General features: G+C 37.5%; 4 protein-coding genes across 8 annotated transcripts; all 4 read right to left on the bottom strand.

The window, feature by feature from the left end:
* Positions 1-8383: 8383 nt before the first annotated feature.
* Positions 8384-17220, bottom strand: LOC104445059 (probable LRR receptor-like serine/threonine-protein kinase RFK1). Of its 2 annotated transcripts, XM_010058862.3 has the most exons (24): positions 16697-17220; positions 15364-15538; positions 14551-14622; positions 14362-14430; positions 14215-14286; positions 13806-13877; positions 13642-13713; positions 13493-13564; positions 13311-13382; positions 13129-13200; positions 12968-13039; positions 12803-12871; positions 12527-12592; positions 12373-12435; positions 12228-12275; positions 11836-11879; positions 11232-11620; positions 10942-11137; positions 10590-10742; positions 10122-10240; positions 9823-10033; positions 9485-9722; positions 9202-9352; positions 8384-9098 (listed from the first exon to the last, which is right to left on the bottom strand). In XM_010058862.3, the coding sequence occupies exons 1-24, from the start codon at positions 16791-16793 to the stop codon at positions 8748-8750; spliced, it is 3015 nt and encodes a 1004-aa protein (XP_010057164.2). In that variant the 5' UTR covers positions 16794-17220; the 3' UTR covers positions 8384-8747. The 2 variants fall into 2 exon arrangements, with proteins under 2 accessions (XP_010057164.2, XP_039169121.1); XM_039313187.1 differs by lacking the exon at positions 16697-17220 and having other exon boundaries at positions 15372-15497.
* Positions 17221-26363: 9143 nt separating this feature from the next.
* Positions 26364-35308, bottom strand: LOC104445060 (probable LRR receptor-like serine/threonine-protein kinase RFK1). 3 transcript variants are annotated; one of them, XM_010058863.3, is made up of 24 exons: positions 34954-35306; positions 33372-33546; positions 32561-32632; positions 32398-32466; positions 32251-32322; positions 31846-31917; positions 31682-31753; positions 31533-31604; positions 31352-31423; positions 31170-31241; positions 31009-31080; positions 30845-30913; positions 30569-30634; positions 30415-30477; positions 30266-30313; positions 29896-29939; positions 29292-29680; positions 29002-29197; positions 28653-28802; positions 28184-28302; positions 27885-28095; positions 27547-27784; positions 27264-27414; positions 26364-27123 (listed from the first exon to the last, which is right to left on the bottom strand). In XM_010058863.3, the coding sequence occupies exons 1-24, from the start codon at positions 35048-35050 to the stop codon at positions 26737-26739; spliced, it is 3048 nt and encodes a 1015-aa protein (XP_010057165.2). In that variant the 5' UTR covers positions 35051-35306; the 3' UTR covers positions 26364-26736. The 3 variants fall into 3 exon arrangements, with proteins under 3 accessions (XP_010057165.2, XP_039169119.1, XP_039169120.1); XM_039313185.1 differs by lacking the exon at positions 34954-35306 and having other exon boundaries at positions 33380-33505; XM_039313186.1 differs by lacking the exons at positions 26364-27123; positions 27264-27414 and having other exon boundaries at positions 27543-27784; positions 34954-35308.
* A 9786-nt stretch (positions 35309-45094) lies between these two features.
* On the bottom strand, positions 45095-53616 carry LOC104445062 (probable LRR receptor-like serine/threonine-protein kinase RFK1). The gene is given in 25 exon segments (XM_010058865.3): positions 45095-45528; positions 45669-45819; positions 45953-46190; positions 46291-46501; positions 46590-46708; positions 47058-47204; positions 47404-47599; positions 47694-47957; positions 47959-48083; positions 48299-48342; positions 48669-48716; positions 48813-48875; positions 48966-49031; positions 49277-49345; positions 49445-49516; positions 49611-49682; positions 49793-49864; positions 49974-50045; positions 50124-50195; positions 50287-50358; positions 50694-50765; positions 50842-50910; positions 51033-51104; positions 51849-52023; positions 53435-53616. Coding segments are annotated over 25 exon segments (2997 nt in total). The 5' UTR covers positions 53532-53616; the 3' UTR covers positions 45095-45189.
* Positions 53617-67732: 14116 nt separating this feature from the next.
* On the bottom strand, positions 67733-70554 carry LOC104428886 (aquaporin NIP1-1). 2 transcript variants are annotated; one of them, XM_018866410.2, is made up of 6 exons: positions 70470-70554; positions 70290-70412; positions 69931-70155; positions 69231-69428; positions 68421-68482; positions 67733-67952 (listed from the first exon to the last, which is right to left on the bottom strand). In XM_018866410.2, the coding sequence occupies exons 2-6, from the start codon at positions 70407-70409 to the stop codon at positions 67733-67735; spliced, it is 825 nt and encodes a 274-aa protein (XP_018721955.1). In that variant the 5' UTR covers positions 70410-70412; positions 70470-70554. The 2 variants fall into 2 exon arrangements, with proteins under 2 accessions (XP_018721955.1, XP_039168475.1); XM_039312541.1 differs by having other exon boundaries at positions 70290-70415; positions 70470-70537.
* Positions 70555-71025: the final 471 nt, after the last annotated feature.

Here is a 71025-nt window from a genome sequence, read left to right on the forward strand (position 1 = left end):
ACCTTTTTATTTCCTTTTTTGACTTCTCTTCTTTTTTACCAATCTAAAGGTGTGTCTGCCACGTGAGGCGGCAGCCCATCGATAATGAGCACGAGGCGGGCGCGACATCGGTCTTTACAATTAGTGACGTCATAATATATGGATGTGATCACATCATGTGTCGGCATTGGCCCTTGCTGACATGGGCTTTTGAAAGCCAAAACAACTGCCGAACCATGTTGAGGATCTTGTCCTTTCAAGTTCTGTCCATGCTGAGAAAGGCCCGCAAAGAAATGGACGAGAATATGCGTGCTCGCCGGGATTAATTTGGCGGACAGGACAGGATCACGCAACAAAGGAGATGCGGTTACATTCCTTGGGTACTATCGACTGGTCTGTTGATTGTTAGTGCATAAGTCTGATGTGTATAAACATGTTATCTCGGTACTTGTTTGATGCACGTAAATATAACATTTGATCGAAGATAGAGACAATGATGGAATTAGAATTACAAAAAATCTAGACAGCGTGGTTCTAGTTTATGTAACGATAAATGTACTGCAACTATATGAAGACCCACCACAATATGGTTGTCGTCATGGGACCATGAGCACCTTTTTGTGGTTGCTACACTACGACACCACCACCATGAGGTGGTCGTCGAGTCAGAGAGAGAGAGAGAGAGAGAGACTTGAAAGTCTCATTCACTATTTTGGAAGAGAGAAATAAACAAGGGATTCTCTTTTCAATTTTGACTCTTCCACTCTGCTCCTTTTTAGTCTGTTACTACAAAAGCAATTGTTTCAAATTCTGCCAAAAGACCCAGTGAATTAGAATGACCCATTAACACAAGTAATTTTAGAGCAAGTAGATCATTTATGATGAAAATGAGGAGGGGGTAATTGTTTTGTTGATAAACACTCCTGTTACACGTGTAGCCTCTCAAGGATGAGAATCAACTATATATTATCTGTATTAAAGACTGTATCTTTTAGTGTTATTCATCTAATCCTTTGTAGTAACTACTCATAATAACAAAGTTGTAAAATAGCATAAGAGATTTATTTATTTTTTTTTGTTCCTAACCCCACTTTACTAGTGGTTAGGGACAACTTTGTTGGATGCATTTTTTTTTTTTCTTTTTTCTTTTCTTTTTTCCTTTGAATAGGGAAATCCTATTTGAACTTATTCCTCGCCCTAAACACTATATGGGATAAAGGTTGTTCTATCTGGACTTGCGCAGCTCACCACAAACGCAGCCTTGGAAGGTACTTGTCCATGGATCAATTATTGTATCTGGAATCTTATCGTGTAACCAAGAAGATGAAATTGGTCATGAATGCTTCAAAAATCAGATCAAACTCCGGGACTTTAAAGTCACCTAATCACTTTCAATGCATTGCATAGGATAATCTTATGATTGAATTGAGAAAATTATCCAAAAATTTGCATTTAACCAAATCAGTCATAAACTTTTTAATTATGTCAATTCAGTTATAAATCGTAATTTACATTTTTCCAATTTAGTTAATCTAGCTAATTTGAACTGAAATTTGCTAACATGGACATTGGTAGTATCATGTAAATCAACCAGCGTTGATATGGATAATTTTTTATTATTATATTTTTAAAAATAATTTGATTTTTCAAATATTTTTTAATTTTCTTTCTTTCTTTTCCTTTTTTTTTTTTTCCTACCAAGCCCCGTGAGGGTCGCTAATGGTGGCCCTCATCCAATGACCATGATGGTTGGCCAACAGCTCTAGTTGGCCACGAATAACGTCAGCGATTTTCAACTAAAATTGATTGAATAGAGTCAATGAAAAATTAAAAAATGTTTAAGACTCTAATTGGCAAAAATTGAAAGATATAGAATTGAATTAACTAAAGTATAATAATTTAGGATTTTTTAAATAATTTTTTTTCTGATCAAGTTAGGACATTTCTCATATGATGCTTAGCTTTCATGAACCAAGTAAGATTCACGTGACAGTTCGCCCCATGAAGTCTCACTTTTACATTCCTTTGTGTTGATCTTATCCATGGAAGAAGATCTTGCACCGCTAGTCTCTTTATAGGTCCTCTCACCCACAAGTCTTCCGTGACAATAGTTCTTATTTAACATTTCAAATATCAAGACCTTCTATTGAAGTTCTTATATAGCATTAAAATTCTTGACTTTTAGCTTGGCTAGCTACTTAATTCATCAATCCTCACTTCAAGAAAATTTCTTCCAACTAGGTTTTTGATTGGTAGGTTATAAATATTATTATCGCTCATATGCAAATTTAACTTTAAAAAAAAATTTGTAGCACCGGAATGATGAACCTAAAATCACCCACCAAATATTTTGGGAAAATTCCAAATAAAAACCTAAAATGCCCTCATATCCTCAAATATGGATCCGATGTGAATATTGTGTCAAATAAAGGTATAAAGTGGTTATAGTTGTATCAAATAAAGGCCTAAAGTGGCTGTAGTAATTTCAAATAAGGACTTAACCTCGCCGGTCACTAGTAAGCTAAACATTTCAACCGATCAAGGGCATTTTCGTCCAATTATAATTATAATTTTAAATTATTTTTTATTCTTTTCATTTCTTTCCTTTTTATTTTTCTTTTTATTGGGCAAGGACCACCGGCCATCGACAATAGCTTGGCGACCCTTGCCGACCATACACGACACCTGACATTTGCCTTATCAATTTCCGGCAAAAATTGATTTGATGAACTCAATTAACAAAACATGAAAATATTCATAAACTAGAAGTTTTTAATAGATTTGGATTCCGCCAAAGCAAAGGAGTTTTGTGGATTAACATCAATGGATCCTTTGAAGTAGGATGGATCGAAGGCACCATCTCATGCATCTATCGCAACTTGTTAGGGAGCCTCATCCATGGCTTTGTGGGATTTGCTTCATTTTCCATTTGCTGCAACAACCAAAAACCCTAGCTCTCGTCGAAAGCTTATACCACTTTGCTTCCAAAAAACGCATTTGCTTAGCCCTCAAGTTGGACAATTTAGTATGGATAAGTATTTTGAAGTCCACAAATCAGATATCATGGAAAGGGTGTGTGCTTATCACTAAAATACTTATTTATAGAGAAGCTAATAAAGTTGCGGATTGGGTTGTTAAAGCTCATGTTCTTCAATTCCTTTGGGATTTATTTTATTCTAAAGCTCTGATGCTAAAAACTTAGAGAAGTGAATAAACTTCTTTGACCAGAAAAAAGAAAGAGGTGCTCTCCTCACCAAATCAAAACTCCTGATTTCGACGGCCTGCAAATCCGATGACCGGTTCGAGAAAACCAGCCTTCCAAACTCTCAGTCATGGCTTGAAAGCAAGCACATTCATCGCAATTTCTCGACCTGCTCGGTTAATTTCGTATCGGACGCTAGGTACGCCTTCGACGTACGCGCACGATCTTTCCATGGACACCCAGATCACCCGATTTGGTTCTGCATCGAGATAGAACGAACGCTGCAAAGTCGGCATCGAGTCTGGCCCAAAGCTGGATGGTGCAGACCGTTCGCGAAGGGTGGATCACGCCGACGTCCGATTGAGAGATTCCGTTTTATCAGTTGAACTCAGCGCAATGGTCTCTGCTCCTCGGTTTCTTTCTTCCTTTTTTTTTTTTTTTGGTAATTTTTTTGAGACAGTTTAATTTCTGCTAATTTCTGGGGCGAGGACGTAATTATTCAAAAAGACGGGCTTAACCACCGGGGGTTCGAAAATAAAAATAAAAGGTGAGGACGTATAATAGTTTTTCAAGACTAGAGACGACTAGGCTTGTCCATTCCTTATGATCATTTGACGTTATGAAAAATTGCAAAATGGGATTATTAAACAAAAAGAATTTTTGGCCTCATTAAAAAAAGGACAAAGATTTTTTTTTGTTTTGTAGAAATAAGTAAGAGTAAAGCTCCGTTTTATTTCGCGAAATTGTTTTACAAAAGTTTATTCCTTCTTTTCCTAGCCAATGAAAAATCTATGCTTAAATTTACAAATGATTTTCTTTTTAATAAATTAGAAATAATTTTCCAAAATAAAATTAAAAATTGGTGCTTAGACATGAAATTTTACACTTAAGCATGAGAACCCTAATAGTGGATACCAAGCAATACATCGAAGAAAGGCCGACAATCCCACTGCCTATGCCTAGGTTCTTGACACTCGTGCTCGAGTCCACTAAGCCAAGCCCATGACACCAATGGTTGCACCTAGGTCCATCAAGGTTGGGGTTGGGACATCAGTTTGCATGCTCGATGCCCTAGTGCTTAGGCACAAGTCCATAAAGGTCAAACACAAGATTTTGATGTTTGTGTCCGTATCCCCAACACTTGGGCTTGGGTCCACAAAGACCATACCAAGGTCCCCATCACCTAAACTCTAGTTCCCAACACTCGAGCTGAGTCCACAAGGGCCATGCCCATGACCTTGACACTCGGGCTTAGGTCCTGGTGTCCAAGCTTGTGTCTATTGAGGCCAAGGCTTGGGATTTTGATGCCTATGTTTGAGCCCCAGTGCTAGTGCTAAAGTCTTCGGTGCTCATGCTCAAGTCCATTGAGGTCAAGGCTAGAGTGCCTATGCCTTGGTCCATCAAGGCCTAGCATGGGAGCTTGATGCCAATGCTCAATCTCCTATGCTCAAGCTTGGGTCCATTGAGGTTGAAGCCCGAGACTCTAATGCCCACACTTTGGCCCATTGAGGCTAGGCTTGAGACCATAGTGCTAGTGCTTGATTCCTCAGTGCTAATGCCTTAGTTTATCAAGGCTAAACCCAGGAACTTAATTCCCATAGCCAAGTCCATCAAGGTTGGGCCCATAACCTTGATCCTACTTATGAGCCTAGCCCCAATGCTAGTGCTCAAGTCTCCGGTGCTCATGCTCAAGTCCATTGAGGTCAAGGCTAGAGTGCCCATGCCTTGGTCCATCAAGGCCTCGCATGGGAGCTTGATGCCAATGCTCAATCTCCTATGCCCAAGCTTGGGTCCATTGAGGTTGAAGCCCGAGACTTTGATGCCCACACTTTGGCCCATTGAGGCTAGGCTTGAGACCATAGTGCCAATGCTTGGTTCTTCGGTGCTAATGCCTTAAATTATCAAGGCTAAGCCCGGGAACTTAATGCCCACAGCCAAGTCCATCATGGTTGGGCCCATAACCTTGATCCTGCTTATGAGCCTAGCCCCAATACTAGTGCTCAAGTCTCCAGTGCTCATGCTCAAGTCCACTGAGGTCAAGGCTAGAGTGCCCATGCCTTGGTCCATCAAGGCCTATCATAGGAGCTTGATGCCAATGCTCAATCTCCTATGCCCAAGCTTGGGTCCATTGAGGTTGAAGCCCGAGACTCCGATGCCCACACTTTGGCCCATTGAGGCTAGGCTTGAGACCATAATGCCAGTGCTTGGTTTCTCGGTGCTAATGCCTTAGTTTATCAAGGTTAAACCCGGGAACTTAATGCCCACAACCAAGTCCATCAAGGTTGGGCCCATAACCTTGATCCTGCTTATGAGCCTAGCCTTGATGGACCCTAGGAACTTGGTTAGGGGTGTCAACGGCAACCCCAACCAAATCGAACCTTTTTTAGAGTCGCACTTGTTTCGACTTGAACCAAATCAAAAAGTGTGGTTTGGTTTGGGTTTCGGGTTTTCATTTTTTTTGGCCTTTGCATCCTCTGTCACAGTAATGTCACGAAGAGGGAGTGTAGCCTGTCGTGGACCATCGAGGCGGTATCATAAGACCCCAATCACCGTCTCAGCCTCCCATCCTTTTATCTCTGCCACCCACCTCCCCTATGGCCTCCTCCTCACGCCTCGATACTTCCTCTATCCCTAGTCTCCGCCGTGATCTTTGCTGCCGCGACAACAATAGGCTAGAATTCCGATCGCAGCGGCTCAATCCTATGCTCCTTGACCGCTCCTCCACCTTCTCATTGCCGGAGGGGTCGGTGGCTTCGTTGCCGGTGACAAAGATCTGCACGACTTGGACGCCGCTCTTCCTTTCACGATCGGCGTCGAGCTATCATCGGTGGAAACCGTGGAGTAAGACTCAACCTGGTTCAAAGGGGTGGGCTTGGGGCGCTTGGTGCGGAAGGTGTAGAAACGGAGGAGGAAGAGAGAGTCGTCACGGTGGTGGTGGTCGATTGAGGTGAAGTTGCCATTAAAAGTTGGTGAATTGAAGATGGGTGGGACGGTGGAGACCTTTTGAATTTGGGTTTGCCCTAGTGGTCACCCTTCCAATATGAAAGGGGGGAGGTGTGGGGTTCGAATCTTCACATTTTGAGGGAGGTTAGGATGGGGACAATTAGCGCTCATACATGACTTTGAGAGTGAATTGGGGGAGGATTTAAAAATAAAAATAAAAACTTGAAAATCCAAAATTCAAATTAAACCGTCAAACTATTTGAATTCATTTACTTGTTACTTGACCAAAATATATATATATATATATATATATATTCAAATGAGATCCAAACCAAAAAGATTCGAAATTTTTTGTTTGGATTAGGTCAGGCTGGCTCGGATACTTTTGACAATCCTAGACTTGAGCATGGCAACTGGTTCCCGAGCCCAGAGCCCAGGCACCAAGATCCTGCCCTTAGCCTTTGTAGAATTGGGTTCAAGTGCCTAGTATTTGAGCATGGGCATTGGGTCCATGAGCATGGCCTTCGTGGACTTGAGTTGGGGCACCAAGGAGCCGGACAAAGGCACCAAACTCCTGGGCTAGGCTTTTGTGGATTGAGGATGGGTGCTCATGCTTGTGCCTAGGTCTCTGATGCCCCAGTCAAAGTCCATCAAGGCCGGACTCAAGACTTTGGTGTCCGTACTTGAGTCCTCGGCTATCCATGCATGAGTCACCATCGCTTGAATAGTGTATGAATATTAGAAAAACTAGATTTTCCTCACTAAACAACAGAAAATATTTTTTTGTTCATTTTCATGTTGTAGTCAAGTATCAAGAAATATTGTCATTTTTTTTTGGAAAATTTTCCAAATAATGTCACTTTTTCTGCAAAACAAATAAGCCTAAGAGTTAATTTTATTAGTTTATTTAGTAAGATGAGTTTATGAAATATGAGTGTTCAAATGTATTTATAATCTCTATTGTGGCACTAGTTTATAACTAAAATTTTTATCACTCTTCTAACATCAATAAAACCACATGTTTGGTGTTCAAATTATTTTCTCGTTGAAGTTTACCATGTTCGATTGGCTTGGTTTCACACTAAAAGATTGGCGCGATACTCCTCGTCTCTTCAATCATGACTTAGGAAAGTACTATAGACGGCAGAGTATCAAGAGACTTAGGCGTCAAGGAGAGGGTTAAAATGCACCACTCTCCCTAAAATTCTGTGTCCTCATCTTGATTATTTCTCTATGATGCTCCACATAAATATCTCTTTTCTGAGTACCTAGGAAGACTATTTTGGAGACTTTTGTGAACACGTGGCTTGGAAAGTGAGCACGATTCTTTGATCCTAAAGAACATGAAATGTGCTAAAAATGAAAATAACTCAGTCAACAATAGAAATGTGCCATAAAATGTCCAACATAAAGTCACGTACTTGCAAAAGATTCAGAGTATTTTGTGAGCCTACGATGAATAGATGTTTCGTACCGGTAGATTTTAGTAGTTAGTAAATTTCAGATTCTCTTTGTGAGAAAATTTTGGGATTAAGACACCGGAGGTCCCTAAACTATATCATATTATTCAATCATGTGACTCGACTTACTTTTGAGCAATTGGGTTCCTAGGCTAATTTTTTATGCTTTTATGTTCCAGTGAGTCTTCTGTTAGAAAAGGGAAACAATGCTGACATGACAATCATGTTGCTATTAAATTCCAACATAGCTTCATAAGTGGTTTGTGAAAAACTTTAAACAAAATAACAAACACTAAAAACAACACACATATTAAGAATTCAGAAATAAAGAAATTTGGAAAAAAAAAATTACTATTATGTTTGGAAATGGTGCAAAGCACTCTTTGCACATTCAATGGTTGAATGAGTGACATGTGTATTTAAAAATTATTGTGTAATAGAATTCATCCACATGTCATTCATTTAACGATGAATATGTGAAAGTTCTTTTACGCTAATAGTAGAACCCAATAAAAATCCTCAAAAAAATAAATGAGAAGCGGGAGAAGAAGGTGACGTGTAAACTAGGACAGAGGTGATGGATCGCCGCAGCAAGGTCTAGCCAGGGACTACGCAACCCCGGCGAGGCTGAAGTCCAATAAAAACATGACTGATCTAATATTTATGACAAGGAGGGGTGATCTGAGCCCAGAGTATCAGCATATCATCATACCTGATCATACCTAATGGTTTAAGCCATCGTGTGAGGGCACAAGTGCTTTCAAATTTTCATTCCAGTCATTTTATCCAGGTGAACTAGATGATGAACCTGATAGCAAATCTCTTCATTTCATCCCATCAAGTTGAAAAAAACAGGTAATTCAGTACACTGTACATTAATTTGGGCACATCTGAATTGGTAACAGAAGTGACGAACTAAGAAGTGGGTCACCCATTCAAGCACCAATGCTTCCTAATTTGTACAGCTTTTGCACATCCCAGACTTCCTAGCCACTAGGCCTCGGCAAGTGTTTCTGCTTCCACCAATCAAAGTCATCGTAGTCGAGGAACCTTCTCTTCGGAAATGGCAATGGGATTCCGATTCGCTTGTTTGAGACAAGCATAAGATTGGTATGCCACGGCAACTAATGTTCATGCATTTTACGGGAGAATCTTGATTTACATCAAACAACTCTTGAGGTGCTTGATGAAGACCGCAACGTGTTGATGGTCATGGAATTCTGGGTATGGCGTTCGGTATAACGTTGCTGTTGGCTGTGCTCGCGGAGGTCCCTCATGGCTTTGAACCTCAGATCTTCATAGTAGGTGCTCGGTTCCGGGATCACGTCCGGTATGGCCATTTTTCCCTCGAGCATGTTCACCACCTCAGACATCGTGGGCCTTAGAGATGGAGATGCATTTGTGCACAAAAGAGCAACTTTGACCATGATTTTCGCTTCTTCTTCGTTGACTTCGGTCTCTAACTTCTGGTCGACAAGTCGCATCAAGTTTCCAGTCTGTTGCAAGCGACACGCCTGCAGCACAATTCAACATAAATCAGTACTTCATCATAGAGCTATTGATAAATTCTTATAGTATGTTCTTGCTTTAGGTCAAGTCAGAGACTCAGAAAAATACCCAATCCAATAGACAGAAACAGTCATCACTCGGCAGGCTACTGTTATTGCTTTTCCCGCTAACTATCTCCAAGGCCACAACTCCAAAGCTGTACACATCGGCTTTGTACGTGAGTTTACCCCACAATGCATATTCTGGAGCCATATATCCTCTGCAAACAAGATCACGATCTGTTAAATCCACAATCTTAAGAAATTATAGCATCACCAGAGAGCATAATCTATAGTCAAGGTGCTGTTGAGAAATTTTGGGCATGGAATTTGATGGGGAGAACATAACGTACATGGTTCCGGCAATTTTGGTGCTAATGTGAGTCTTCTCTTCATCATGAAGCCTGGCCAGTCCAAAGTCTGATATCTTCGGGTTTAAATCTCGATCAAGCAGCACATTAGTAGCTTTAATATCTCTGTGGACAATCTTGAGTCTAGACTCTTCATGTAGAAAGGCGAGACCCTTAGCGATCCCGGTGCAGATCTTATGTCTTGTGGGCCAGTCTAGCTGAAGTTGATGACGATCAGGACCTGTAAAACCCAAAAAGCCATAGATGCTCGTTATTTCGACATCTATCTAGGTCCTATTTTGTATGGTGCTTAAATCATATCTTGTATAAGTAGAACCGACCAAACAAGGCACGGGCAAGACTATTGTTCTCCATATACTCATAAACCAGTGATAGTTGATCTCCTTCAATACAGCACCCTCGGAGTTTCACAAGATTTGGATGTTGTAAGCATGATATCATTCCTATTTCATTCAGGAATTCTCGATTTCCTTGTCGCGATTTCGATGAGAGCTGCTTAACTGCTATTACAGTGCCATCATTTAATTGACCCTGCATGCAAACCCAATTATTAGAATTAACTTATAAGAAGGTTACATAAAGATGCATGAAACGGGACAAGACACATAACAGCATGCACCTTGTAGACAGCACCAAAACCGCCTTCCCCAATTTTGTTTGCAGGATCGAAGTCATTTGTTGCAGCTTTAATTTGTTTCAAGGAAAATGTCCAAGTCTGCAGATCTAGTCCTTCCATGCCTATATAAGCAGAGAATAGATGGAACATGAAACCAGAAAACTCCAGAAGGTAAACCCAAAAGAGAGAATTAGATCACTGATAAAGTAGAAACGAATATATACTCTGCAGTTAGGTACAAGTGCGTTCATTAGTGATATCTAATGCTGTGGAGCAACAAATTGAATGTCTAATTTTATGTAAGCCCAAGTAGACTATTGGCGACTTGCACAGTAAACTAGATAGCTGTGTTTTTTTCATTCAGTTAAAAAATGACAGGTGGTGAAGCACCAGATTGTGGTCTTCTCAAGTAAGTCAGACTGATGACAGAGAACATTCAGTCATATTTATCAAAATTCATAGAAACTGCACCTTGTCTTCTCTTGGTCCTTCCTTGGAAATAGCCTTTCCACTTAAGTATACAGAGTGATAAGAGAACAATGAAAAATGCTCCAGCTCCAACTCCAGCTCCAACTGTGACATAAGCAGTCTTTTGTTTTCCACCTCTTGAACACCCTTTGACTTCTGCCCAACAGAAACAAGACAAGCCAATAATGAAAATGATTGGTTGCACAGCTGGATAATGCTATAATCATAACTATCATATCAAAGGGCTTTAGAACCAATGTATTATGCTTATCAATGGCCTCAAATTTTATGCAGGTCAGCATCAGACTACCGAAACCATCTAGCTATACGAAATAGTGAAGATTTTCAGCCTCACCTGAAACTACAGAAATGGAGGAAATAAGTGGACCATAAGATCCTCTTTTAGGAATCCTTGTTGTCCCTTTTCCAGCAAAAATTAGACGAATCTCCAGCATATTATTTGTCACGCTGACATTATAGACTTCCTCTTTTGGCTTCTGAGCAGCACCTGCTGCAATCTCAATATCATAGTCCTTCAGAATCAACTTTTCCTGTGCCAAAGTCATTTAACCAAGATTTAATGTGCCAGAGAATTGAAACTATATGCAATGTGAAATCCAGGTGTTCCAATGAGAACTTAAGTACCTGAACATAAACATCAAACACCCGCCTCCCGAGGCTGTTATATGTTTTGTCATTAGTGAACTGTATCTCTGCAAATCTGAGTTTCACATTGTACATCCCGTTCTCCAAGCAATAATGAAAATAAGTCAGTGAAATCGGGGCTGTTCGTGCCGTTGAATCCAAGACGGTGAGGTTTGAGGAAAGTAGATACACAGAATAGCGCAGGTTTTGTTCATCGTTATCATCAATGAAGTCCCCTGTGCTACTGAATCCCCAGAACTCATTACGATTTAAATAGAATTTTGCAGCACCACCTTCTTCATCTTGATCTCCTTGATAGATGATCTTCTGCTTAGATTCCTTGATGGTTGCATCTTTTCCACCACAATTAACATGTAAACAACTTGAGTCTGATAAAAAAATTCATATGATTCAGAAAACTTCTGACCTTGACAGAGAGAAAATAACAGAAAACATTACTACAGCACCATGCAGTGGACAAGACCAAACAGTTGATGCTCAAAAATGAACAAGTATATAAAAAAATGTAGCAGTTTAACCCAACTTTGAAAATTCCATGGCTTTTGTGAGATGGAGAGCAATGATTCAGCAAGCAAATACTTACAACGTGGACATTGGAAGTTCTCCAAGCAAGGAACACCTCTGCCTCTGCAACAGATGTATAAATGAATTAGCCCCGACCAGCAAATATACCCACACCTTTCATTTCACAAGAAAACTCAGTGCGAATTAAAAAAAAAAAAACAAAAGAAACTGGGTATGTAGTCATATGGCCGTTTGGCAATCAAAATATTTGAACCCTTCAGATAGTTACAGATCTGAGACTTCTGTGAAAAAATGCTCATGAATGAAAAGCCGTCATATCAAAGATGATCACTTTGGCAACAAAACTGTGCTTTCAACTGAAGGATTCAAGCTTTTTACCGGAATCCGCCAAAAAAATAAAAATAAATAAAGAATGAAGACATATATTGGGCATGATGAAAGGCATCTTACGAGTTATTTTCTGCTGCGGAGTTTCTAAACAAATTCAAGTTCAGGTTCCTGAAGAAAATGGGCAGAGTAACAAAATCAGATTTTCCATGAATATCTTACAAAAGATATCTAAAGAGAAATATAGCACAGGTACAGGTGAGCTCACATGTTTTCTCGACAAGCAGGTTGGTGAGGACCTTGCCATGCGAAGCCATTGTATGAAAGATCACTGCACACAGCATGGGGAAAAACTAACTTTAAGATGGCAGGAATCGAGAGGATGGTGAGGGCAATCAACTCGATAAGAACAAGAAACGTACATGCTGGTTCCTTCCTTCAGGATTGAGTCCGGAACACTTCCCGTTAATAAATTGCTGGTAAGAAATCTAAGAAAAAATCACGTGACATAATTAATACAATAGGAAAAGAAAGAAACCATTAAAATGATCATCTGGATGCACTATGTCACATGGTACAGGCCATCAGCATATTTTATCAACAAAATTTTTGCTTTGCACTGACATAAGTAAGAGACGGCAAGACAAGAAGACTTGCATGGACACATGCATCCATGTGCATGCAAATGATGAACTTACATGAATTTTATGCGCCTTAAATTGATTGTAGCCGGAATTTGCCCAGTCAATTTGTTAAAACTGAGATCCCTAGGACCATAAAGACATAAGGTAAGCAAGCCCAGTTTCAGCTGTAAGAAGAATATTAAAACTTCTCAAGTCAAAAAATTAACAAGATTTACTTACAAAAATTCTAGATTCTGCAATTTCCACATGTATGCGGGAATTTGCCCAGATAAGTTGCAGCTTCTCAGTACCCTGTAACAATATGCTGCCAGGTTTAACAACTCAAACACCAAGCACATCCTAGGAGAATACAAACTCTGTATCGAAGAACGGAGACTAACAATGTCACTAAGCCTGTCATGTTGTCCAGTGCAGGAAATAGCTGGAGAGGACCATCAATGTCACTAATCCTCCTGTCAACGCATTTAATCATTAGCAATTAACTATGAATTAAACAAATATATGACTTGCATCCTAAATTACAAAATATAAAGCATTAATTGTGAGAAAGCTAATTACTCACAGGTCCTCTACTTTATTCAAGGCAGAAATGTGTGATGGAATGGGTCCTTCAAGTCCACTCGCATGCATTTCTCTTCAAGAGTTGAAGTGTATATGAAAATACACAGTACGTAGATTATAAGAAAAAAATACATTGATCATCAAACTTAACCCACACAAATTGTATTAAAGCCGTGATCTTACAGTTTATTCAGCTGCTTCCAGTTTTGGATAAAAATGGGTATTCTGCCGCTGAAGTTGTTGTCATTTATCCGACTGCAATATAAAATATAAAGTGTTAATAGGCATTCAAATCGTAATAGTAATGTAGGACAAGCACATCGTTGTCTTACAAATCTGTCAGATTTCCTAAGGTGGCAAATGTAGTTGGCACGTTTCCTGTTAGCTGATTGGAGGACAAAATCCTATGACCATGTCATGGCACCATGATAAGTAAATAAAAGTATAAAGCTGGAAGAAAAATAGTCCCAAGCTTAGGAGTAGTAGGGTTTCTTACAAATTCTGTAAGTTGATTAAACTCCCAAGCTCTTGAGGAACAGGACCAGAGAACTGATTGGCTTCAAGATTCCTGATTAAGAAACTCTATAATTGTTATTGAATTAACCAAATATATTCTTTCGTAATAGACTCCAACTAAATTATCTGGAACCAAAGGCGTTTTGGCCATTCTTCTGAAATTCAACAAATAGAGTTTTTTCCGACAGTCATGAGAAAGAAATTTTTATATAAATGTTCTAGATATAATTCTACATAAAAGGAAGTGGCAATCCATTGATGGAGAAAGGCAAAAAGAAACTGCAAAATATAGCTCCCATTGAACGTGCATCTCTGATGATTTCAAAATGCAACAATTGCTCAGGAAAGAAATGCACTGCAAAAATGATTAGATTTAGCATGAAACTTACAGATATGTTAGAGAGGTAATGTTTGCCAATGATGTCGGTATTGCTCCTGATAAGCGGTTCACAAGAAGAGAGCTGCATAACCATTTTTCTGTTAATAGTCAATCAGAGGAAAACATATGACATGAGGAAATCGAGGAGGATGGTTACATTGATGTCAACTGCATGGAACCCAACTCATCAGGAATTTCACCACTGAGGCAGTTGTAAGCAAAATCACTGCAATGTGAGAGTTCACCAGCATCTTAATAAAAAAAATTGCTATTTACCCCAAATTATAATTGGACACAAAGTCGCAAAATAGCGTAACAGATGAAGGAAGTGGAAACTAATCCTTACATCACTCTGAGGTAAGGGAGCTTGGCAAGCTCAGGGGGAAGAATTCCGGGTAGACTATGAAACTTCAGCACTCTGTGATGCACGATAATCAGGTCGATGTTAAGTACAAGAGATGGCTCCATTGCATATTTGGAAAGTTATAGTGTAACACCATGAATCAGCATTGAAAATTGCAGATAAGATTGCTGAACTCATATATATACTGAAGAGACTAATTTACATCTCCTGGAAAAAGCATAAATAAGCACAAAGATAAATACTGATATGTCCCTCTTCTTCACTGATGCCACCACATTTTGCACTTTAACAACCCTTTTTCTTTTCTGGAAATACATATTGGAAGACATTGCCTTTTGTGGTTTGTTAAAGCAAATGTCTGGGAGAAATGGTGAAAGTTATCAAATTTTGAATGGCAATTATATCTTCTCTTAATTGGACTTATGAGGGTGATTTCACACTTTCGAGAACAACCATGTCAAGACACTCAAAAACTTTACGTTGCTGCTTTCAGAAACAGCTCAATATCAAGTACAGTTCTAATGGTTGCAAGAGACATTTTGATCAGAAAAAAACTAAAATGTGCTTGTCTAAGAGTGGAATAATGATCTATTTTACCAATGAACTACATCAATCATATTGCCCAAACATTATATTATGAAAACACAAGTAAACGATTTAATGTATGATTTCATTAAAATTCACAAAGATTGGTGCAAAAAATAGGGATAAGTATGAAGCAATGCAGACAGGCAGAGTAGCATTGAGATGGTAATCAATGGAAGAAGCTTCAGTGATTGGATGAGGGACTTATACATCTTTACGACATGACAGAAGGTATCGTTCCCAATGTTGCATTCACAACCAATGCTACTCTCAGCTTCTGCTGGCGGCTGCAGTGCTAACCCAACCATTCGTATTTCACAATTGTCACCATCAAAATCCCAGTATGTCGACCCCATTGTGCTCGTGATCTCGTGGAGAGCATCAACTAAATTGCATGAACAGAAAAGAAAGCACCATTAGAGAAAGTGAAGGTATAAGTTAAGATTGTTAATGACAGGAAATTGACTAGTAATGAAGGATGTAGTTGCTTTGCCAAAGAAAGTTAATGCTCTGGTAGATGATTACTACATCCATTTTCTCTCGCTTTTGTGATTATGGAAAAGAAAATGAGAAAAAAATAGAAACACAAAATGAGTTACCATAGTCCATAAGTTCAGACCAAAGCCCCTTCTGTAAATGTCAAGTATTTATTTAGTAAATAAGGTCAGTATGACTCTTTTCTGTGAAATGATTCAACCACGGAGACAACCTATTACTATTCTGTAATATTGTGGCTTCAGTTGGGAGGGGTAAAGGTACATCTGATGCATCATAATCAGAAAATTGGAGGTGTATAATGTCACCTTTAATTACACAGTGCTTGCAAGGCGAGTAAAACTGCAAGCGTCCAAGGTAAACAATTGTGTAGAAGAGGTGACAAACATAACAGCGACGACAAGGTTTCTTCACTTTACCACAGCGGTCATCTATTTTAGGGTTGCCATAACATTCTCAAGGACACTCAAGATCGCTATACAGACCAGCAAGAAAAGCTACCCAAAAACTGTTTCTGAATAGGTCAGCCAACAAATTTCCATTGCTCGTACCAGTTCCACGAGCCCAAAAGAGAACTTAGCCATCCATAAAGCATGTGGCATTCAATAATATACCTAATATAGGCATCAGGCAAATTCATTGAAGGATAGACTAAAATTGCCTTACCCAAATTAGAGTTTTTTAACATGAGTCCCATTATCTGACCGAATAATATAAAATAGAAAGTGCCTCTTATCTTCCCTTCTTTCTGGCTACAGAACCTGAAAACTCCCATCTCTACTTACCAATCAGAATATGTTAGAGATTCTCACATGAATCTTACACTAAATTTTCCCCATCTCCCAGTCAGCTCCAACACTGTCATTAAAAGGAAATAAAATGCAGAGCAGAGAAACAGAGCGCAACGAGCTAACCCCATCTACTCTCAGCAACGTGAACCAACCGAAACCCAGATTTCCAGAGAGCAAAAGCTTGCAACTCTCCCGCAATTTCTCAGCATCCAAACACGTACTTATACCGTTCACAGCAGAAAAAGACTAACTCGTACCTTCCGCTTGGGGCAGCCTTGACTCGGCCAGCCACACCAACCCGAAGCAGCTCAACCCCATGAAAATCAAGAAAACGAACGAGTTCTTGCCCGCCATGATCAAGAACCTCGGCCTCCCGAGGAACTAATGGCAAAGAAAACTTCCGAGCTGGGACCTATTCTGGATCTCGGAGGAAGAGAGACGTCTTGGAGCTCGAGCAAATGGCAAAAAAACCAGCAAATGCTGTGCTCCCTACTTAACGTACTAGTCAACAAAGCAAGCGAAGCCTCCAGTTCCAGTTCCCGGATGGGGAAAAAGAGAGAAAGCAGGTGGAAATGCTGGCACTCGGAAACAGTTTGACAAGTTGGCGGGAGGGAATGGTTTTCTGACTCGATGCATATCTTACTGGTTTCTCTCTTGTTTGAAAAGTATTGAACATTCCGGGGAGGGCAAGAACCATTCGGCAGACGGAGGAAAGGACGTGGACGTTTCTCCCCGTGCTGTCGTTCTCGTTAGCCAAAACAAAACTGGATTGTCCTAGCATGGAGGCGAGGTCAAAGTGCCCTTTATGGTTAAATTCCTGAGGTTGAAGGACCTTTATCGTCGACCTGACTTATCTTCTTTTTAACGTGTGAGCCACGCTGCTAAAAAGAAGATGGTCTAGATGTCTTTTCTCTGGAGGATGAACCATTTGGAAAAATGTGTGGTGGAAATATTTCCTGAGAGCAGTGATGTTGACTCCGATGGTCTAGATGAATCCCATTGACTAAATAATGGTTTGTGCTTCTTGGTAAGGCATGAGATTTTCTAATGATAGCTCCTCCCGTTGATGTGATATTCATAGAAACTAATCAATCAAATCAAATAATGATTCATTAACACATAAAAAAAGTCAAAGAATGAGTTGATGGGCTACACATAAACAAAAACCTCAAATTGCAGATAGGGTGTCTTTTTTTTTTTTCCCAATCTTACCATAAATAGACTATCATTTCCAATCCTCTATGATCTCGTTGAACGAAAAATCCAGCACTGATAATTTCAATAAATGTAAATTGGTCGTCAAAAGAGACAAATCGCTTCTATGAACATGCTACTGAAGCCATCTTACTTTTGAAAGGAGTTTTTTAGAGTCTCCACTAGAGTTGCTCGCATCAAATCACAGATCTAGGAGGAGCAGCATTTGTACAAGTTTTTTGAACTATTCATCTAGGTTTGGATATGGAGAAGGAATTGGACGAGAAAATGATTGAATCTTCTCAACTTTTGACTTTTTAATTTTTCTTTTTTCTTTACTTTTTCAAAAAAATTATAAATATATTGATAAATGCAATTGTTTATTAAGGATATGAAAGCAATATCTATTGGAATGAAAATGTTTACGAATAGCAAATAAGATTTACCATGAACAAATTAAGTCCATTACTGATTTTTTTTACTATTGAAATTTACTTACTAATATTACATAAGTTATCGTGAATAAGTAAAATTTCCGAAGAAGAAATAATTTTAATGACAAATAGATTCACTTCACCGACAAATGAATACCGACGACAACTACACAAGAATTTTCATTTTCCTTTTGAAATATACAAATAAATGTCAAACTTATTTTTGGCGTATATGATGTTCCACGTCGTACAAGTGAGCTGTTGACATGCTGCCAAAATTGACGTGACATGCTACCGAAATATACACGCGACTTCACGTAAGAAGTCTCCTAGATAAGAATATCTGAATGGTACGGACACTGTGCAGGTATCTTTTTTATTTTTATTTTTTTCCGTTTACTCTTAATTATTCTAATGCGAATTCGGTAGCTGAACTCTTGATTTTTCAAATTTATACGGTTGCTGTCCGTCAAAACCTTTGAATTTTCTTTTATTTTTCCCGATAAATTCATTAGAGTCGGTGAATTGTGATTGAAGCAAAGAAGAGGAGAAATTGCAAGGATTCACCAGTGCATATTCAGCCAAACATACTTGTGGATTTCGATATGGACAACCAAAGGACATTCAACCAGACATACTTGTATTGCTTTTAAATACCAACAGACACCGAGAGTAATAGGTAAGCAACTGAAATCTCATACTAACTTCCTTTTGGCATAAAGTATGCAAATTTCAATTCGATCATGAATTTATTGTACAGAATTCCAATTCAGTTATAAACTTTCAATTTTTTTTTACATATGTAATCCTAATTTTTAATGCAAAATTCCAATGAAATCTTTTCTGGCCAATTTCAATCAAGAGTAGCTAAGGCGACGATCCAGGCAAGACGTTCTTTTGAGTAGAGTTGCTAGTGTTAGTATGCTGTGTAAGACGGCCATCAATAATTGGATGCTAGTTCAATAATTTCTTGCGGCGATTGGCTAGGAGAACCATCTTGGAATATTCACGTGAAGGTTTAGATCTACAATGACAAAATTGGAAAGTTTTAGACTAGATTATCATCTAATTTATGAAGAATTTGGTAATTATTTGGATTAATACAATGAAAAATCCCAAACTACTATACCTAAGATAAATTTATCCAAAATTAATTTTTGACTATAAAAACCACCAAATTGGTATATTAATGACAAACTTAACTTTTGATAGTTTCCATTAAATTAGATCAATACCATAAAAAATAACAATTGGTACACCTGTAATAAAAGGAAGTTCAAATACTAAATTAATACATCCACCAATTGTCATGTGTTATCTCAGTCAGCAATTTGATGATAAAACTTAATAGAAATTAATTGATAGCAAATTTATCACATGTATATCAATTTGAGATTTTTGATGTTTAAAATATTAATTTTAATTAAATTTATTATAGATATACTCGTTTAAATTTTTCATAATATCAGCCCTAATTATCTGATCCGCGGTGTGCACAGCTTGGGCTGACCATTGCGTGGCATGCACAAGGAATAATGAGTACGTATGGACATGACGGCCAGGTCTACCTTCCGACCATCACACGGAGTCCCTAGGGAAGAACCAAAAGTCAAATTTGCATTAATATAAGACGTAAAACCTCGCAATCTAGAGCAAAGCAAATTCTATTTTAATTATGTCATGCGACAGGATGGTGTTTGGTTCGAACAAAATAAGAAAAATATGGATGTGGACTATTCAATTTAGTTTGCTCCTCCACATCAAAGATGCCCCTTAAGGTAGTGGCACATAAGTTTGCCTACATAGTGCTTGGTGATATGCCTTGGATCGAATAAACTTGGATAAACCAGGATATAAGGCTGGATTTGCGATCCAAGGAATGATAATTTTGTTGAACTCGGATTATGTAGTTGAAAAGTAAAAGGACGTTCACTTGGTTACCATGAAAGATCAAAGGGAGTGATGGGTTGAAAAATAAAAGGACATTCACTCGGTCACCATGAGAGATAGAAGGGAATGATGGTGCAACCAATGTGAATTCGAGAGCACTATTTCCCCCCTCCTTTCTTGTCCTCATCACATCAGTTCGGGGTTTGGTCCATCGCCAAATCATTTGTCTTTACTAGCAGAAAATTGCTTTGTCATCATATGCGATAATTCGAATCATTTCAAGCATTGAGTCTCGAAAAAAAAAGTACCTAAAGTGATGGAATTTTGACTGGGCCGTAATATATGAATAACATCGTAAGCCTTTCATATCTAATGTGGGACTTTGGACATTAAAATCTTAACCAAATGGAATTGAAATATCAAGATGTGTGTTGAAGTATTATTCAACATCGCCTCACAACATGTAATAAATATTTTTTTTTATTAGTTTAAACTTTTGGATTGGACTTTCTAAGGTGTGTGGACACGATTGGGTTGGTTGGCAATGTGGACAAGAAGAGCCACTGGCACCATTTTGTCTTCTTTAAGTCAAAAGTTTTAAAGTTTATTAAGACGGGAGATTATGACACTATACTATGTTCAAAGATTGTTCCTTAAATCATGAATTTTCTTCTCCCTGCAAGTGGATAGATTCCCTATGCTCTTTGTTAAGACTAGGGGTATGCAAAATGCATTGCCCCCTGAAGCGGAAGTCACTTGGATTGGCCAGTTTGGTCCAATTCCCGAGAGTGTTGATCTAGTTCCCAGTTCCTAAAAGTGGAATTGGTGCCCGGGCGGTTTGGTGTCTAGCCGTACTGGACTGGACTGACTAAATATACTTTCTTATTTTATTTCTTCCAAAAAATTAGTAAAATGTGAAGTAAATACTATCTCGGTTTGGTCCAAGCAGTGGGGAAAAAAAGTAATGGGAAAAAAGTAGTGGGAAAATATAAATGATTGTTTCAATTGGACTAGACCAAAACCAAACCGGATTGATGGTTTGGTCTGGTTCCTAATCTTAGGACCAACCTATTTGGTCCCTGGTTCCAATTTCTAGGAACCGGATCGAATTAGGAACCAATCACCCCTAGTTAAGAGCGGTCAAAGCAAAGGATATTTTGAGTTTTATCATGGCCTGCCCAGTCCCATTCATATTGCAAGCATTCTAATGCAATAGCGAAGTCGATGAAGAGAGCCGGGGTAACGAAGTTCTGTTTGTCATTTATCGTTGTTTCCCTTCTGTTGTGCACGCTGAGGTATCTTTTTCTTGCACCATACTAAGTTCACCTTTTTTCTGACCTTGTGAATTGCAACCTGTCCGTGTTGAGATCAAGAGAGATTTAGTTTCTTAGCACTTAATCCCTAGAAATTATCTCGCAAAGGAATACTCAAATTCGATAGCTCGCATCCATCAAATCATTTGAGTGCCCCTTGTGTTTCTACCTCGGCCGAGTCCTTGGTAATTGGCCTAGGAATGTATCTGGAATAGTGTGACTATTAGAAACACACTTATCGCCGAGTCGACTAGGTGGAATTTAAACTAGACCGATGCCAGAGTCAGGAGATTGTTGGGTCAATGTAGTAGAAGTCAGATATGTTTGTTGTTTGAGCAAATGGAAAAAACTATGTCGAATATTCATAAATAGTTTAGGGACCACGTCAAACAAACTCAAAGTCTAGAGAGAATATTACATATTGTGTTAAAGTTCAGAAACTATTCATATAATTTTTCCTCTTAAAAAGCTAGAACTTCCAAAGTAAAAAGAAAAAAAAATCAACAAAATCAAAAAATCAACACAAGGGAGTTTTCTAGAGCATCTGAACCGCAGTCGACACATACCATGGTCAAATCATAAGAAGCCTAGCGATGGACAATCGAACTCATTCTATCTTGACAAGTAATTTCTTCCCTTTGACCACTAGACGCCCCTCAATCCCAAAAACCACAACTTGCTTCTCCTGCTCATCTTCTAGAATGCACAAAGTTTACATTGCCCGCAAAGAGATGCATTGCGCATTTTTCTTGCACGATCCGATCGATTCTTATAGGTCCTAATGAAATTACAAATCGTGTCAAACTCTCGCGCTGGACAAATCGGAGACAAGGGTGAACCAAAAGCAAAGGCTGCGCATAGCCCTTGCCAGATTGCAAAGTTTCGATCACTCCTGGCCTTAGAATATAATTTAACCCAATCACGTTTTCATCATGAGCAAAGCATCGTTTTCTCGAGGGTAAATTGAATTGATAGGTGCTTGAATTTGGGGAGAATCAGCATTTAAGGACATGAATCATTGATTTATCGCAGATCAAGATCGGAGATGTGCATATATAGTGCTCGCACGAGTGCTCGAGCTAATGTTTTTTATTGACTTGTTACAATAGTACTACTGCTGTGGATGACAAAAAAGGTATGATCTTATATTTTATTTTGAAAACTCTAGGAGTTTAATTCTTTAGTTTCGAACCATAGGACAGCCCTCACTCTCGCCCAATCTAGTGAACGGTTGTTGCCTAAGCAAGGGCGACCCTTGCTCGAGAGTGGCCCTTGCCAAGCTAGGCCTAGGTGTTTCTTGCTTGAGGTAGAGACCTCCGTGAGCCATCGACAAGGCCTGGCGGCCGGGGGAGATAAAAAGAAAGAAAAGAAAAAAGAAAAGAAGGAAAAGAGAAGAAAATTAAAAAAAAGAAAAAAATTAATAAAAAATTTCATATCAACATCAATCATATCATATAGGACACCTAGCGTCCATGTGATCGATTTTTAGCTAAAATTGATCGGATGAAATTAATTACCAAAACAAAAAAAAAATTTAAGACTAAATAGACAAAATCTAAATGTTTATAATTGAATTGGAAAAAGTATAATGGGTTTGGACATTTTAGATAATTTTCCCCATTTATCTATGTGCAATTAATGAGGTATATCAACAATGTTCAAACAAGAAGAATCTTCGGTGATTTTTCAACCTTTGGATCAAGTCCATTAGATCGCACTCCTTCATTTCACTTTCGTTCCAATGGTAGAATCCCCGGCTTAATTCGTTGGTGAAATTCTGACCCAAAAAAATAAAAATAAAAAGAATTCGTCTGAGAAATTTTGCCATTGTTTTCGTTTATCCATTTTTTTTCAAGGAGTACTGACAACGCCTGGAATGCCCCAGGTATTTCGTCTAGATGGTCAAAGTCAAACCTCAAAAATCGCCTTCTCAACCACCGAGAAAGAGAAAGCAGAATTATACAATTCCAAAATAGAGTTAAGTCAGCAGGAGGGGGTTGGCTCGAATCGGGTCGACCATTTCGGATGCGCAAAGTTGAAGTTACTGAGACGAACGCAAATACTCAGAAATTGACAGACCTCCCATAAGACATTGATTACGCAATAGCATACGAATTATCGTTGAGGAGATACGACGACGGCTTACAAGCCTAAACCTGTCCAGGATCAATACATGCCCCAAAAACTCAACCAAAACTAATATCCAATCAATCCCAGCAGCAACTTGATGCAAGTCTAGGGTAGGCTTTCTCAAACAATAGGATTGGGAGAGTGACTCGCACACGGGAAACAATTTGGCCGATCTTCTTAGTCGAGAGAGTTGGTCTTCAATGCGGGCTGCATCACAACTGGTCATAATGTTCCAACCTGGTTTGAAGGGGAGGGCTTCGGGCGCTTGGTGTGGAAGGCGTCGGAGTGGAGGAGGAAGAGAAAGTCGTCACGGTGGTGGTGGTCGATTGAGGTGAGTTGCCATTAAAAGTCGGTGAATTGGAGAGAGAGAGGTGTGACTGGTGGAGGTTAGGTTAATGCCCGTACATTTTGAATTGGGGGATTTAAAAATAAATATAAAAACTCAAAATCCAAAATCCAATTTGAAACGTTAAACTACTCGGATTCATTTACTTGCTACTTGAACTAAATGAGACCTAAATCGAAAAGATTTGAAAATTTTTGTTCGGATTATGTTAGTTTGGCTTGGATATTTTTGATAACCCTAGAATAGAGCATGGCAACTAGTTCCCGAGCCGAGGCACAAGGATCCTACCCTTAGCCTTTGTGGACTTGGGCTCAAGTGCCTAGTATCTAGGCATGGGCATTGGGTCCATGATTACGACCTTTGTGGACCTAGCTGGGGTGTCAAGGAGCCAGACATAGGCACCGGATTCCTAGGCTCGACTGTTGTGGATTGAGGATGGGTGTCTATGTCCTAGTCTCCGATGCCCAAGTCAAATTCCATCAAGCCCACACTCAGGACTCTGGTATCCATACTCGATTCCCTGGCTGTCCACGCATGAGTCATTATCACTCAAATAGTGTATGACTATTAAAAAAAATTAGATTTTGCTTACTAAACAATTGAAAATATTTTTCAGTTTGTTTTCACGTTGCAGTCAAATAACGGGAAATATTGCCGTTTTTCTAGAAAATATTTTCTAGATAATGTCACATTTTCTGTGAAACAAATAGAGCCTAAGAGCTAATCAATTAATTTATTTAGTAAGATGAGTTTATGAAATATGAGTGTTCATATGTGTTTATAATCTCTGTTGTGGCACTTGTTTATAACAAAATCTTTCTATCACTCTTGTAACATCAATAAAACCACATGGTTGGTGTTCGATTATTTTCTCATTGAAGTCTACCATGTTCAATTGGCTTGGTTTCACAATAGGAGATTGGCGACCATACTCCTCGTCTCTTCAATCATGACTTAGGAAAGTACCATAGAAGGCAGAGTATCAAGAGACTTTGGCGCCAAGGAGGGGTTAAAATGATCAAACACCACTCTCTAAAATTCTGTGTCCTCATCTTGATTATCTCTCTATGATGCTTAACATAAATGTCTCTTTTTGAGTACCTAGCAAAACTATTTTGAAGAGTTTTGTGAACACCTGGGTTAGAAAGTGAGCACGTTTCTTTGATCCTAAAGAACATAAAATGTGCTCAAAATGAAAAGAACTCGGTCAAACAATAGAAATATGCCATAAAATGTCTAACATAAAGTCACGTACATGCAAAAGATCCAGAGTATTTTGTGAGCCTACGATGGATAGGTGTTTCGTGCCTGTAGATTTTAGTAGTTAGTAAATTTCAGATTCTCTTTGTGAGAAAATTTTGGGATTAAGACACCGGAGTTCCCTAAACAATGTCATATTATTCAATCATGTGATTCGACTTACTTTTGAGCAATTGGGTTCCTAGACTAATTTTTTGTTTTTGTTTTTATGTTCGAGTGAGTCTTCTGTTAAAAAAGGAAGCAATATTGACATGACCATCAAGTTGCCATTAAATTCCAACGTAGCATCATAAGTGGTTTGCGAAAAACTTTAAACAAAATAAAAAGATATTTAGGAAATAAGGAAACACTAAAAACAACGGAATAGTAAGAATGGTTAATATCCCTGAAAAACTCTAAACCGGTACATCTGCGATAAATTTATCCCAAACTATTTTTTTGATTACCAAAAACCCCAAATTAATATATATTTGACAAATTTACCCAAAACTTGTACATTTGTGATAAATTTAGCCTCTATTAATTTTCGTTAAATTTTACTATCAAATTATTAAGTTAAATGATATGCGACAGTTAACTGGTATACTAATTTGAGATTTTACACTCCGTTGTCACAGTTTACATTTTTGTGATTTTTTTGTAATATTAATCCAATTTAGCGGATGGTATATTTGTCACACATTTACCCGTTTTGGGTTTTTTGCGAAAGATAAATTAATTTTGGGTAAATTTGTCATAAATGTACAAGTTTAGGGTTTTTTATGGTCAGTCGGGATAAATTTGTCACAAGTATATTAATTTGGGGTTTTTCATGATAAAAAAAATAGTTTGAGGCAAATTTGTTATAGATGTATTGGTTTGGGGTTTTTCAGATATTAATCCTATTAAGAATTCAGAAATAAGGAAATTTGGAAAAAATTACTATTATGTTTGCAACCGGTGCAAAGCACTCTTTGCATGTTTAACATTGAATAAGTGACATGTGTATTCAGAAATAGTTGTGTAACATAATTCATCCACATGTCATAATATGTAAAAGTGCTTTTACGCTAATAGTAGACCTAATAAAATTCCTCCAAAAAAATAAATGAGAAGCGGGAGAAGAAGGTGACGTGTAAACTAGGACGGAGGTGATGGATTGCTGCAGCAAAGATCTGGCCAGGGACCGTGGAACCCCGGCGAGGCAGAAGTCCAGTGAAAACATGATTGATCTAATATTCATGATAAGGAGGGGAGATCTGAGCCCAAAGTATCAGCATATCATCAGACCCGATCATACCTAATGGTTTAAGCCATCGTTTGGGGGCACAAGTGCTTTCAAATTTTCTTTCCAGTCATTTTATCCAGGTGAACCAGATGATGAACCTGACAGCAAATCTCTTCATTTCTTCCCATCAAGTTGAAAAAAAACAGGTAATTCAGTACACTGTACAATAATTTGGGCACATCTGAATCATAACTTTGATCGACATATTGCTCGAAATGCCGAAGAGAAGTAACGAACTAAGAAATGGGTCACCTATTCAAGCACCGATGCTTCCTTCCTAATTTGTACAGCTTTTGCACATCCCAGATTTCCTCGCCGCTAGGCCTGGTGAGTTTTTCTGCTTTCACCGATAAAAATCACTGTAGTCGAGAACTTTTTATTCAGTAACGGCAATGGGATTACGATTCGCCAGTTTGAGAGAAGCATAAGTTTGGTATGCCGTGGCAACTAATGTTCATGCATTTTACGGGAGGGGTATGGAATCTTGATTTTCTTCAAACAAATCTTGACTCAAGGTGCTTGACGAAGACCGCAACGCGTTGATGGTCGTGGAATTCTGTGTTTGGCATTCGGTATGACTTTGCTGTTGCCCATGCTTGCGGAGGTCCCTCATGGCTTTGAACCTCAGATCTTCGCAGTAGGTGCTCGGCTCCGGGATCACGTCCGGTACGGCCATTTTTCCCTCGAGCATGTTCACAACCTCGGACATCATGGGCCTTAGAGATGGAGATGCATTTGTGCACAAAAGAGCGACTTTTATCATGATTTTCACTTCTTCTTCGTTGACTTCAGCCTTTAACTTCTTGTTGACAAGCCGCATCAAGTTCCCAGTTTGTTGCAAGTGACACGCCTGCAGCATAATTCAACATAAATCAGTACTTCGTCATAAAGCTATTGAAAAATTCTTGTGCTGTGAGAATGGAGAACCCAGCTCGATCGTTAATATAGTATGTTCTTGCTGCGGGTCAAGTCAGAGAGTCCGAAAAATACCCAATCCAATAGACAGAAAAAGTCATCACTCGGCAGGCTACTGTTATTGCTTTTCCCGCTAACTATCTCCAAGGCCACGACTCCGAAGCTGTACACATCGGCTTTGTATGTAAGGTAACCCCACAATGCATATTCTGGAGCCATATATCCTCTGCAAACAAGATCACGATCTGTTAAATCCACAATCTTAAGAAATTATAGCATCACCAGAGAGCATAATCTATAGTCAAGGTGCTGTTAAGAAATTTTGGGCATGGAATTTGATAGGGAGAAGATAACCTACATGGTTCCGGCAATTTTGGTGCTAATGTGAGTCTTCTCTTCTTCATGAAGCCTGGCCAGTCCAAAGTCCGATATCTTTGGGTTTAAATCTTGATCGAGCAGCACATTAGTAGCTTTAATATCTCTGTGGACAATCTTGAGTCTAGACTCTTCATGTAAAAAAGCGAGACCCTTAGCAATCCCGGTGCAGATCTTATGTCTTGTGGGCCAGTCTAGCTGAAGTTGATGATCATCCGGACCTGTAAAACCCAAGAAGCCATAGTTGCTCGTTATTTCGACATCTATCTAGGTCCTGTTTTGTATGGTGCTTAAATCATAGCTTGTATAAGTAGAACTGACCAAACAAGGCACGGGCAAGACTATTGTTCTCCATATACTCGTAAACCAGCGATAGTTGATCTCCTTCAGTACAGCATCCGTGGAGCCTCACAAGATTTGGATGTTGTAAGCATGATATCATTCCTATCTCGTTCAGGAATTCTCGATTTCCTTGTCGCGATTTCGATGAAAGTTGCTTAACTGCTATTACAGTGCCATCATTTAATTGACCCTGCATGCAAACCCAATTACTAGAATTAATTTATAAGAAGGTCACACGAAGAAATATGGAACGGGACAAGACACATAACAGCATGCACCTTGTAGACAGCACCAAAACCGCCTTCCCCAATTTTGTTTGCAGAATCGAAGTCATTTGTTGCAGCTTTAATTTTTTTCAAGGAAAATGTCCCAGTCTGCAGATCTAGTCCTTCCATGCCTATATAAGCAGAGAATAGATGGAACTTGAAGCCAGAAAACTCAAGAAGGTAAACCCAAAAGAGAGAATTAGATCACTGATACAGTGGAGACGGATATATACTCCATAGTTAGGTACAAGTGCATTCATTAGTGATATCTAAAGCTGTGGAGCAACAAATTGAATGTCTAATTTTATGTAAGCCCAAGTAGACTATTGGCGATTTGCACAGTAGACTAGATTAGCTGTGTTTCTTTCATTCAGTTAAAAAATGACAGGTGGTGAAGCACCAGATTGTGGTCTTCTCAAGTAAGTCAGACTGATGACAGAGAACATTCAGTCATATTTATCAAAATTCATAGAAACTGCACCTTGTCTTCTCTTGGTTCTTCCTCGGAAATAGCCTTTCCACTTAAGTATACAGAGTGATAAGAGAACAATGAAAAATGCTCCAGCTCCAACTCCAGCTCCAACAGTGACAGCAGTCTTTTGTTTTCCACCTCTTGAACACCCTTTGACATCTGCCCAACAGAAACAAGACAAGCCAATGATGAAAATGATTGGTTGCACAGCTGGATGATGCTAAGAAACATAACTATCATATCAAAGGCTGAAGAACCAATGTTTTATGCTTATCAATGGCCTCAAACTTTATGCAGGTCAGCATCAGACTACCAAAACCATCTAGCTATACGAAATAGTGAAGATTTTCAGCCTCACCTGAAACTACAGAAATGGAAGAAATAAGTGGACCATAAGATCCTCTCTTAGGAATCCTTGTTGTCCCTTTTCCAGCAAAAATTAGACGAATCTCCAGCATATTATTTGTCACGCTGACATTATAGACTTCCTCTTTTGGCTTCTGAGCAGCACCTGCTGCAATCTCAATATCATAGTCCTTCAGAATCAACTTCCCCTGTGCCAAAGTCATTTAACCAAGATTTAATGTGCCAGAGAATTGAAACGATATGCAATGTGAAATCCAGGTGTTCCAATGAGAACTTAAGTACCTGAACATAAATATCAAATACCCGCCTCCCAAGGCTGTTATATGTTTTGTCGTTAGTGTACTGTATCTCTGTAAACCTGAGTTTCACAGTGTACATCCCGTTCTCCAAGCAGTAATGAAAATAAGTCAGTGAAATTGGGGCTGTTCGTGCTGTTGAATCCAAGACAGTGAGGTTCGAGGATGGTAGATACACAGAATAGCGCAGGTTTTGTTCATCATTATCATCCATGAAGTCCCCCGTGCTACTGAATCCCCAGAACTCATCATGATTTAAATAGAATTTTGCAGCACCACCTCCTTCATCTTGATCTCCTTGATAGATGATCTTCCACTTAGATTCCTTGATGGTTGCATCTTTTCCACCACAATTAACATGTAAACAACTCGAGTCTGATAGAAAAAATTCATATGATTCAGAAAACTTCTGACCTCGACAGAGAGAAAATAACAGAAAACATAACTACAGCACCATGTAGTGGACAAGACCAAACAGTTGATGCTCAAACTGGACAAGTATATAAAAAAACGTAACAGTTTAACCCAACTTTGAAAATTCCATAGCTTTTGCAGCATGCAGAGCAATGATTCAGCAAGTAAATACTTACAACGTGGACATTGGAAGTTCTCCAAGCAAGGAACACCTCTGCCTCTGCAACAGATGTATAAATGAATTAGCCCCGACCAGCAAATATACCCAGACCTTTCATTTCACAAGAAAACTCAGTGCGAATTAAAAAAAAGAAAAAAGAAACTGGGTATGTAGTCATATGGCCGTTTGGCAATCAAAATATTTGAACCCTTCGGATAATTACAGATCTGAGACTTCTGTGAAAAAATGCTCATGAATGAAAAGCCGTCATATCAAAGATGATCACTTTGGCAACAAAACTGTGCTTTCAACTGAAGGATTCAAGCTTTTTACCGGAATCCGCCAAAAATGAAGACTGATATTGGGGATGATGAAAGGAATCTTACGAGTTATTTTCTGCTGAGGAGCTCCTAAACAAATTCAAGTTCATGTTCCTGAAGAAAATGGGCAGAGTGACAAAATCAGATTTTCCATGAATATCTTATCTTAAAAAGATATCTAAAGAGAAATATAGCACAGGTACTGGTGAGCTCACATGTTTTCTTGACAAGCAGGTTGGTGAGGACCTTGCCATGCAAAGTCATTGTATGAAAGATCACTGCACACAGCATGGGGAAAAACTAACTTTAAGATGGTAGGAATCGAGAGGATGGTGAGGGCAATCAACCCGATAAGAACAAGAAACATACACGCTGGTTCCTTCCTTCAGGATTGAGTCCGGAACACTTCCCGTTAATAAATTTTCGGTAAGAAATCTAAGAAAAAATCATGTGACATAGTTAATACAATAGGAAAAGAAAGAAACCATTAAAATGATTGTCTGGATGCACTATGTCACATGGTACAGGCCACTAGCATATTTTATCAACAAAATTTTTGCTTTGCACTGACATAAGTAAGAGATGGCAATACAAGAAGACTTGCATGGACACATGCATCCATGGGCATGCAAATGATGAACTTACATGAATTTTATGTGCTTTAAATTGATTGTAGCCGGAATTTGCCCAGTCAATTTGTTAAAACTGAGATCCCTAGGACCATGAAGACATAAGGTAAGCAAGCCCTGTTTCAGCTGTAAGAAGAATATTAAAACTTCTCAAGTAAAGAATTAACAAGATTTACTTACAAAAATTCTAGATTCTGCAATTTCCACATGTATGCGGGAATTTGCCCAGATAAGTTGCAGCTTCTCAGTACCCTGTAACAATATGCTGCCAGGTTTAACAACTCAAACACCAAGCACATCCTAGGAGAATACAAAATCTGTATCGAAGAACGGAGACTAACAATTTCACTAAGCCTGTCATGTTGTCCAGTGCAGGAAATAGCTGGAGATGACCATCAATGTCACTAATTCTCCTGTCAACATATTTAATCATTAATAATTAACTATGAATTAAACAAATATATGACTTGCATCCTAAATTACAAAAGATAAAGCATTAATTGTGAGAAAGCTAATTACTCACAGCTCCTCTACTTTATTCAAGGCAGAAATGTGTGATGGAATGGGTCCTTCAAGTCCACTCGCATGCATTTCGCTTCAAGAGTTGAAGTGTATATGAAGATACGCAGTATGTAGAATATAAGAAAAAACACATTGATCATCAAACTTAACCCACACAAATTGTATTAAAACCGTGATCTTACAGTTTATTCAGCTTCTTCCAGTTTTGGATAAAACTGGGTATTCTGCCGCTGAAGTTGTTGTCATTTATCCGACTGCAATATAAAATATAAAGTGTTAATAGGCATTCAAATTGTAATAGTTATGTAGGACAAGCACATCGTTGTCTTACAAATCTGTCAGATGTCCTAAGGTGGCAAATGTAGTTGGCACGTTTCCTGTTAGCTGATTGGAGGACAAAATCCTATGACCATATCATGGCACCATGATAAGTAAATAAAAGTATAAAGCTGGAAGAAAAATAGTCCCAAGCTTAGGAGTATTAGGGTTTCTTACAAATTCTGTAAGTAGATTAAACGCCCAAGCTCATGAGGAACAGGACCAGAGAACTGATTGGCTTCAAGATTCCTGATTAAGAAACTCTATAATTGTTATTGAATTAACCAAATATAATCTTTCGTAATAGACTCCAACTAAATATCTGGAACCAAAGGCGTTTTAGTCATTCTTCTGAAATTCAACAAATAGAGTTTCTGACAGTCATGAGAAAGAAATTTTTATATATATGTTCTATATATAATTCTACATAAAAGGAAGTGGCAATCCATTGATGGAGGAAGGCAAAAAGAAACTGCAAAATATAGCTCCCATCGAACATGCATCTCTGATGATTTCAAAATGCAACAATTGCTCAGGAAAGAAATGCACTGCAAAAATGATTAGATTTAGCATGCAACTTACAGATATGTTAGAGAGGTAATGTTTGCCAATGATGTCGGTATTGCTCCTGATAAGCGATTCACAAGAAGAGAGCTGCACAACTATTTTTCTGTTAATAGTCAATCAGAGGAAAGCATATGATGTGAGGAAATCATGGAAATTGGTTACATTGATGTCAACTGCATGGAACTCAACTCGTCAGGAATTTCACCACTGAGGCAGTTGTAAGCAAAATCACTGCAATGCAAGAGTTCACCAGCATGTTATAAAAAAAAATTGCTAGTCAGCCCAAATTTTGTAACAGATGAAGGAAGTGGAAACTAATCCTTACATCTCTCTGAGATAAGGGAGCTTAGCAAGCTCAGGGGGGAGGATTCCAGGTAGACTATGAAACTTCAGCATTCTGTGATGCACAATAATCAGGTTGATTTTAAGTACAAGAGATGACTCCATCGCATATTTGGAAAGTTATAGTGTAACACCATGAATCAGCATTGAAAATTGCAGATAAGATTGCTAAACTCATATATATACTGAAGAGACTAATTTACATCTTCTGGAAAAAGCATAAATAAGCACAAAGATAAATACTGATATGTCCCTCTTCTTCACTGATGCCACCAAATTTTGCACTTTAACAACCCTTTTTCTTTTTGGAAATACATATTGGAAGACATTGCCTTTTGTGGTTTGTTAAAGCAAATGTCTGGTTAAATGGTGAAAGTTATCAAATTTTGAATGGCAATTATATCTTCTCTTAATTGGACTTATGAGGGTGATTTCACACTTTCGAGAACAACCATGTCAAGACACTCAAAAACTTTACATTGCTGCTTTCAGAAACAGCTCAATATCGTGTACAGTTCTAACAGTTGCAAGAGACATTTTGATGAGAAAAAAACTAAAATGTGCTTGTCTAAGAGTGGAATAATGATCTATTTTACCAATGAACTACATCAATCATATTGCCCAAACATTATATTATGAAAACACAAGTAAACGATATAATGTATGATTTCATTAAAATTCACAAAAATTGGTGCAAAAAATAGGGGTAAGTATGAAGCAATGCAGACGGGCAGAGTAGCATTGAGATGGTAATCAATGGAAGAAGCTTCAGTGATTGGATGAGGGACTTATACATCCTTACGACATGACAGAAGGTATCGTTCCCAATGTTGCAATCACAACCAATGCTACTCTCAGCTTCTGCTGGCGGCTGCAGTGCTAACCCAACCGTTCGTATTTCACAATTGTCACCATCAAAATCCCAGTATGTCGACCCCATTGCACTCGTGATCTCGTGGAGAGCATCAACTAAATTGCATGAACAGAAAAGAAAGCACCATTAGAGAAATTGAAGGTATAAGTTACGATTGTTAATGAGAGGAAATTGACTAGTAATGAAGGATGTAGTTACTTTGCCAGAGAAAGTTAATGCTCTGGTAGACGATTACTACATCCATTGTCTCTCGTTTTTGTGATTATGGAAAAGAACATGAGAAATAAATAGAAACACGAAATGAGTTACCATAGTCCAGAAGTTCAGACCAAAGCCCCTTCTGTAAATGTCAAGTATTTATTTAGCGAATAAGGTCAGTATGCCTCTTTTCTGTGAAATGATTCAACCACGGAGACAACCTACTACTATTCTGTAATATTGTGACTTCAGTCGGGAGGGGTAAAGGTACATCTGATGCATCATGATCAGAAAATTGGAGGCGCATAATGTCACCTTTAATTATACAGTGCTTGCAAGGCGAGTAAAACTGCAAGCGTGGTGTTTTCTGCAATTCAATCCATCAAAAGAACTGCTTTTCTATATATTTGCAAAGGCCATCTCTCTCCAGCTCTACAGGGTCCATCTTCAAAGATAACCACAATGCAGCTCATTATGGTGGGTTCAACAGAAAAGTTTATTCAGGGCTGTAGAATCAGCCTCAGCTAGGCCTGAACCAACACTGGAGAGTCATGATGAAGCATGTCCAACTGTGTACAAGAGGTAACCAGCATAACGGCAACGACAAGGGTTCTTCACTCCACCACAGTGGACTTCTATTTTAGAGTTGTCATAACATTCTCAAGGACACTCAAGACCGCTGCACAGACCAGCAAGAAAAGCTACCCAAAAATTGTTACTGATTAGGTCAACCAACAAGTTTCCAATGCTAGTACCAGTTCCACGATCCCAAAAGAGAACTTATCCATCCTCAAAGCCTGTGGCATTCAATAATATACCTAATATAGGCATCGGGCAAATCCACTAAAGGATAAACTAAAATTGCCTTATCCAAATTGGAAATATTAACTTAGGAGTCCCATTATCTGGCCGAATAATATAAAATAGAAAGTAACTCTTATCTTCCGTTCTTCCTGGCTATAGAAACTGAAACTCCCATCTCTACGTACCAATCAGAATACCAAAATTACACCCATTAAAGTCTAGAAAGGATTCGAAAACATTGGGTAGAGAGATTCTCATAAGAATCTTACACTAATTTTCCCCATCTCCCGGTCAGCTCCAACAGTCATTAAAAGGAAATAATATACAGAACGGAGAAACAGAGCGCAACAAGCTAACCCTACCTACTCTCAGGAACGTGAACCAACCGAAACCCGGATTTCAAGAGAGCAAAAGCTCGCAACTCTCCCACAATTTCTCAGCATCCAAACCCGTACTTACACCGTACACAGCAAAAGAAAAAAAAAAAGGTTAACTCGTACCTTCCGCTTGGGGCAGCCTTGACTCGGCGAGCCACACCAAACCGAAGCAGCTCAACCCCATGAAAATCAAGAAAACGAACGAGTTCTTGCCCGCCATGATCAAGAACCTCGGCCTCCCCAGGAACTAATGGCAAGAAAACTCTGGAGCTCGGACCTATTCTGGGTATGAGGAAGAGAGAGGCCTTGGAGCTCGAGGAAATGGCAAAAAAACCAACAAATGCTGTGCTCCGTACTCAACGTAGGAGTTACCAAAACAAGCGAGACCTCCACTTCCAGTTCCAGTTCCCAGATGGAAATGGAAAGAAAACGGGTGGGAATGCTGGTAGTCGGAAACAGTTTTGACTAGTTGGCGGTTAATGAGGAGGGGATGGGATTTATCTTTATTCACATTTCGGTTTTTTAATCCGATGCATGTCTGCTGGTTTCTGTCCTGTTTGAAAAGAATTGAATATTCCCAAGACGAGACACGACCATTCGGCAGACGGAGGAAAGGACGCGGACGTTTCCCCTCTTGCTGTCATTCTCCACAGGATCTCTTTGCACGGAGGCGAGGTCAAAGTGACCTTAATCATGAGGTTAAATTCCATAAGGAGGAAGAACCGTTACAATCAATCTGATGTTATGTTCTCTTTGACATGTGAGCCATGCTGTCAAAATGAAGACGGCCATCTCTTTTGAAAAAGGCGGCATCTGAGTCTTGTCTTTTCTCTGAAAGATCAATCGTTAGGAAAAAAAATGTGTGGTTGAAATACTCTCGAAGAATAGTGATGTTGACTTCTATCGTCTAGATAAATCCGATGAATGAGATAATGGTTTGTGCTTCTTGGTAAAGCATAAGAATATAGCACCTCTCATTTATGTGATATTCATAGAAACTAATCAATTAAACCAAATAATGATTTATTAAGGCATCAAAGAAAAGACAAAAAATGAGTTGATCAGCTAAACAAAAACAAAGACCTAAAATCCCAAAGAGGATGTCTTTTTTTTCCCAATCTTACCCTGAATAAACTCCATCATTTTCAATCTTCTATGATCTCACTGAACAATAAATCAAACATCAATAGTTTCAATAAATACAAATTGGTCATCAAAAGAAACAATCGCTTCCATGGACATGCTACTAAAACTGTCTTACTTCTTAAAGGAGTTTCTTAGAGTGTCCGCTAGAAGCTACCTACATCAAGTCACAAATCCAAGAGGAGCGTCTCTACAAGTTTTTTCAATTGTTCATCTAGGTGGAGATATGGCGAAAGAATTGGACGAGAGAAAATGACTGAATCCCCTCAACTTTCAACTTTTTAGTTTTTGCTTCTTTCTTTTCACTTTTTAATTTTTTTATAAAAAATATATTGATAAATACAATTGTTTATTAAGGATATGAAAGCAATATCTATTTTGATGAAAATGTTTACAAAGAGTAAATAAGATTTACCACAAACAAATTAAGTCCATTATTGACCCTTTTTTACTATTGGTATTTACTTACTAATATCACATAATTTATTGTGAATATGAAAGATTTACGATGAAGAAATAATTTTACTGAAAAATAGATTCACTTTACCGACAAATGAACATCGACAAATGAAAAATAGCGATATCTCTTTTGATGAAAATGTTTACAAAGAGTAAATAAGATTTACCACAAACAAATTAAGTCCATTATTGACCCTTTTTACTATTGGTATTTACTTACTAATATCACATAATTTATTGTGAATATGAAAGATTTACGATGAAGAAATAATTTTACTGAAAAATAGATTCACTTTACCGACAAATGAACATCGACAAATGAAAAATAGCGATATCTCTTTTGATGAAAATGTTTACAAAGAGTAAATAAGATTTACCACAAACAAATTAAGTCCATTATTGACCCTTTTTTACTATTGGTATTTACTTACTAATATCACATAATTTATTGTGAATATGAAAGATTTACGATGAAGAAATAATTTTACTGAAAAATAGATTCACTTTACCGACAAATGAACATCGACAAATGAAAAATAGCGATATCTCTTTTGATGAAAATGTTTACAAAGAGTAAATAAGATTTACCACAAACAAATTAAGTCCATTATTGACCCTTTTTACTATTGGTATTTACTTACTAATATCACATAATTTATTGTGAATATGAAAGATTTACGATGAAGAAATAATTTTACTGAAAAATAGATTCACTTTACCGACAAATGAACATCGACAAATGAAAAATAGCGATATCTCTTTTGATGAAAATGTTTACAAAGAGTAAATAAGATTTACCACAAACAAATTAAGTCCATTATTGACCCTTTTTACCATTGGTATTTACTTACTAATATCACATAATTTATTGTGAATATGAAAGATTTACGATGAAGAAATAATTTTACTGAAAAATAGATTCACTTTACCGACAAATGAACATCGACAAATGAAAAATAGCGATATCTCTTTTGATGAAAATGTTTACAAAGAGTAAATAAGATTTACCACAAACAAATTAAGTCCATTATTGACCCTTTTTACTATTGGTATTTACTTACTAATATCACATAATTTATTGTGAATATGAAAGATTTACGATGAAGAAATAATTTTACTGAAAAATAGATTCACTTTACCGACAAATGAACATCGACAAATGAAAAATAGCGATATCTCTTTTGATGAAAATGTTTACAAAGAGTAAATAAGATTTACCACAAACAAATTAAGTCCATTATTGACCCTTTTTTACCATTGGTATTTACTTACTAATATCACATAATTTATTGTGAATATGAAAGATTTACGATGAAGAAATAATTTTACTGAAAAATAGATTCACTTTACCGACAAATGAACATCGACAAATGAAAAATAGCGATATCTCTTTTGATGAAAATGTTTACAAAGAGTAAATAAGATTTACCACAAACAAATTAAGTCCATTATTGACCCTTTTTACTATTGGTATTTACTTACTAATATCACATAATTTATTGTGAATATGAAAGATTTACGATGAAGAAATAATTTTACTGAAAAATAGATTCACTTTACCGACAAATGAACATCGACAACAACTACACTTTACTACACACGAATTTTCATTTTCCTTTTGAAATATATTGATAAATGTCAACCTCATTTTTGGCGAATACGATGTTGTACAAGGTTCAAGCAAGCTTTTGACATGCTAGCTGACGCGCACGACTTCACTTGAAAAGTCTCCTAGATATGAATATGGTAATAGTACGGACACAGTGCAGATATCTTTTTTAATTTTTATTCGTTTACTCTTAATTATCCTAATGCGAATTCGGTAGGTGAACTCTTGTTGAATTTATAGGGAAGTTGTACGTCAAAACTTTTGAATTTTCTTTTATTTTCCCGAGAAATTCATTAGAATCGGTGAATTGTCATTGAAATAAAGAATAGGAGAAATTGCAGGGATACACCGGGAGACATTCTGCCGGACATACTTAAAATGCTTTTAGATACTGACAGGCATCAGGAGCAATGGGTAAGCAAGCAAAATCTCATACTAACTTCCTCCTAGCATAAAGTATGAAAATTCCAATTTGATCATAAATTTTTTATACAAAAAATCAATTTAGTTATAAACTTTCAATTTAATATATGTAGTCATAAATTTTTATAAGAAATTCCAATGAAATCATTACTGGCCAATTCAGCCGAAATTAGCTAAGGCGGCGATCCATGTAGGATGTTCTTTTGAGTAGAGTTGCCCATGTCAGTATGCCACATAAGACGGCTGGCGATAACTAGATACTACCTCACTAATTTCTTGTGGCATGCTATCTTGGAATATTTGCATGGAGGTTAAATATATTATGACAAAATTGGAAAGTTTGGCTGCGCATGACAAAATTTCTGAAACAGAAATTGATTTCTGGCCAGAAATCAATTTCTTAATTTCTATTCCCCTTTGACAAGTTTACGACGAAAAACCCGTTTGATAATGACTTAAAATTTCTATTTTTGAAACAGAAATCCGTTTGATAATAGAACAAAATTTCTATTTCTAGGAATAGAAATTGATTAGATAACAACATAGGAAATCCTCAAATACAAAATAATAGTCGAAATAATACTAATACATTACAAAAGTTGAAAATACAATTTCATGGAATTTCCGGTATATTATTATCCCTTGCCATTTTATTAGCAATTTTTTTTCCTAAGGGTATTTATTTAGTTTCTCTCCTCAATCAATATATCGTTTGCAAGCTCATCATGCGTAGGTTCAGATAAGTTCTGCGTAAGCATGAATATGGGTGCCATCAATGGTGCGTATACAGCCTTGTCATTTAATAAAAAACTAGTATTATATAAGATTATCAACAAAATAAAACTAATGGTGTAAAGAAATATATGAGAATTCTACCTTAAAGTAATGTTTATGGTTAGGAATCAATCGGGGGAAGGTTAGTTTATTTTGATTCTCGAATTGAATCAGTTTAGTTGCTCATCCCCAATTTCTTTATCGTTGCTCAATGAACCTTTAATGGCCCTTGCATAGCAAAGAGAGAGATTCTCTTGAATCTCTTGCCTTCGAATTAAAATTCAAGATTGTGTAACAATCTAATTATTTTGATTTTGCAAGAATTTTGAATCCGTAAAAAAATAAGGTTAAATTTCTAGGCACGTTTTTATTCATCTATTACGTAAGAACTTTTTCTTCAATTGGCCATGCGCGTGCCTTTTCTAGAAGGAAAGAGCCCCATTGTTTTTAAGTAAGTATTTAAGAACTTTGGTCATTTTTAAAAATTGGGGACCCATTCAATTGTCTTTCATCCTAAAGAGGAAGTTATAAAAAAAATGCAAAAAAAAAAAAATGCAAAAGAAAAAAACATGAGCAAAATAAGAAAAATAAATTTAGCAATAATTTGTAAAGTTGTGATTATGAGTGAATTAAGTTAGCAAAAAGGCACAAGGTTCTTTTATATGGTTTGATTTCAGTTTCTGATTTCTATTTCAGAAACTAAGAAGTTAAAAATTTCAGTTTCTGATTTCTTCAATTTCTCTATTTCTGGAATAGAAATCTGTTTTAGAAATAGAGAAATCAAATTACGTTACCAAACGGATTTCTGTTCCAAACCTGTTCCGGGGAACAGAGAAACAGAGAAATCGAGAAATATAAATTTTGTCACGCGCGCCCTTTATGACTAGATTATCATTTGGTTTATGACTATTTGGGAATTATTTGGGTTAATATAATGAAAAACCCAAAACTAGTATACCTTAGATAAATTTATCCAAAATTAATTTTTTGACTATAATTAGTATGTTTGCAATAAACTTAACCTTTGTTAGTTTCTACTAAATTGGATTAATATGACAAAAAAATCACAAACCAATATACATGTGATAAATGAAAGATAAAACACTAAATTGATACATCCGCCAATTGTCACGTGCTATCCAACTTAGTAATTTGATAGTAAAATTTAACGGTGACTAACGAATGATAAATTTGTCTAGGGATCTAGGCATGAGCATCAGTCCTCGGGCTAAATCATTGTTGACTTGAGTTAGCACGCTAAGGAGCCAAACACAGGCATTGGGTTCTCGAGCTAAACTTTTGTGAACCTGGAATTAGTGCCCATGCTTGTGCCCGCGCATGTATCCTTGATGCCTAGGTTAAGGTCCATCAAGGCCAGACTGTGACCTTAGTGCCTATACCCGGTTTTCGACTATCCATGCACAAGTCAGTAGTGTCCAAATAGTGTATAATTAGTTAGAAAAATCAGAATTTTCTTATCAAACGATGGAATATGTTTTCATGTTCATTTTTAGGTTTCAGTAAATAAAAAGAAAAAAGAAAAGGAAAAGAAGAAGACAATATTGTCATTCTTGAAAAATGACTTTCTATAAAATATTTTCTAGAAATGTCGTATTTTTTTGCAAAATAAACAAAACCTAAGTGCTAATATGTTAGTTTATTGAGTGAGATGAGTTTATGAAATATGAGCGCTCAAATGTATTGTAGTCTCTGTTGTGACACTTGTTTATAGCGAAATCTTTCTATCAGATCTCCTTATAGATGTAGATAATATCTTTAGAATCACATGTTTTTTGTTAGAATTTATTTTCTCGTTAAAGTTTACCATGTTCGATTGGCTTGGTTTTACAATAAGAGATTGGCGACAATAGTCGTCAAGTCTTCTTTTCATGACTTAGGGAAGTACCATAGGAGGCGAATCCTTTCGACAAGAAAAGAGTTTCAAGAGACTTTGGCGTCAAGGAGAGGGTTAAAATGATCAAACACCACTCCCCCTAAAATTCTTTGAGTCCTCATCTTGATTCTCTCTCTATGATGCTCCGCATAAATGTATCTTTACCTAGCAAGATTATTTTGAAGAGTATATTGTAAGCCTACGAATGGATAGGCATTTTGCGCCAGTAAATTTTAGCAATTGTTAGGAAATTTCAGATTCTTTTAGTGATAAAATTTTGGGATTAAGACACCGGAGGTCCCTAAACCATTTCAAATTATTCAATCAGGTGACTCGACTTACTTTTGAGCAATTGGGTTCCTAGAGCTTTTTTTTTGGGTATGTTTGAGTGAGTCTTTCTTTAAAAAAGGAAATAACACTAACACGACATTTGAGGCCATGTTTGATAACATTCCTGAAAATAATTGATTCTATTCTTTTGTTTGCAAAACGAAAAAAAAAAAAAATCATAAATTTGTTTGATAAATTTTTTTGCTCTTAGGAACAAAAATCTATTTTTTTTTCTGGAAATTGATTTAATAAATTTGAAGCAAAATCAAGAAATTAAAAAAAAAAAAAAAGTTATTTCTTGTTCCCCAAAATAATTCTTAGAATTAAGTCTAATTTTCTTCTTTTCCCTTCTTCTTCTTCTTCTTCTTCTTCTTCTTCCTCCTCATTAGAATCAAGTCTAATTTTTCTTCTTCCCTAGAATAATTCTTGGAATCAAGTCTAATTCTTCTTCTTCTTCCCCAAAATAATTCTTAGAATCATATTTAATTTTTCTTTTCTCTTCTCCTCCTCCTCCTCCTTCTTCATCTTCCCTAGAATAATTCTTAAAATCAAATCTAATTTTTCTTCTTTTCTCTTCTTCTTCTTCTTCTTCTTCTTCTTCTTCAGAATAATTCGTAGAATCAAGTCTAATTTTCTTCTTTTCTCTTCTCTTCCTCCTCTTCCTCTTTCTTCTTCTTCTTCTTCTTCTTTATCAAAATAATTCTTAGAATCAAGTCTAATTTTCTTCTTTTCTCTCCTCCTCCTCCTCCTCCTCCTCCTTCTTCCACAGAATAATTCGTAGAATCAAGTCTAATTTTTCTTTTTTTTTTCTTCTTCTTCTTCTTCTCCTCCTTTTCTCTTCTTCTTCTTCTTCTTCCCCAGAACAATTCTTAGAATCAAGTCTAATTTTCTTCTTTTCTCTTCTCCTCCTCCTCCTTCTTCCCCAAAATAATTCTTAGAATCAAGTCTAATTTTTCTTCTTTTCTCTTCTTCTTCTTCTTCTTCCCCAGAATAATTCTTAGAATCAAGTCTACTTTTTCTTCTCTCCTCTCCTCCTCTCCTCCTCCTCCTCCTTCTTCCCTAGAATAATTCTTAGAATCAAATCTAATTTTTCTTCTTTTCTCTTCTTCTTCTTCTTCTTCTTCTTTTCTCTCCTCCTCCTCCTCCTTCTCCTCCTCCTCCTCCTTCCCCAGAATAATTCTTAGAATCAAGTCTAATTCTTCTTCTTCTTCTTCTTCTTCTTCCGCTCCTCCTCCTCCTCCTTCCCCAGAATAATTCTAAGAGTCAAGTCTAATTGTTCTTCTTCTTCCCCAGAATAATTCTTAGAATCAAGTCTACTTTTTCTTCTCTCCTCTCCTCCTCCTCCTCCTCCTTCCCCAGAATAATTCTTAGAATCAAGTCTAATTCTTCTTCTTCTTCTTCTTTTCTCTCCTCCTCCTTCTTCTTCCCCAAAATAACTCTTAGAACCAAGTATAATTCTTTTTCTTCTTCTTCCCTAGAATAATTCTTAGAATCAAGTCTAATTTTTCTTCTTTTCTCTTCTCCTTTTGGCCAATTGCCGACCTCGGCCATGGCTAGTGACCTCACTGAAGCGCCGTCAGCCCCCGGCAACACCGAGCCACAACGAGACTCGTCGGCCCAAGCCTCATCTAGATCTACGAGACCGAGCCTTGCGATAGCCAAGTGAGCTCGTCGAAGCTTGCCTTGGCCTAGCGAGGCTTCAGTGAGCTTTTCAAACCTAGCCAAGCCGTCGCTAGCCACGGCCGTGGCCAGCAACTGACCACAAAGGAGGAAAAAGAAGAGAAAAAAAAAGAAAAAAAAAACAGAGAAAAATAAGAAGAATATATTAAAAATTAAAATAAACAAAAAAAATATAAGAATTCTACCAAATGTATTTCTATTCCAAGAAAAAAATTTGAGTAGTTATTGAGCGTCTTTAAAAACTCATAACTTGTTCTTGGGAATAGAATAAATAAATAAATAAAATCATTTCTGAGCAAAAATTATTCCAAAAAACAATATGGTTATCAAACGCGCCCTAAGTTGCATAGCATCCAAACGGTTTTTGAAAAAAAATTAAAAAAGTAATAAAGAATTCAGGAAATAGGGAAATTTTGAAAAAAAGTTACTATAATGCTCACCACCAATATAAAATACTCTTTACACATTCACCGTTGGATAAGTGACATATATATTCAGAAATATTTGCTTAACAAAAATTATCCACATATCATCCATTTAATGATGAATATATAAAAGCTTTTTTTACACTAGCTGTAGATCTAAGTAAACTGGGACAGAGGCGACGGATCGCCACGGCAAGATTTGGCCAGGGACCGCGCAACCCCCGTAAGGCAGAAGTCCAATTAAAACATGACTGATCTAATATTCAGGGTGAGGAATGGGAATCCAATAGAGAGCCCAAAGTATCAGCATATCAGCATACCTGATCATCCCTACTGGTTTAAGCCATCGTGTGAGGGCACAAGTGCTTTCACTTTTTCTTTCCAGTCATTTTATCCAGGTGAACAGGTGATGAACCTGACAGCAAATCTCTTCATTTCTTCCCATCAAGTTGAAAGAAACAGGTAATTCAGTACACTGTACAAATAACTTGGGCACATCTGTATCGATAACTTCGATCGACTTTTCGCCCAAAACGCCGAAGAGAAGTAACAAACTAAGAAATGGGTCGCCTACTCAAGCACCAATGCTTCCTTCCTAATTTGTATAACTTTTGCACATCCCAGATTTCCTTGCTGCTAGGCCCCGGCGAGTTTTTCTGCTTCCACCGATCAAAGTCACTCTAGTCGAGGAACCTTTTCTTCAGTCAAGGCAATGGGATTCCGATTTTCTAGTTTGAGATAAGCATAAGTTTGGTATGCCGCGGTAACTAATATGTTCATGCATTTTGCGGGAGGAGTGTGGAATCTTGATTTACTTCAGATTAAATCTTGACTCAAGGACAAGTACTAAAGTGACGAAGATGGCAACGTTTCTTACTTGCTGATGGTCGATCTCCTTAAATACTCCTCCACTTCCAAATTCTGAATATGGCATTTGATATAACTTAAGGGTGTGTGGTCTGGGTGCCGTTGAGTGACAAAGGTAAAATCCCAAATTGATTCCGAAACGCCCACTAAAGAAATCTTGGTTTCCATAAGTAAACTTCTTCGAATAGAATTCTTGCTTCAAGAACCGGTCTCACCAAAGATTAATGAAATATTGCCGATCTAGACTTGAGCAACCAGAAGCTAGCAGCCAACATTAAGGAGGAAAAAACGTTCTGGTAGGATATGTCGCTCCTTTCAGACCGCTTTTCTCCTCTGGGTACAACAACCCTCTTGAAATCTTATGTTGCCCCATGAAAAATTTCGGATTCGGCGCAAGCTTTCAATTTTTCCATCACCACCTTGAGTGTAGCTTGCATCGATGGGTTTAATCGAGAGCGAGTTTGAAAAAGATCCACATCGAGTTTGTGGAAAAAGATGTTTCTCTCTAACTTTGAGAACTAATGGCATGATGGATGTTTATCATAATCTCAATTGGAGTTCTAAGCTATGGTCTATTACTCAGCCAGTCAAACATTTTAGATTTATTAATTTTGTCATCTTTTTAATATAAAAAATTTCCCTAATATATTATTATAATTTGAGATAAGCATAAGTTTGGTATGCCGTGGCAACTAATGTTCATGCATTTTGCGGGAGGAGTGTGGAATCTTGATTTACTTCAAACAAATCTTGACTCAAGGTACTTGACGAAGACGGCAACGTGTTGATGGTCGTGGGATTCTGTGCATGGCATTTGGTATAACTTTCTGTTGCCCGTGCTTGCGGAGGTCCCTCATGGCTTTGAACCTCAGATCTTCGCAGCAGGTGCTCGACTCCAGGATCACGTCCGGTATGGCCATTTTTCCCTCGAGCATGTTCACCACCTCGGACATCGTGGGCCTTAAAGATGGAGAGGCATTTGTGCACAAAAGAGCGACTTTTACCACGATTTTCGCTTCTTCTTCATTGACTTCAGCCTTTAACTTCTCGTCGACAAGTCGCATCAAGTTCCCAGTTTGTTGCAAGTGACACCCCTGCAGCGTAATTCAACATAAATCAGTACTTCGTCATAGAGCTATTGAAAAATTATTGTGCTGCAAGAATGGAGAACCCAGCCTGATCGTTAATATAGTATGTCCGTGCGGTAAGTCGAGTCAGCGACTAGGAAAAATACCCATTCCAAGAGACAAAAAAAGTCGTCGCTCGGCGGGCTACTGTTATTGCTTTTCCCACTAACTATCTCCAAGGCCACGACCCCGAAGCTGTACACATCGGCTTTATATGTGAGGTAACCCCACAATGCATATTCTGGAGCCATATATCCTCTGCAAACAAGATCACGATCTGTTAAATCGACAATCTTAAGAAATTATAGCATCACCAGAAAGCCACAATCTGAATTCAAGGCATTGTCAAGAAATTTTGGACATGGAATTTGATAGGGAGAAGATAACATACATGGTTCCGGCAATTTTGGTGCTAATGTGAGTCTTCTCTTCTTCATGAAGCCTGGCCAGTCCAAAGTCTGATATCTTCGGGTTTAAATCTCGATCAAGCAGCACATTAGTAGCTTTAATATCTCTGTGGACAATCTTAAGTCTAGACTCTTCATGTAGAAAGGCGAGACCCTTAGCAATCCCAGTGCAGATCTTATGTCTCGTGGACCAGTCTAGCTGAAGTTGATGATCATCCGGACCTGTAAAACCCAAGAAGCCATAGTTGCTCGTTATTTCCACGTCTGTCAAGGTCCTATTTTGTATGGTGCTTAAATCATAGCTTGTATAAGTAGAACTGACCGAACAAGGCACGAGCAAGACTATTGTTCTCCATATACTCGTAAACCAGCAATAGTTGATCTCTTTCAATACAGCACCCATGGAGCTTTACAAGATTTGGATGTTGTAAGCATGATATCATTCCTATCTCGTTCAGGAATTCTCGATTTCCTTGTCGCGATTTCGATGAAAGTTGCTTAACTGCCATTGCAGTGCCATCATTTAATTGACCCTGCATGCAAACCCAATTACTAGAATTCGTTTATAAGAAGGTTACACGAAGATATATGGAACGGGACAAGACACATAACAGCACGCACCTTGTAGACAGCACCAAAACCACCTTCCCCAATTTTGTTTGCAGAATCGAAGTCATTTGTTGCAGCTTTAATTTGTTTTAAGGAAAATGTCCCCGTCTGCAGATCTAGTCCATCCATGCCTATATAAGCAGAGAATAGACGGAAAATGAAACCAGAAAACTCAAGAAAGTAAACCCAAAAGAGAGAATTAGATCACTGATAAAGTAGAGACAAATATATACTCTGTAGTTAGGTACAAGTGTTTCATTAGTGATGGCTAAAGCTGTGGAGCAACAAATTGAATGTCAAATTTGTGCAAGCCCAAGTAAGCCATTGGCGACTCGCACAGTAGACTAGAGTAGCTGTGTTTTTTTTCATTCAGTTAAAAAATGACGGGTGGTGAAGCACCAGATTGTGATGTTCTCAAGCAAGTCAGATTGAAGAGAGAGAACATTCAGTCATATTTAACAAAATTCATAGAAACTGCACCTTGTCTTCTCTTGGTTCTTCCTCGGAAATAGCCTTTCCACTTAAGTATACAGAGTGATAAGAGAACGATGCAAAATGCTCCAGCTCCAACTCCAACTATGACATAAGCAGTCTTTTGTTTTCCACCTCTTGAACACCCTTTGACATCTGCCCAACAGAAACAAGACGAACTAATGATGAAAATGATCGATTCCACAGCTGGATAATGCTAAGAACCATAACTATCTTATCAGAGGCTGAAGAACCAATGTATTATACTTATCAATGGCCTCATACTTTATGCAGCTCAGCATCAGACTATGGAAACCATCTGGCTATATAAAATAGGGAAAATTTTCAGCCTCACCTGAAACTACAGAAATGGAAGAAATCAGCGGACCATAAACTCCGCTCATGGGAATCCTCGCTGTCCCTTTTCCAGCAAAAATTAGACGAATCTCTAGCATATTATTTGTCACGTTGACATTATAGACTTCTTCTCTTGGCTTCTGAGCACCACCTGCTGCAACCTCAATATCATAGTCCTTCAGAATCAACTCCCCCTGTGCCAAAGTCATTTAACTAAGATTTAATGTGCCAGAGAATTGAAACAATATGCAACGTGAAATCCAGGTGTTCCAATGAAAACTTAAGTACCTGAACATAAATATCAAATACCCGCCTCCCGAGGCTCTTATATGTTTTGTCATTAGTGAACTGTATCTCTGCAAATCTGAGTTTCACGGTGTACATCCCATTCTCCAAGCAATAATGAAAATAAGTCAGTGAAATCGCGGCTATTCGTGCTGTTGAATCCAAGACAGTGAGGTTTGAGGGAAGTAGATCCACATTATAGCGCAGATTTTGTGCATCATTATCATCCAAGAAGTCCCCTGTGCTACTGAATCCCCAGAACTTATCATGAATTCAAATAGAATTTTGCAGCACCGCCTTCTACATCTTGATCTCCTTGATAGATGATCTTCTGCTTAGATTCCTCGATAGTTGCATCTTTTCCACCACAATTAACTTGTAAACAACTCGAGTCTGATAGAAAATTTTCATATGATTCAGAAAACTTCTGAACTCAACAGAGAGAAAAATAACAGAAAACGTAACTACAGCACCATGCAGTGGACAAGACCAAACAGTGGATGCTCAAAATGGACAAGAATATAAAATATGCACCAGTTTAACCATACTTTGAAAATTTCATAGCTTTTGAAGGATGCTGAGCAATGATTCAGCAAGCAAACACTTACAATGTGGACATTGAAAGTTCTCCAAGCAAGGAACACCTCTGCCTCTGCAACAGATGTATAAACAAATTAGCCCCGACCAGTGACCATACCCAAACCTTTCATTTCACAAGAAAACTCAGTGAGAACAAAAAAAACTGGGTATGCGGTCATATGGCCATTTGGCAATCAATATATTTGAACCCTTTGGATAATTACAGATCTGAGACTTCTGTGAAAAAATGTTTGTGAATGAAGAGCCATCATATGAAAGATGATCACTTTGGCAACAAAACTGTGCTTTCAACTGAAGCATTCAAGCTTTTTCCTGAATCCACCAAAAAATAGAAAAAAGAATGAAGACCTATATTGGGCATGATGAAAGGAATCTTACGAGTTATTTTCTGCTGAGGAGCTTCTAAACAAATTCAAGTTCAGGTTCCTGAAGAAAATGGGAGAGTAACAAAATCAGATTTTCCATGAATATCTTACAAAAGATATCTCAAGAGAAATATAGCACAGGTACTGGTGGGCTCACATGCTTTCTCGACAAGCAGGTTGGTGAGGACCTTGCCATGCAAAATTGTTGTATGAAAGATCGCTGCACACAGGATGGGGAAAACTAACTTCAAGATGGTAAGAATCAAGAGGATGGTGAGGGCAATCAACTTGATAAGAACAAGAAACATACATACTGGTTCCTTTCTTCAAGATTGAGTCTGGAACACTTCCCGTTAATAAATTTTCGGTAAGAAATCTAAGCAAAAATCACGTGACATAATTTATACAAGAGGCAAAGAAAGAAACCATCAAAACGACATTCAATTAAGAAAGGCATTAAGTCATCTGAATGCATTATGTCACATGGTACAGGCCACAAGCAGATTTTATCAGTAATTCTTTTTTTTTTTTTTAGCTTTGCACTCACATAAGTAAGAGACAGCAATTCAAGAAGACTTGCATGCACACATGCATTCATGAGCATGCAGATGATGAACTTACATGAATCTTAGGTGCTTTAAATTGATTGTAGCCGGAAGTTGCCCGGTCAATTTGTTAAAACTGAGATCCCTAGGACCATGAAGACATAAGGTAAGCTTGCTTACCTTGCTTCAGCTGTAAGAAGACTATTGAAACTTCTCAAGTCAAAACTTAACAAGATTTACTTACAACAATTCTAGATTCGGCAATTTCCACATGTATGCAGGAATTTGCCCAGCTATGTTGCAGCTTCTCAGTATTCTGTAACAATATTCTGCAAAGTTTAATAACTCAAACACCAAGCATGGCACATCCTACGAGAATCCAAACTCTGTATTGAGGAACTGACACTAACAATTTCACTAGGCCTGTCATGTTGTCCAGTGCAGGAAATAGCTGGAGAGGACCATCAATGTCACTAATCCTCCTGCCAATGTATTTAATCACAGTTATTTAACTGTGAATTAAACAAATATATGACTTGCATCCTAACTTATAAACAGTAAATAATTAATTGTGAGAAAGCTCATTACTCACAGCTCCTCTACTTTATTCAAAGCAGAAATCAGTGATGGAATGGGTCCTTCAAGTCCACTAGCATGCATTTCTCTTCAAGAGTTGAAGTGTATATGGAAATACTCAGTATGTAGATAAAAAGAAAAAACACGTTTATCATCAAACTTAACGAAAACAAGATGTATTTAAACCGTGATCTTACAGTATATTCAGCTGCTTCCAGTTTTGGATAAAACTAGGTATTTTGCCGTTGAAATTGTTGTCATTTATTCGACTGCATTATGAAATATGAAGTGTTATAGGCATTCAAATCGCAATAGTTACGAAGGAAATAAGCACATCACTGTCTTACAATTCTGTCAGATTTTCTAATGCGGCAAATGTAGCTGGCACGTTTCCTGTTAGATGATTGGAGGACAAAATCCTATGACCATATCACGGCACAACAATAAGTAAAAAAAGTATAAAGCTGGAAGAAATATTGCCCTAAGCTTAGGAGTATTAGGGATTCTTACAAAGTCTGTAAGTTGATTAAACTCCCAAGCTCATGAGGAACAGGACCAGAGAACTGATTGGCTTCAAGATTCCTGATTAAGAAACTCTATAATTTTTATTGAATTAACAAAATATAATCTTCTGTAATAGACTCCAACTAAATCATCTGAAACCGAAGGCATTTTAGCCATTTTTCTGAAATTCAACAAGTAGAGTTTTTCCGACAGTCATGAGAAAGAAATTTTATATAAATGTTCTAGATATACTTCTACATAAAAGGAAGTGGCAATCAATTGGTTGAGAAAGGAAAAAACAAACTGCAAAAGATAGCTCCCACGGAACTTGCATCTCTGATGGTTTCAAAATGCAGCAATTGCTCAGGATAGACATGCACCACAGGAATAATTAGATTTAGCATGAAACTTACAGATATATTAGAGAGGTAATGTTTGTCAATGATTTCGGTATTGCTCCTGATAAGCGATTCACAAGAAGAGAGCTGCACGACCATTTTTCTGTTAATAGTCAATCAGAGGAAAACATATGATGTGGGGAAATCGAGGATTATTGGTTACATTGATGTCAACTGCATGGAACCCAACTCGTCAGGAATTTCACCACTGAGGTAGTTGTAAGCAAAATCACTGCAATGCAAGAGTTCACCAGCATATTATTCACAAAAAAATTGCTATTTACCCCAAATTATAATTGGACACAAAGTAGCAAAATAGCGTAATAGATGAAGGAAGTGGAAACTTATCCTTACATCTCTCCAAGGTAAGGGAGCTTGGCAAGCTCAGGGGGGAGGATTCCAGGTAGACTATAAAACTTCAGCACTCTGTGATGCACAGAATAAGCAGATTGATGTTAAGCGCAAGAGATGGCTTCATCATGTATTTGGAAAGTTATAGTGTAACACCATGAATCAGCCTTGAAAATTGCGGATAAGATTGCTTGGGTCATAAATATATTGAAGAGACCGATGTACATCTTCAGGAAACAGCATAAATAATCACAAAGATAAACAGTTATATATCCCTCTTCTTCACCGATGCCACCATATTTTGCACTTTAACAACTCTTTTTCTTTTCTGGACATACATATAGGAAGACATTGTGTTTTGTGGTTTGTTAAAGCAAATGTCTGGGGAAAATGGTGAAAGCTATCAAATTTTGAACAGCAGTTATATCTTCTCTTAATTGGACTTATGAGGGTGATTTCACCCTTTCGAGAACAACAATGTCAAGACACTTGAAAACTTTACGTTGCTGCTTTCAGAAACATCTCAATATCAAGTACAGTTCAAGTAATTGCAAGAGACATTTTGATGAGAAAAAAACTAAAATGTGTTTGTCTAAGGGCGGAAAAGCGATCTTATTTTACCAATGAACTGCATCAATTATATTACACAACCATTATATTATGAAAACACAAGTAAATGATATAATGTATGACTTCATTAAAATTCACAAAGATTGGGGCAAAAAACAGGAGTAAGTATGAAGCAATGCAGGATGGCGGAGTAGCGTTGAGATGGTAATCAACGAAAGAAGCTTCAGTGATTCAATGAGGGACTCATACATCCTTACGACATGACAGAAGGTATCGTTCCCAATGTTGCAATCACAACCAATGCTACTCTCAGCTTCTGCTGGCAGCTGTAGTCCTAACCCAACCCTTCGTATTTCACAATTGTCACCATCAAAATCCCAGAATGTCAACCCCATTGCGCTCATGATCTCGTGGAGAGCATCAACTAAATTACATGAATAGAAAAGAAGCACCATTAGAGAAAGTGAAAGGTATAAGTTATGATTAGCAATGAGAGGAAAATGACTAGTAATGAAGGATGTAGTTGCTTTGCCAAAGAAAGTTAATGCTCTGGTAGATACTTACTATATCCATTTTCTCTCGCTTTTGTGATTATGAAAAAGAACATGAGAAAAAAAATAGAAACACAAAATGAGTTACCATAGTCAAGAAGTTCAGACCAAAGCCCTGCTGTAAATGTCAAGTATCTATTTAGAGAAGAAGGTCAGTATCACTCTCTTCTGTCAGATGATTCAACCACGGAGACAACCTATTACTCTTCTGTATTATTGTGGCTTCAGATGGAAGAGGTAAAGGTGCATCTGATGCATCATTATCAGAAAAATGGAGGTGTATGATCTCGACTTTAATAATACAGTGTTTGCAAGGCAAGTAAAACTGCAGGCATGGTGTTTTCTACAACACCATCTATCAAAAGAACTGCTTTTCTATATATTTGCCAAGGCCATCTCTCTCCAGCTCTACAAAGTCAATTTACCAAGATAGCCACAATGTTGCTCATTATGGTGGGTTCGACACAAAAGTTTATCCAGGGCTATAGAATCAGCCTCAGCTAGGCCTAAAAACCAAGACTGGAGAATCCTGTTGGAGCATGTCCAAAGTAAACAATTGTGTAGAAGAGGTGACCAGGATAACAGCAACGACAAGGGTTATTCACTTTACCACAGCGGACATCTATTTTAGAGTTGTCATAACATTCTCAAGGACACTCAAGATCGCTATACGGACCAGCAAGAAAAGCCACCCAAAAACTGTTTCTGAATAGGTCAGCCAACAAATTTCCATTGCTTGTACCAGTTCCATGAGCCCAAAAGAGAATTTATCCATCCATAAAGCATGTGGCATTCAATAATATACCTGATATAGGCATCAGGCAAATCCACTAAAGGATAAACTAAAATTGTCTTATCTAAATTGGAGTTTTTTAACATAAGAGTCCCATTATCTGATCGAATATTATAAAATAGAAAGTAACTCTTACCTTCCCTTCTTCCTGGCTACAGAAAGTGAAACTCCCATCTCTACTTACCAATCAGAATACCAAATTACTCCCATTAAAGTCCAGAAAGGAATCGCAAGCATTGGGTAGAGAGATTCTCATATGAATCTTATTCTAATTTTCCCCATCTCCCGGTCAGCTCCAACACTGTCATTAAATAGAAATAATATACAGAATGGGGAAACAGAGCGCAACAAGCTAACCCCACCTACTCTCAGGAACGTGAACCAACCGAAACCCAGGCTTCAAGAGAGCAAAAGCTTGCAACTTCCCCACAATTTCTTACCATCCAAACACGTACTTACACCATTCACCGCGAAAAAAGATTAACTCGTACCTTCCGCTTGGGGCAGCCTTGACTCGGCCAGCCACACCAACCTGAAGCAGCTCAACCCCATGAAAATCAAGAAAACGAACGAGTTCTTGCCCGCCATGATCAAGAACCTCGGCCCCCCCCAGGAACTAATGGCAAAGAAAACTTCCGAGCTTGGAGGTCTGGAGGATGAGTCTTGGAGACTAACTAGCACCGACACGGCAATTGACACGGGCACACGACACGACACGCGACACGTTATTTATAAAAAATAGAGAATTCTGACACGAGATACGTTATATATTAAATACTTTTTTATTTTTAATTAATTTAATTCAAACTCATAAATAAATAATAAAAGAGCTTATAATTAATTTACATTAATAAATTAATAAATCTATTCATAAGAAATTTAAAAGACATATTCATAGTTAATGTGTACTCATATTTGGAAACATATTTTTAATTTTAACAAAAATTAAGGATGAAACTAATAACCAACAAAAGAATATAATCAACTTATTTAAATAAATACATTATCTTCTATAATGAGCAAAATTTATCATTATCTAATATTCAATATTTTTATTTTCGAAATCATTTTTTAGCTTATTTATTTATTTTTTAACAAAAATAACTTTATCATCCAAAAATTATTTTCCTCTTATTTTTCCCTCTCAAAGCCTAAATTATTTTCTCTTATTTTTCCCTCTAAATAGTCCCCAAAAGTCATTTCTCTCCCTCATTTCTCTCACCCTATGTCCCCCACGCCACCCCAAAATTCTCCCCTCCCTCTCCCCCCAAAAAAAAAAAAAAAAATCAAAGCATTTGTCAATCAATTATTGACAATCACCCCCTTGGCAACCTTTCCCCTTCAGTTTCCTCCCCTGCTCCCCCTCCCTTCTCCTTTCCCAACGATTTTGGCCTTTACTTTGAATTTGATGGGACATCTCTTCTCTTCACCATGCGATCACATGCGAGTCCCATGAATCCTCATCCGATCAACGTCAGGAGATCGTTGTAATCTTCCCTAGTTCTGTCAATCACCCCACCCCAGTGGCTCCCCCGCCCCTCGGTTTCTTTTCCCACCCCAAAAGCACCTGTTATTTCCCTAATTTTTCCCACGACACCCCCATCCACCCTCCTCTCCACCCTTGGTTTCTTTCCGTTGTCCCCACCATTGTCCCCCACCACCCTCCCTCTCTTATTACTAAAACCCTCCCTAACTGCGGCCTCTTCCTCTCCCTTGCCACACGATCCTCTCAACTCTCTCTCGGTCGCCTCGCTAGCCGCTTCACCTCCGGCCCTTCCTCCTTCGCAGCTGCAACCTCACTGTCGGCCATCCATCGCAGCGTCACAATCGCAGCCTTCTGAATTGCCTCGGTCTATACTCTTGCCCTCCCTCACTGTCATAGCCTCGCCTCTGCTCTCCATCAACTTCTTCAATGATCCTCACTCTTGGACATGCATGTCAAAACATGTCGAAAAAAGTTGATCACATGTTGAAAATCCGACATGTGTTGACCTCGACACGTGTTAGACACTTCGTGTCCATGCTTCATAGCTTGGAGCTCGAGCAAATGGCCAAAAAAAAAAACCAGCAAATGATGTGCTCCATACTTAACGTAGTAATCAACAAAACAAGCGAAACCTTCCATTCCAGTTCCTAGATTGGAAAAAGAAAGAAAAGGGTTGGAAATGCTGGCGCTCGGAAACAGTTTGAAAAGTTGGCGGCCAATGAGGAGGGGATGGGATTATCTTTATTCATATTTCAGTTTTTATAATTTTAAGCATGTGTCACGCTCCGTAAATTCTCCTGTACTTGTGACATTTGTGAGTGGTGCTTGGGATTATCAAGTGAACAAATGTAGAAGGGATATTGGGACGGTTGGTGTTTGGAGCTCTAAGGTAAGGTTGGCCTCTCATGCACAAATTGATCGGGAGTTGATGCCGCTCTTTTGAAGAGGTCAAGGTAGGCCAAAGTTAATTGTTGATCCTAAAGAGATATGCCGAATCCCTCAATAGACTAGATGCCCAAACTAAGCTGGGCATGATAGAACCTCATATAAATAAACTATTCATCGTATTGTTCTCTAGAACAACTATACAATGAAGGCTGGCTAGGTAAATTCCACTCACTAGGCACGCACAGGTTATTTCGTAGCCAAGAAAGAATTGGTATCAAAGCAAGATCCCTTTAGTATGTGGGTTGAATTAGAGAAAATCTATGGTCTACCCGATCATACAAGGGAAGAGAGTAAATCATCAGGGCAAAAGATGATCAAACAAAGCGTGGCTCTCAACTAGCTTTTAGGGTGGTAATGGGGGCTTGGGAAAAGATCCGGTTCCTTGCTGAATAGGGATAATTGGGGAATCTAAAGAAGAAGTCTACTCCATGTTTTCAACAAGGAAAAAACCTCTATTTGATTTACTAGGGTCAAGATACTTAAAGATGCATTTGGCAAAAAATGTCACACTTAGCAAGGAAAGCACAAGTGATAAAAAAGGGACCCAAATAGTTGAGATCAAAAGAGGCCACTAATAAAACAAAACATATTTTGTTGGCTAAGCATGACCATTCGATGTATGATCCCAAAATTGGCGCATCAATGGTTAAGAGACGCAAGGAAACAACAAAATAGGCCACAACTAGGGTGTTGCGGAATTGAGTGGGAAAAAATGTCACAATCCATGAATTTGTGAGTGGTGCTTAGGATTATTAAGTGAAGAGTAAGGATGCAGAATGGATGAATATAATTGATCCGTGAGAGTGGGATCATAACGGTTGGTATTATAAGTTATAGGATAAAAGGATTACATTATTTAGGAGTTCTGAAGGCAGCATTGGCCTCCCGTGTATAAACTAGTTAAAAATTGATGCCGCTTTCCTGATAAAGTCAGGGCAAGCGGAAATTAGTTGTTAAGGCTAAAAAGATTTGCTGAGTCATTCGTTGGACTAGACGTTTGAGTTAAGTTAAGCGTGGTACGATCTCGTATAAAGAAACTATTCGCCCTATTGTTTTCCAGAACAACTATAAAACAAAAGCTGACAAGGTGAATTTCATTCGTCAAGCGGCACACGGGCTGTTTCGCCGTCAAGGAACTGCCAACCCGTGACATTTCTGACTGGTTTTGTCCTGTTTGAAAAGAATTGAATATTCCGAGAAGAGCAGAACCATTGGGCAAACGGAGGAAAGGATGTGGACGTTTCTCTCCTGCTGTCGCCCTCGCGGGCGTAACTGGATTTTCCTTGCATGACGCGAGGTCAAAGTGACCTTAATCACGAGGTTAAAATCCATGCGGTGGATGAACCGTTATAGTCAGCCTGATGTTATACTCTTTTTAATACGTGGGCCACGCTGTCAAAATGAAGACGGGCATCTCTTTTGAAAAAGGTTGCATTGAGTCTTGTCTTTTCTTTGGAAGATGAACAATTAGAAAAAAATGTGTGGTTGAAATATGTTCAGAGAATAGTGATGTTGAGTCTTATCGTCCAGATGAATCCGATGAACGAAATGATGATTTGTGTTTCTTGGTAAAGCATAAGATTTTCTAACGATAACTCCTCTCATTAATGTGATACTCATAGAAACTAATCAATCAAATCAAATTATGATTCATTCACACATCAGAGAAAAGTCAAAAAATGAGTTGATTAGCTATACAAAAATAAAAACCTAAAATTACTGAAGTCTTCTTAATTTTGAAAGGAGTTCCCTAGAGTCTTTGCTAGAAGTTACATGCATCGAGTCACAAATCCAGCAGGAGCGTCTTGCAAGTTTTTTTTAACTGTTCATCTACATCTAGATAAGGTAAAGGAATTAGACAAACGAAAATGATTGAATCCTCCCAACTTTTAACTTTTTAGTTTTTGCTTCTTCCCTTTTTTTTTTATATTGGATTTGCACAATATGTTACCTTTCTATTATTCTCGTATACAAATATAGACACGTGAACTCACATTTTTTTTTTATGACATTTCAAAAATTGAACAAATGACATGAAGATAAAGAAAAAATAATTATTGCTTTAAAACAGCTAAGGCAGATGCACTTCAATATTATATTTTTTTGCTCTGTTTTTTATCAAAATTTTGTAGAACGTGCATTTTGACTTTTATTTAAGACGAAATAGCTGAAACCAAACACCCCAAAAATAGTCTATGGTTGTGTCGTTCTCTTCACTTTTTAATTTTTTTTATAAAAATATATTGATAAATACAATTGTTTATTAAGGAATATGAAAGCAATATCTATTTGAATGAAAATGTTTACGAAGAACAAATGAAACTCACCCATGAACAAATTAAGTCCACTACGGACGGTTTTTTATACTGGAATTTACTTACTAAATATTTCATAATTTATCGTGAATAAGTAAAATTAATGATGAAGAAATAATTTTAGTGACAAATAGATTCACTTTACCTTGCCGACAAATGAATACCGACAACAACTACACTTGACTTGACTACACAATAATTTTCATTTTCCTTTTGAAATATATAGATAAATGTCAACTTTATTTTTGGCGTATAGATGTCGTACGTCGTACAAAGTAAGCTTCCGACATGCCACCTAAACCACATGACTTCACTTGAAAAGTCTCCCGGATAAGAATATGGGAATAGTACGGACACGGCGCATATATCATTTTTTTTTTTATTTTTTTCTTTAACTCTTAATTATTCTAATGCGAATTCGGTGGATGAAATCTTGGTTTTTCAAATTTATAAGGAAGTCATCCGTCAAAACCTCTGAACTTTCTTTTATTTTTCCCGTGAAATTCACTGGAGTCGGTGAATTGTCATTGAAATAAAGAATAGGATAAATTGCAAGGATGCACCAAGAGACATTCGGTCATACTTGTAGATTTCGATATGGACAACCAAATTAGATTCAACCAAACTTACTTGTACTGCTTTTAGATATTGACAGACACCGAGAGTAATAGGGTAAGCAAGCGAAATCTCATACTAACTTCCTCCTAGCATAAAGTATGAAAATTCCAATTGGATCATAAATTTATTGTAGAGAATACCAATTTAATTATAAACTTTTAATTTTATAGATGTGGTCCTAAATTTTTGTGCGAAATTCCAATGAAATTTGGCTAATTTCAACTGGAAATAGCTAAGGCAGTGATCCATGTAGGATGTTCTTTCGAGTAGAGTTGCTTTTGTCAGTATGCCACATAAAACCGCTAGCGATAATTGGATGCTACATCATTAATTTACTAGGGCAATTGGCTGAGAGAACCATCTTGGAATATTCGATAGAGGTTTAGATCTACAATGATGAAATTGGAAAGTTTAAGACTAGATTATCATCTGATTTATGATTAACTTGGTAATTATCTGGGTTAATACAATGAAAAACCCTAAACCGATATACTTGAAATAAATTTTCCATAGATTAATTTTTTGACTATAAAAAATACAAAATTGATACATTTGTAACAAACTTAACCTCCATTAGTTTTCATTAAATTGGATTAATATTATAAAAAACCAAAAACCGGTATACCCATGATAAAGAGAAGGTAAAACACCAAATTAATATATCCGTCAAATTGTCACGTGTTATCAAATTCAGCAATTTGATGGTTAAATTTAACGGAAATTAACAGATTATAAATTTGTCACAAAAATACTAATTTGAGATTTTTTATGGTTAAAATATTAATTTAAATTAAATTTATTACAAATGTATAAATTTGAGATTTTTCATAATATCAGCTCTCATTTTCTCGACCGCGATGTGCAGTGCTTGGGTTGACCCTTGCGTGGCATACGCAAGCAAATAATGCGTACGTATGTACATGACGCAAAGATCTACTTTACAACCATCATACGGAGTCCCTAGGTTAGAGCCAAAAGTCAAATTTGCATTAATATAAGACGTAAAAAGTAGCAATCAAGTTCAAAGCAAATTCTATTTTAATTATGTCATGTGATAGAATGGGGTTTGGTTTGAACAAATGAAGACGAATATAGATGTAGACCATTCGATTTGGTTTGCTCCTCCACATCAAAGATGCCCCTAAGGCAGTGGGACATAAGTTCGCCTATATAGTGCTCAGTGATATGCCTGAAATCAAATAAGCTAGGATAAATCAGGGTATAAGGCTATATTTGCAATCCAAGGCATGATAATTTTATCAAACTCGGATAACATAGTTGAAATATAAAAGAGCATTCACTTAGTCACCATGAGAGATAGAGGGAGTGATGGTGCAACCAACGTGAATTTGAGAGTGCTGTTTCCCCCTCCTTTCTTGTACTCATCACACGTGGGTCTGCCGTCACCAAATCACACCTTTACTAGAAGAAAATTGCTCTGTCATATGATGATCCAAACCATTTCACACATCAAGTCTTGAAAAGAAATACCTAAAGAGATGGAATTTTGACTAGGCCGTCATTTTTGAATAACATCATAAGCCTTTCATATTCAATATGGAACTTTGGATATTAAAACCTCAACCCAAAGGAATTGAAATATCAAGATGCTTGTATTAAATATTATCCCACATCACTTGACTACATGTCACAAATGCTTTACCTATCGGTTTAAACTTTTAGATAAGATTTTCTAAGGGTGTGTGGACATGATTTGGTCAGTTGGCAATGTGAACAAGAAGAGCCACTGGCACTATTTTTTCTTCTTTTAAGTCAAAAATCTTACAACCAATCCTAATAAGACAAGAGATTATGACACCACGCTATGTTCGAAGACTGTTCCTTAAATCATGAACTTTCTTCTCTTTGCAGGTGGGCAGATTCCTTATGCCCTATGGTAAGACTAGGGTATGCAAAATGTATTGCCCAAATTAGGAGCCACCTGGACTAACCGGTTTGGTCCAATTCTCGAGAGTCTCGGTCTAGTTCCTGGTTCCTAAAAGTGGAACCAATGTCCAAGCGGTCCGGTGGGTGGTTCGGTGGGGAACTAGATCGACCCCATTAGATTGGACCCATTAAAATATACTTTTTTATTTTATTATTTCTTCCAAAAAAAATAGTAAAATGTAAAGTAAACACTATCTCGATTTGGTCTAAGTAGAGGGAAAAAAAGGAATGGAAAAAAAATAGTGGGATAATATGAATGATCATTTCCATTGGATCGAACTGGAACCAGACTAGATTAATGGTACGGTCGTCGATTTCTGATCCTAGGACCAATCTACCCGATCCTTTGTTCTAATTTTTGAGAACTAGATCGGATCAGGAATCGATTACCCCTAGTTAAAATTGGTCAAAGCAAAGGATATTTCGAGTTTTGACGTTTCATGGCCTGACCAGTCCCATTCATATTGCAAGCATTCTAAAGCATTGGTGAAGTTGATGAAGAGAGCTGGGGGTAATGAAGTTCTATTTGTCATTTATCCTTGTTTCCATTTTGTTGTGTGCGCTAAGGTATCTTTTTTTTGCACCATACTAAGGCTTCATTCATTTTGCGAAAAATAATTTCGAAAAATATTTTTTTTTTTTATTTTCCAAATTCATTTAACGGAAAATGAATTATTTGGGAAATTTTTTTTATGAAAGAAAAAAGTCTTCTAAATTAGGAGAAAATGTTTTCCACTTTTCAAAAGTGGAAAACATTTTTCCTTACTTAATCTCTCTTATCTCACACCTCTACAAATTCTCACTTCCTCTTTTCTTTTCTTCTTCTTCTTTTCTTTTTTTTTTTTATTAGAATTATTTTTTAATTTTCTTTTTCTTTTTTAATTTGAATTATTTTTAATTATTTTTCTTTTCTTTTTGTTTCTTTTATTTGTTTAACATCTTCTTTCTTGGCTAGTCGTTGGATCAGGTGAACCTCAAGCTCGTCAGTTTCAAACTCGCACTCATATCTAGCGAGCCTTGAGCTTGACACTTGCGCTTGCCAATCTAGTGAGTGGAAAATATTTTCTTTACCAAACAACGAAAAATATTTTCCAAAACATTTTCAGGTTTTAGCCGAACATCAGAAAACATTGTCATTTTTCTGAAAAATGACTTAAAAATATTTTCTAGAAATTGTCTATTTTTGGTGAAATGAATGGACCCTAAGTTCACATTTTTCTTGACCTAGCGAAATGCAGCCCGTCCATATTTAGATGAAGAGAGATTTAGTTTCTTAGCGCTTAATCCCTAGAAATTATCTCAAGAAGGAATACTCGAATTCGCTAGCTCGCATCCGTCAAATTGTTTTGAGTCCCCCCTGTATTTCTACCTTGGCCAATTTCTTGGTGATTAGTCTAAGAATGTTTTTAGAACAGTGTGACTATTAGAAACACACTGAATTATTCATCCTTGTTTCCGTTTTGTTTTCATTCTTTTTTTTTTTTTTTTTTTTTTTCAAGGGGAACTGATTGCACGGTCAATGGCCGGAGTGCTCAAGGTATGAATGCTCATAGTCAAACCTTAAAAATCGCATTCTCAACCACCGAGAAAAGATAAAACAAAATTAAACAAATTCCAAAATAGAGTCAAGTCAGCAACAGGGGGCTAACTCGGATCGGGTTGACCATTTGAAGTGACTGAGATGAGCGCAAATACTCAGAAATTGACAGATTTTCCATAAGACATTGATTACGCAATAGGATACAGATTATCATTAAGAAGATACGACAGCAATTTCCAGCTTAAGCCTATTAAAGATCAATACATTTCCCAAAACTCCACTAGCTAATATCTAATCAATCCCAGCAGCAACCGGCCATAAAATTCCAATAATATCAACCCAATATGGGAAAAGAGTAAAGGACCGATCTCTAGTTACACAGTTGAAGACTGAACACATCAATAATACATCAATATATAGTCATCGCAAAAATAGAATAATAAAAGAGTAAAAAATTCTAATCATGGAAAATAATTTAGAGAAGGGTTTTAATGAAAAAAATGATAAACTAGTTGATTTTGATCTCACGAACAATATATTGAAATTTCAGCCAATGCCGACAAAGTTTCGCCTCGAATCTAAGCCACCTATTTTCCTTTGAACTGTCTCTCTCTCTCTTTCCTTTTTCTTTTCGTGTGAACGCTCCTTTTTTCTTTTTTTCGCTATCAAGAACGTTCAATTCACCTTTTTCTTTCGTTTTTGGATTTCTCTTCTTTTTTCTAAAGGTGTGTTGGTCACTTGAGGCGACAGCCCATCGATAATGAGCACGAGGCGGGCACGACATCAATCTTCACAATTAGTTCGAAAATTGATGTTATACAGATGTGATCACGTCATGTGTCGGCATCGGCCCTTGCTGACATGGGCTTTTCAAAGCCCAAACAACTGCCGAACCATGTTGAGGATCTTGTCCTTTCTAACTTTCAAGTTGTGTCCATGCTGAGAAAGGCCCGCAAACAAAAGGACGAGCGTATGAATGCTTGCTTGGATTAATTTGCCGAATAGAATAAGATCACACAACAAAGGAGAAACCATAACATTTCCTTGTGTACTATTATCAACTGGTCTGGTGATTGTTAGTGTATAAGTCTGGATATTTTTTAACATGGTATCTTGGTACTTGTTCGATGTGCATAAAAATAAAATTTGATAGAAGATAAAGACATTGATGGAATTGGAATTAAATATATATATATATATATATATATATATATATATATTTATAGACAACGTGGTTCCGGTTCATATAGTAACATTTGCCGCTGTCACATGAAGACTTGCCACGAGGTGGTTGCATGACCACCTTGTAGTGATCGCTAGCAGACAAGACCACCACCATGACAATATTTTCCGGAAATTGCTGAACGAAACGTCGAACGCATCATCACCGACGGCTTTGCTTTGAAGAACCATGGTGATTCTGCCCTAGATTTGAAGTCTCAACACTCCGTGCTTGTCACTCATGGAGAGTTTAACGGGCCAAGTTCCAGGCCTGTGGACTATGGAAGCAATTTTGAAGGACTGTAGGGTTTTGCTGGCCCAACTTGCGGAAGTCTCAGTGTCCTATGTGCCCAGGGAAGCGAACAAGCCGGCGGATTGGGCCGCGAAAGCCCATTGGGAAAACCTTCTCCCTAATGATTGGCTGCATAATCCCCCCACCTATTACGGTTTTTATTATGTACTGATTCCAAACTCAGTGCGTTTCAGCAATGGTTTAGTAATGAATACTTCTTTCAAAAAAAAAAAAAAAAAAAAAAAGTTACCTAATTACGTTCAATGCATTGCATAGAATAGTCTTATGATTAAATTGGACAAAAAGTCCTAAATTTTTTGCATTTGACCAATACAATCCTAAAATTCTTAATTGTCTCAATTTAATTATAAATCTTTTTACATTTTGCCAATTGAGTTCATTTGGGTAATTTGAACTGAAATTGCTAACGTGAATAATGGTGGTGTCATGTAAAATGGCTAGCGCTAATGTAGACAATTTTTTTTTATATATATTAAAAATAATTTGATTTTACAATATTTTAAATTTTAAATTTTTCTTTCTTTCTTTTCCGTTTTTTTCTAAAAAGTCTAGCGAGGGTCGCTGGCTAACCCTCGCTAGTTGTGGCCCTTGCTTAGTGACGATGAGAGTTGGCTAGCGACTCTCGCTAGCCACTAATTACGTCAGCAATTTTCGATTAAAATTGATCGGATTGATTAATTCAAAAATGTTTAGAATTTCGATTAGTCTGAATTAACCAAAATATAATAAGTTTATAACTTTTTCAAAAAAAATTTCTGATCAAATATGGACATTTCTCATGTGATGCCTGGCTTTCATGAACCAAGTAAGATTCACGTGACTTAGTTCACCCCAAGAAGTCTCACTTTTACATTAGTTTGTGTTGATCTTATCCATATAAGAGCATCTTGCACCACTAGTCTTTTTGTAGGTCCTCTTATTTGCAATTCTTCCATGACAATAGTTCTTATTAACATTTCAAATATCAAAACCTTCTATTGGAGTTCTTTTATGGCATTAAGAATCTTGACTTTTAGCTTGGCTTTATTCATCCATCCTCATCTTAATAAAATTTTCTTCAACCGGTTTTTTAATTGGTAGGTTATAAATTTAACATTTCAAATATCAAAACCTTATATTGGAGTTCTTTTATGGCATTAAGAATATTGACTTTTAGCTTGGCTTTATTCATCCATCCTCAACTCAATAAAATTTCTTTCAACCGGTTTTTAATTGGTCGGTTATAAATTTAACATTTCAAATATCAAAACCTTCTATTGGAGTTCTTTTATGGCATTAAGAATCTTAACTTTTAGCTTTGGCTTTATTCATCCATCTTCAACTCAATAAAATTTCTTTCAACCGGTTTTTTAATTGGTCGGTTATAAATTTAACATTTCAAATATCAAAACCTTCTATTGGAGTTCTTTTATGGCATTAAGAATCTTGACTTTTAGCTTGACTTTATTCATCCATCCTCAACTCAATAAAATTTCTTTCAACCAGTTTTTTAATTGGTAGGTTATAAATTTAACATTTCAAATATCAAAACCTTCTATTGGAGTTCTTTTATGGCATTAAGAATCTTGGCTTTTAGCTTGGCTTTATTCATCCATCCTCTACTCAATAAAATTTCTTTCTACAAGTTTTTTAATTGGCAAGTTATAAATTTAACATTTCAAATATCAAAACCTTCTATTGGAGTTCTTTTATGGCATTAAGAATCTTGACTTTTAGCTTGCCTTTATTTTTTATTTTTTTGGTAATCCAGGGAACCCCGTAAGCAGACAGCCGGCGAGTAAACTTTGGGGGAGGGACTGCAGGACCCACCACCACAGTACTCCAGGTAAGAATCCCTAACGATGCTTCTAGGATTCGAACTCCTCCCATTCGTGAGGGGGAAAGAGCCCAAGCAAGTTGCGCTGCTGAGGACGGTGGTTTTAGCTTGGCTTTATTCATCCATCCTCAACTCAATAAAATTTCTTTCAATTGGTTTTTTAATTGGTAGGTTATAAATTTAACACTGCAAATATCAAAACCTTATATTGGAGTTATTTTATGGCATTAAGAATCTTGACTTCTAGCTTGGCTTTATTCATCCATTCTCAACTCAATAAAATTTCTTTCAACCGGTTTTTTAATTGGTAGGTTATAAATATTGTTATCACTCATGCGCAAACTTAATTAAAGAACAAATTTGTAGCACCAGAATGATGAACCTAAAACCACCTACCGAAACTCTAGTGGTTCCTATTAAAATATTTTATAGTCAACTAACCACAATTTTTTTGACCCCCAAAAAAAAAAAACCTAAGCACTTGTTTTCTTTTTAAAATAATTGATAATGATTTCACAAGATTCTAAAAGATGATATATTCCAACGTGTCTAGACATGTTATTTATCTCCAACATTCCTAATCTATGTTACCTTCCTATTTTTTTTTTTTTTAATGTCAAATGCTAATGGATGTGTAAGAAATGATACAACATTTGAAGTTAATCTCACGTTCATATAATAATTTAAAATACTATATAAATCAATGATGGCGTTACAAAATTGTGCACGTACCTCTTGATCTTATTTGGTGGTTTCGTTAAGTATGCAAGAATTGAAGGCAGATAATAATATCATTCTTTTGATAATAATGCAGTGTCCAAAAGTTTTGAGCACCGGATTAATTCCCATTTGGTTAGCCTTGAGCGACCGGGATGGATGAGCTTATCATTTGAGCAACCCTTTACAATTTCGGGCTTATACAATGATAACCTTATGGAACATTGTTTTGTCACAGGAACTGAAAAGGCGTGGCATCGAAAAGTTGGAATGAAGCTCTCTTTTACCATGCTTTCATACTGCGCGTCTCACGTATGCATATCAGGAAATCAATCGTGCCATGATTTTGGAAAGCCAATTCAACATCAACTGTACAAGGGAAATTTATGTAGGATTATTTTTTTTATTGGTACGGATATCAATTCGTCCTAAACTTTTTAATTTGGTTAATTTAATCCGAAACTTGTAAATAATTTGTCAATATAGTCATTCCAATTAGTTTTGATTGAAATTGCTGACGTAGAGAATTTTTGCAAATTTTTAATTTTTAGGTTTTTTGTTTTTCTTATTTCCCTCTACTAGTTCAAGGCCTCGATGGTGGCCACGAAGGTTGCCGGCCATAGGCGAGGGCCATAACGCCCTCACAGGTCCATAGTAAAGAAGAAAAGAAAAGAAAAGAAAAATGGGAAATATAAATTATTTAGAAAAAATAAGCAAAATTATTAAAAATTCCAAAAAGTGCCCAGGTCCGTGCTGATCATATCATAGAATAGCTAACGTCCATGTCACGATTTTTGGGCCAAAATTAACAGGGAAGAATGTATTAGTAAATTGTCAAAATATTTATGAATAAATTGAAAGGTTAGGATTGAATTAGTATTCGTGCGATGGATTTAAGATTTTTTTTGTAATTATACTAAAAAAGAGAGCAAACGCATTGTTCGCCTACGAAAAGGGCAATGCTCTCTCCCATCTCTGGTTAATTTCCTCCAAGTAGCCTTTTGATTTCTAATTGATACATAAATGTGAACATTGCCGATACTATAGTACCGGAAAAAATCCTCAAAATTTACCCCATGAGACGCCAATATTTAAAATATTTTTCGCCTCGGGACAGCAGTGTGATGGATCCACTTGACATGTCAATGGTGGGTGGCGGAGGCGGCCGGCTAAGCTATAGGTGGTGGATTGTGCTAGCGTTTTGGATAGGCGGATTTTGTGGTGTCTGATACAATTTGAAATGAAAATGCTAGTTTTTGTAAGGTTCTTTTTTAAAGGTCCAATGTGAAATAAAAATCCTAATTGAGGATGCTTCTTTAAAGGTTCTCTTTTATCCTTTGCTTATGCTAGTTTAAGTTTTCCACGAGTCACCTACGACATGCGAGGGAAATCACTCCTACAGCAGCAAGAAAGGAAACAATTTCTTACGGAAACAAGCAATTTTATCAACATTCACGACAGATCTTCACATTTCAATTCCACGAAATCAAGAGGAAAAAATGAAACAAAGAGAAGAACATCTTCCATATGAGAGGGAAAGAGAGAGAGATCAAGGATAGGGACTTCCGGCGGAACATGGGAGGAAAGAACCGGACCGGGCGATTTCTCGAAGGGGCCTGTCGGCAAACCGGCTGAGGTTGTAGAATTCAGTAGGTTGGAATTAGCGTTTGGATGATTAGAAACGTAATTTCCAAAATACAATTACAACTGTTAACATTTCAACTGCAGAGAGAAGGGAATAATCCATCAATTAAAGTAAAGAAAACTAACCCTTCTCACTACGAATGCACCCATCATGAGCAAAAATCGAAAGAGAACTAAAAAAAAAAAGAAGAGCAAGTTTGACCGCGGGTTGGAATGAGTTTGACTCAAGAAGAGCAATTTCGGGCGGTGCTTCGGAGGAAAGAGCCGGACTGGGTGATCTCTCGGATGGGCTTGTCGGTGAATCGGACCAGGTTGTAGATCCACGCCCCGGCAATCGCCCCGACAGTTGGTGCCACGATGTAGATCCACAGCTTATCGTAATGGTGAAACACTATCGCCGGACCCAAGCTCCTTGCCGGATTCATAGATGCTCCCGTTACTGGCCTAACCACCACCCAAAATAAAAAAAAAACACAGATTATCATCACGAAATACTTAATTTCTGCCCAGATTAATATTTTGTTTCTCAGCAAAATGAAAATTCGTTGCTCAACCTGATTTCTCGGGGTGATAGAAGTTCGGTCCGAGATGCGAGGAAAATGATATCGATAATTTATATGACTTTCTCTTTGTATCGATAGTCAAAGTACACACATAGAGTGTAATTTAAGAAGAGGTTGATAATGATCTTTCCGTTAATGGTGTAAATCATGAAATTTATATAATATTTGAGCCAGCAATATCTTATAAGATAAAACTCACCCATGATGCTCTTTATTTAAACCACGTAATCAATCATGTACTATTTTTCTATTCAAAAGATGATAGTCAGTCAATAATCATGGTCAACATCTCTTTTTCAGCCTGAGATGAGGGTAAGATGAAGATATAAGGAATTGAAATGGTCAATACCCTGCAAACATCACGTTGAGCAAAACGGTTGCACCAACAGCGAGGCCTGCGAGCTCCCCTATCTGCACCGAATTAAACTTACTAATCACCAACAGATACATATGACGTAAAAAGATTTAGGACTTAACTGGCACCAAAAAATGTTTAGGATTAAATTGGCACAAATACAAAAGGTTTATGACTTTTTTAACACTTTTCTCATGATAAAATAATAAAAAAAATATCTAGCATTAAATATTGTACGATTCTCCCTACCCTTTGGTGACGATTACTAACACAAACTAACACGTTCCAACCACTTAATGGTGACATGAATTCAACATAAGAAATTTTATGGCGCAATTAATGGAAATATAGCGTTTTTCTATAACATGATTCGATGCAAGTAGGAAATGATATGATATTAGAACACGAACGACCAGCCTTCGTCAGAACTTAGAAGTGGGTCCACCGTTTTCTTGTCAAGAGAGAGAGCTCTCTTGTCAAGAATTTAGGATCGAGCCGTATGGACACAAAAAGGGTTGTCGGAGAAGTCGTTCAAGAAGAAGCGAGAAAGAACCTAAGGTTGGTTGGGTGGCGGGGCCGCTGCCCTCCGGCCTCTAGGTATTATGCACAAAACACGTTAATTATTTTTCATGTCTATAAGAATTTCACGAGATTTCTTTGTGATCTCGTGCGATTTTTGAGATTTTCTTATCCCGCTTCCTCTTGAAGAGATTGATCATTAATTATTATTTTTTGTAGACGAATTTTCCTGTAAAATTTCCTCAATTATCAGCAAGTAATTAAAAGAAAGAAGTTGGAACTTACTGCTCTATTATCGGTGGCAACGCCGGAAATGATGAACATGAGGTAAAAGGTGATGATGAACTCAAAGACAAATGCTTGCCCATCCGAACCGGCCGGTTGAGTCCCAAGGAAATGGTTCAGCTTGCCGGTGAATAGCAACCGCAGTGTCCCGTTCGCCAACGTTGATCCCAAAACTTGTGCCAATATATATGGAGGCACCTGCACGCCAAGAAGAAGATGCAACAGAGAGGAAGTTTTAGCTTAGCGAAAAATTAATAAGAGAGCCCTCCATTAATTGCCTAAATTAATGATTTCGTGAGTCAAGATTTAGATAGAGAACATGAGATTGCAAATGAATTAACGAATAAGAGATCGTGATAAATCCTGGATCGGAAAAGATTGGATCAGTCAAGCTCATTCAAAAGTGAAAACTAATAATTCGAACGTACTTCTGGAATGCGATTGATTCAGTATGTCCCGGTATATGTAAATTTCGGGTTATGCTCTTGCAAACCATTCAATGGCTAGCTAAAATATACACCTAACCAGTAACCAATGACCTCTAAAAGCGGTGGCTTGTTAGAATCATGTGATCTAAACAAAGCTATCTAGACAGGCCTTTAATGACTGCCAGGTCACTAGCTCTCAGCATTTGACACGGATTGAAACATATCTTAAATAGGAATCAGGCGTTATGACTTTGGAAGAGATATGGTTGCACCTGTTTCCACGGAAACCTCTTGCAGGTGGCGAAAGCAATGGTGACGGCTGGGTTGAAATGGGCGCCGGAGATGTGTCCGACTGAGTACACCAGCACCATTACTGCTAAGCCCCATACCATCGATATCCCCGGGAGCGTCACCACCTTGTCGTAGTCCAAGTTCACCGCCACAGACCCACAACCCGCGAATATCAAGAAGTAAGTCCCAAAGACCTCTGCGATCAACTGCAACGTTTTGAGAAATAAGCGATCAAACAAAAGATTGATGAACATCCAGGTGAATACGAAAAGGGCAAAAGGAAAATAAGAAGGAAGGGATTGGGGGAAAAAGAGTAGATGGAGATGAGAACCCAAGTAACCTTTTGAATGAAGGGAAAAGAGAAGAAAGTGCTTCTAATTTCTTCCTTGGCGTTGGAAGTGTCTTTCATTTCCAAGACAACTCCATGGTTCCCATTGCTCCCACTCGTCTGATCTGCCATTTTCTGCTGATATTTCAGAGAAAATGCCCAGGATAAGAAGCAAACAACAGAAAAAATCACCGATATGGCTTCGCTCCGTTTTGCATTTGGAAATAAGCAGGCCCCATTTATACTGTACTTGAGAGAGAGAGAGAGAGAGAGAGAGAGAGAGAGAGAGAGATAGAGGTGGATAATGACTGGGTACTAATTTGAAAATTTCGAGGAGATAAAAGTTGAAAAAGATGACCTGTGAACCGACCAGGCATTGAAGGCCGCTTCAACCACCGATGCTGAGATATAGAGAGGGGACAAGCACCTAAGCTTCAATAAGACACACCCTTAAAATGAGCAGGCTTGTTGGATTTATAATTTAGGGAAAGTTCCTCAAATGGGATGCTTATTTGGCATTATGGGTTATGAGATTGGATCTTGATATGTTGTGTGACCTTATTATTGACATCTTGCCCACTAGGTTTGCTTCCAATGGCAAGGAAATTGGATGGAGAAGGGATATTTAGTTTTGAGGCATGGGGTTCGATTTCACGCTCTACAAGAGATAAAATAACAATTTAAGGGAGATGAGAGTAAAAGTAGAGGTGTCTGCAAAGTGTTAGATTAAAAGTCTAAGAGAGAGACC

The sequence above is a fragment of the Eucalyptus grandis genome, chromosome 5 (assembly GCF_016545825.1).
Source record: "Eucalyptus grandis isolate ANBG69807.140 chromosome 5, ASM1654582v1, whole genome shotgun sequence".
Classification (NCBI taxonomy): Eukaryota; Viridiplantae; Streptophyta; class Magnoliopsida; order Myrtales; family Myrtaceae; genus Eucalyptus; species Eucalyptus grandis.

What these genes read in the sequence shown, in the direction of transcription:
- LOC104445059 (XM_010058862.3), bottom strand. Translation starts at nt 16,793, where the DNA reads ATGGCGGGCAAGAACTCGTTCGTTTTCTTGATTTTCATGGGGTTGAGC. An exon ending in AAGGCTGCCCCAAGCGGAAG is followed by an intron (nt 15,539 to 16,696) that starts GTACGAGTTAGT and finishes CATGCAATTTAG; the next exon opens with TTGATGCTCTCCACGAGATC. An exon ending in TCTTGCCCGTGCCTTGTTTG is followed by an intron (nt 9,723 to 9,822) that starts GTCGGTTCTACT and finishes TGGGTTTTACAG; the next exon opens with GTCCTGATCGTCATCAACTT.
- LOC104428886 (XM_018866410.2), bottom strand. Translation starts at nt 70,409, where the DNA reads ATGGCAGATCAGACGAGTGGGAGCAATGGGAACCATGGAGTTGTCTTG. An exon ending in CTTTTCCCTTCATTCAAAAG is followed by an intron (nt 70,156 to 70,289) that starts GTTACTTGGGTT and finishes AAAACGTTGCAG; the next exon opens with TTGATCGCAGAGGTCTTTGG. An exon ending in CTCAACGTGATGTTTGCAGG is followed by an intron (nt 67,953 to 68,420) that starts GTATTGACCATT and finishes GGTGGTGGTTAG; the next exon opens with GCCAGTAACGGGAGCATCTA.
- LOC104445060 (XM_010058863.3), bottom strand. Translation starts at nt 35,050, where the DNA reads ATGGCGGGCAAGAACTCGTTCGTTTTCTTGATTTTCATGGGGTTGAGC. An exon ending in CCTGCTTGTCAAGAAAACAT is followed by an intron (nt 30,314 to 30,414) that starts GTGAGCTCACCA and finishes CATTTTCTTCAG; the next exon opens with GAACATGAACTTGAATTTGT. An exon ending in TATTTGATATTTATGTTCAG is followed by an intron (nt 29,198 to 29,291) that starts GTACTTAAGTTC and finishes ACTTTGGCACAG; the next exon opens with GGGAAGTTGATTCTGAAGGA.